The sequence below is a fragment of the Phalacrocorax aristotelis genome, chromosome 9, assembly GCF_949628215.1.
Source record: "Phalacrocorax aristotelis chromosome 9, bGulAri2.1, whole genome shotgun sequence".
Classification (NCBI taxonomy): Eukaryota; Metazoa; Chordata; class Aves; order Suliformes; family Phalacrocoracidae; genus Phalacrocorax; species Phalacrocorax aristotelis.
In genome coordinates, this window is record NC_134284.1 from 22,316,883 (window position 1) to 22,388,971 (window position 72,089).

A 72,089-nucleotide genomic window follows, 5' to 3' on the forward strand; every position below is an offset into this window, starting at 1 on the left:
ACTAGAGAGAAAGCAGAAGAGAAAACTGAAGACTGATTTTTTTCCTTTGTCAAGCTTAAGAAATATGAATGATAAAGTAATAGCTTGGAGACTGAGGACAATCTGGTGATTAATAATTTTGGTGATTGAAAAAATCTTTCTAGAATGAAATTTTATAATGGTTTGGATGGATCTTACAAATAGAAGTACTGTTCCAACGAACCTAACACTTCTGCAAGTAGGGAAGCAGGTTACAACGCTCTACCAGGAGAAGGGGCAATTTCTCTACAAGTATTTCTATAAAGACTGGTTTTGACTAGCACTATCCCCCAAGATAACTTAGCCAAGTTCCCAGCTGAGATCAAGAATAGGAAGTAATGTTTAGTGGCACTCACAGAAATCCACTATTGGACTCTATGGATGCTCATGGTTAGATCACACAAGCAAGACAGCTGGCATATACAATAGTTCTTTCATTCATTATTCCTCTACTCTCTACCTCTTAAATAAAAAATCCAGGGTGCTTAACAGATATAATCACTTTCTATACCGCTGATAAATGTATAGCATCTTAAAGTATAATGATGGGTACTACTTTCCACTGGTACTGTGTGTAATAAACGCCTCTTTTTCCAGAGGTAGGAATATATATACACAGACAACAGTCAGCAATTTAAAAACAAAGATGGAATGAACCTATGTATTTTTGCATCATAGGAACTGAAAGTAGCCAATTCCACTGTTCCCTGTATTGAACAATGCTTCTGCTAAATTCAATTTTTTTTACAGAGAGAGTTCTTCCAGAAGTCAGAGTGGAAATTAAGAATTTTAAACTTCAGCAGTTCACATTTTTTTTTCCCAATAACCAGCCTGCAGGGTACTCCTAGAATCATAGAATCACTGAGTTGGAAAGGACCCACAAGGATCATTGAGTCCAACTCTTGTCCCTGCACAAGACAACCCCAAAATTCATACCATGTCTCTGAAGGTGTTGTCCAAATGCTTCTTGAATAGCGTCAGGCTTGGTGCCATTACTGTCTCCCTGGGGAGCCTGTTCCAGTGCTCCACCAGCCTCTGGGGGAAGAACCTGTTCCTAATATCCAACCTAAACCTCCCCTGGCACATCCTCCTGCCATTCCCTCACGTCCTGTCATTGGTCACCAGAGAGAAGAGATCAGCACCTGCCCCTCCTCCTCCCCTTGTGAGGGAGCCGCAGACTGTGATGAGGTCTGACCTCAGCCTCCCCTTCTCCAGGCTGAACAAACCAAGTGACTTTAGCTGCTTCTCATACGATTTCCCCTCTAAACCCTTCACCAACTCCCTGGCCTCCTCTGGACACTCTCTAGTAGCTTTATATCCTTAATGTACTGTGGCGCCCAAACCTGCACCCAGCACTCAAGGTCAGGCCACACACAGAGCAGAGCGGGACAATCCCCTCCCTCGACCGGCTGCAGTGCAGGGCTTGAGGCACCCCAGGGCACGGTTGTCCCTCTTGGCTGCCAGGGCACGCTGTTGGCTTGTGTTCGGCCTGCGATCAACCAGAACCCCCAGGTCCCTCTCTGCAGAGCCGAGTGAGCAATGAATGCTCACTTCTAAAGTGAGCAACTACATGAGACAAATAGGAGGAAATGAATTTTCCAGATCAATTTTTGAGATACCAAGGATAAAAAGAAAATTTTATGGAAATATATGAATGGACCAATAAAAATGATGCTCTATTTCTCAGTGGAAAGGCAAAACTAGTAAAATTTGATGGCAAGAAAGCCAAAGTGATGATGCGCCACTGCTCACTAAAAGGTTAACTATGAGCAAGTGTCTTGTATTATTACCTGTGAGAAAGAAGACTTCAGCCAGGACCCACTTGGAGACTACTAGTTGGCTGAACTTGTTGAATGTCACAGTAAATACATGGAAACCTGACTGAACAATCTTGATACCAGTAGCAATCCTACTTGAGAGCTTTCATGGGATGGACAAGACACTATAAGTCTGAAAAAAGACACACGCAGTACCCAACAGCAGTTCTCAGGAGGCAAGTGGTTGCCCCAAAGAAAATAATGTCTTCGCCATGTCCCTGGTGGACACAGCCTTAGGAAATGGCCAGTGGAATAAAGCTATGCATTGCCTGATAGGGAATGAAACTTTTCTCATTGGACACTTTCAAGAAGAGATTGGGTAAAGGTAAACTCCTTGTTTGGAGGGTCACAGGAGTAACTGGTGTATTTTAAGCAGGTGCATAGACTAGATTATCTCCTGAGCTCCTTTCCAGCTCTGTTTCTCTACAATTCTCACTCTCCATAGAATCAAACAAGTATGGAAGTCACTGTGGTTTCAAAGCCATAATTATTTTGTTGTTCTTATGAAAGGATCCTTACTGTAGCTGTTGCCACAGATGGCTTACATTCACCCTGTAGAGATGCCTACCCAGCGCAATGTAAAATTTATCTGGATGATAAAAGATCAACACTGCTTTGAAGTTACTTTCTGGCTTCTGACACACACATCAATACCCTTTCAAAACTCTGGAGAAAGTCCACCAAGAGACAATTCCATTATTTACAAAATGGAATTTTAAAATCTTAAAATGACACTACCTTTTGGGGATTTTACTTGTTTACTTAATGAGTCTCTTGAGAAAAAAAGCATTTTTGGCAGGTACACTAATAGACACTGAAGTAAAAGACTGATTTACAACAGCTGATGGTCTTTTCACCACCACCTGCTGCAACAGTGCAACATTATACTGACAAAACAGCATAGACTTTATCTTACACAGGATGAAGTACCTTCTATTTTTTCTTCCAGAGTTTGAAACACCAGTGCAAAGCTGATTCTCCAGGTACTTCTGCTATTGGCTTATGCTTGTATTCCCACCAGCCGTGGTAAGAGGCTGAAGTAGTAAAACCATGGCCAAATAGTTCAGCCTTGGAGATGAACCGAATGGGTACATGGCACAAAGGCAATGAAAATCACAGAACAAAAACATTCAACACAGAAGAACTTCCTTTGTTATTATCCTACTTTTCTAGATGGTGTTAGAGATTTTTCAGTGCTGCCCAATATGTGGGTTCACTACCTTTTCATGCAAAGTGGTAACAGTATCTGTGAGACGCAAGGGAAAGCATAACAAAAGGGACAAAACGTATTTATTGTCAATCGTTGAATGGTAAATTCAGGGAACAAAGAGAAAAGTTACAAGTTAAGTTGTAACAGCAAAGTCATGAAAAGGTGTAAGAATAAGCTGCTGGGAGTTCTTTTCAACTGAGGTGGGAGAAGGGGCTGGCAGAGCGTTTCAAAAAAAGGCTGACGGATTCGCAAGCTGGGCAAGAAAAGCAAGTCAGGTGTTGCCTTGCGATGCAGCCATGTAGCCTGTTGAACCAGGGTACGGGCACAGGGGCAGTGGAACCTGAGCCACACCTGCTCCTTAGTGTGCTCATTACTCATCCCTTTGCTCTTCAGCCCTCACTATCCTCAGCTCCCGGCCGGCTCGGCCCACCCTGGGGCTTCCCCTCCCCTTGCCTCAGCGCCCGGGCTCGCCCACCGCCCCTGCGGTCCCGGGCGTAAAGAGGGCCCGCAGAGCTCTCTGGCGTGAGCTTCAGCCGCCGCCCGCCTGCGGGGACCGGAAAGCTGCGCTCCAGCTCAGGCTGACCGCGGGCCGGGGCTGACCGCGGGCCGCCCTGGCCGCCGAAGTGGGTGTGGACCGGGCGGCGGGGAGGGGCCGCCCGCAGGTGCTGCAGGGCTTCGCGAAACCGCCGCTCCCCGTCCCCGTCCTCTCAGCCCCCCGCCCGCCGCGGGGCGGGCCCAGCCCCGGCCCCAGTCCCGGCCCCAGTCCCGGCCCAGTGTGGAGGCCGGGTCCCCGCCACCGCCCCCTGGCGGAGCCGCCCGCCGGGCCGTGCCGGGCCGCGCCGGGAGCCGCCGGAGCTGGAACTGGTACCGGTGTCGGTCCCGCTGCCGCGGCCGCGCCCGCCGCTGCTGGGGGAGGCGGCGCCCGCGACGAGCCCCCGCGCCCCGCCCGCCCCCGGCAGCAGCGGCAGCGGCAGCGGCAGCCCCAGCACCGCCGGCAGCACCGCCGGCAGCTCCAGCACCATGGACCTCTCCTTCATGGCCGCGCAGGTAGGGCGCGGCGCCGGGGCGGGACCGCATCCCCCCTTCACCTTCTCCTCCCCGCTCCGAAGGCGCGGCGGTGATCCCGGAGGCGCCGCGGCTCGGGGAGGGGGCGCGGGGGAAAAGGGAAAAAGGGGGAAGAAAAGAGCAGCCAGAGCTGGAGGCGCTGCGTGAGAAGTTGCGGGGCGCAGGTCGGGCGCAGGTCGGGCGCAGCACCTGTTCGCGCCGAGCGGCGGCTCCCGGCCCGCCGCCGCCCGCCCCCTCCGGCGCTCCTGCCTCCGCCGGTGCGCTGGCACCGCCGGGCCGCGCCGCGGCCGGGGCAGCAGCTCTGCTTCCTCGAAGGCAGGCTGTGAGCAGAAATCGGAGATGTGATTTTTCGGTTCTCTTCCTCCCTTCCGTACTGCGTTCATACGTGCATCTGTGTTTGTGTAAGTTGATGTCTTGGCACACAGAATCTAGCTCGGTGTGTACAGAAATACTCATCTACTTGCATAAACAAATTGTTTAAATTGCAGCTAAGCTCTGGATTTCAGCTTGAGGTGTGATCATGGGTATTGGTGTTCAATGTATTGACGCTTGATATATTGAGAAGTATGTAATGGCTATAAGCCTCCCAAAGCCAAAAATCACCTCAGTGAATCCATGTGAATTAGGTTTTTCAACAGACAAACAGCACTATGCTTCGGAAAAAGTCACACGCACTGAACATCCCTATCATATTTTTCCAGGATAATTTCTTCTGTTCATGCAGATACCTAACTGTCTGTACATAACTGGTGTTTTTCAGGAATGATTTGGGTCCAAGTTTGAGCTTTTGTGAAAAAACGTCACCCGCTATTTAGAAGGGGAGTGGGGGCCAGGGAGGCCTTTCCACACTGCTGCTGCCTAAGCACTGACTTCAGCTGGGGATGGTTGAGGGAGACCAAATCTGACCCTTGCTGTGTTGTTCTGTTTCATTAATGCAATGGCAATTTTCTCTTCTTCCCTTCCTTAAAGCCTACCTCTGAGAGAGTGTCTGGCTCTGCCTACTGAAGGTAGCAATGGACTGCCCAAGAATCTCCTCCACTTGGAGGTATTTCTAAGAATATTCTTTTAAGGCAAACCACAGTGGGGAGGGGGAAAGCATAGTTTCTACCAATCTGAGGTCCTCCCAGTAACTGGAGTATTTAGAGGAAGTTTTGTATGTGTCAGATAATTTTCCTGTGGTCCTTCTCCGCACAATCAGCGAGCTCCCTGTGTCTGTCTCTTGTTCCCTAAGCACTGAGTTGAAGTGGGATGCCCAAGTTGCACAGAAGCAGAGGTGCAGCCCAGCGTCAGATTTTACCAGTAATCAGACGAGTGTGCCAAAGCCGGGACTAGTGCTGCCCTTGCCGTTTCTCTACCCTCCCTTATTCCTGCTGTCCCATGTTCCACATATCTTCTACCCTAGTTCTGTGCATTGGAGGAGTCTCAAAGCTGGGTGCTTCAGTTCTCTCAGAAAAGTTCCCTGTACAAATATGCCTTATACTAAGCAACTAAGGTTACTAATTCAACAATTTACAGTGAATTATGTGTGTTTCTTCCTGATCCATTGGGGTTGGTTTATTCTTTTCCTTTGTCACAACAAGTGACAAAGAATAATTTATTTCAATTTTTTTGGTGAATTTGAGGAATCTGCCTTCCTTGGGAAACATCTTTTTAAGGAAGAAAAGTATTTATGTGAAAACCCTGCAGCAGGGAAGTCTATCTGTGAAGGGAGGTTTGCCTTCCCCAACATGGGTATGGATCTGCTGTCCTTGAGGCAGAAGAGGTAGAAGCCTTTGTCGGGTTTCCCCTGTCCCCCTCTAGACACCACCCAGCAGCATGGGGATGGGGATGAGCTGCAAAAAGAGTGGGGTACAGTTACATGCAGTCCCTCCTGTGGCCCAATACGCCTTGGGAAGGAAGGATTGAATCCCTTGGAGCTGTCTCTGCCGCGAAGCCCTTTGGGTGGTGAGGTGAAGGCGGGAGGCAGTTGGGGCTCCCGGGTGTCTCTCTCAGCGAGGTCATGGGGCTCCTTGGGTATGCACAGCACAGTTTCATGGGGTACGTGGGAGAGTCCTCTGGGGGGGTATTTGTGTAATTAACCTTTTATGAGCTGTAGGAGAGGATTTCTTGGGCTCCTTTTCTACTGAAGGAAACAAATCCGGTTGTCAGGTCACTGTGTACAGCGAATGCTACACTTATCTCTGTTAACCCCCTGTCACAGGCCTCTTGTACCTTTCTTTCTGAATGGGGCAACCCTTTCAATTCCAGTCACCACAGTGGCATTTAACCCCCAGAGTGTCACTCCTCTAATTTAGGTATTGCTTTTCTTCAACTTTCTTTTCCCTGCTATATCTTTTTGTCTGTTTTTTTTGACTCCTCTCTGTGGCATCTCTGGGGTCCACTGAGGTAACCCTCAACAGGGGTACGTGAGTCAGAAGAGAATTATTGACCTGTGCTCCCTGCTCCTAACCACACTTAAAGATGCTCCACCATCGCACTTGTTAACATCCTTCTGACATATGATAGGGCTTGCATGTTACTTGATGAATGCCAAGTGCCTGGATACTTTGTACCAAAATAGGTAATGCCTAAACAGAGATGCTTAATGGCATAAAAGGAATGGTTACCTCTCAAGTTAATTTACTTTCTGCAGGATACTTTATTTATGATCCTGTAAGTGGCTTTTGTGTATAATTTGTACAACACCTTTGTGGCGCTCGTCGTGGACTGAAGTCAGCTTTGCTAGATCTCTTGTGAGACACCATAAATGACCTGTACCTTAGAGCCGCTCTGATGTATGCACAGAGACAGAAGGTGTGTGTAAGTTAGGTTAACATTTCCAGCCTCAGTGATACTGTAATATGTTACGGAAGCTGCTATCTGGCCTCCTCTAAAGTGCGCAGGGTGAAAGGTAATGCAACAGTTGATGGTATCTCTTAAGTAAAGTTTTCATGCATTTGCTAAAATGTTCAGTGGGTGAGAGTTTGCAGATCTGGAAAGCTGTATTGGTATGTTTATATCTTCAGATAGCTGAATACAAGGAAGCCTGCTTGCTAGAAGCACTGGGTATGCAGAGCTATACGAATATACTGCAACTTTCGTATTCAACACCTCCCCTCCTTTTTAAGATGTCTTGTGAGATGGCTTGTGCTTTGGAGGCCCTGAAACCATTTCATGTGCCAGCAGAAAGGTAAATGAAACGCCCCCCCGAATGATATATTTGATGGCATAGAAAGGATAATGTTTTGCAGATAAAAATTGTTGTTGTGGAACAGGAGATTGTCAGGTTGTAATGCTAACAAATCTGTGCAGTGTCAATACAGCACGGGGGTTTGGCTGCCCAGCTTAAGCAACCACATCCAAACATCTCCGCTGTAGTACATCTGTTAGCTACGCCAGGAAGAGCAGCTTTTGACTGTAACAATTGAATCCATTGTTAAAATAAGCCTTTTTGCATCTGTGTGTTCATCAGTAGTTGGTTGTGCAGGCTTGGGTGTCCTCCGCTCTGCGGGTGCTCTAATTGATTTCGGTTAAGGTCGGTTGTGCTAATAAGCGTGACTCGCACCTAGTGAAAGCCTATTAGCTAGTATTATTTTTTTTTTCATTTTAGATCCAGATTTTAATTAAAGTAATCCTGTACACCTCAAGATACTATGCCAAAAATGTTCAGCCACTGCAGAGCTGTATGGCTGGCTTATTTCTGAGTGTTGTTCAGTGGTTTCAGAGTGCTTTTGTAGTCTAGGTAACCTCAGAAATAGCCTCTCCTTATAGGTAGAGGCTTTCGCTTCCAGCATAAAAGCCTGGGTTTGGGGGTGCTGAGCTCTGGGTCCAGGCTAAGAGCATTCAGTGCTCTTCAGCAGGGGTCAGGGGTTTGCTGTCAGATGCCCAGGGATGACCTGTCCCGCTCCCCACTTCTGACACACTAAAATGAATATCCATTTAACAACTGGCTAAAGTATTTCTGATGAAAGAAACTGCAACAATGAAAATTGCATCTTTGTTAATGGGAGCAGGGTTGAAATGTATTCAACTTGGAAGAAAATAGAGGTGCATAATGGGGAAAAACTGGAAAGCTGGGAAGAAAAAAATGATGTCATGGTCTTCAGTATAATACCAATCGATATGACCTGAACAGCACCTGCTATCATAATACTAGTTATGCGTTTTTCAAGATTTATGTTTGCAATTTAACTTTTCCTTAAGTGATTTCTAGAATTTTTGTTTCATATTAAAAATAAGGAATGGATTTCTTTAACTTGCAATATTTTTATGATTGGGTATATCTTCATATAATAAAAATAATATTTTAATTGTCAGATAAATGATTTTTTTTCTTTTACACATAGAACAAGGAAAAGCTAGTAAGAACCTTGGGAACCTGGTCACTTCTGTGGAGTTTTCTTTTTTGTCTCAGTCATATATATGGTTTATGTATTAATTATCTGTTGATTCTCCATGTTCAAAAGCCCTTTATAAACAACTTCTGAGGATTTGAAATAAGTTGAATTCTTTGGGCTTAGTTTCAATGGTTAAAAGCTGTTTTTTTGTAATCCTTAATTTCTATTTTAGTGTTGAGGATTTTTTTTTTAATTGAAAAAAACATTACATGCTTCAGGAGGTAGAGAAATAACTGAAAAGTTTGGTGCAGAAAATGAAACCGTTTAAAGAGTAAAGATCATTTCAGTTTCATTGGGTTTTATTTCTGTATTACTCTTCTAGGATTTCAGGTCTGGTCTTTGATCATTCAAGTCACTCTGAGCCTTTCATCATGTTGGCAATAGATCAGGTCACTTTCCCAAAACAGGGCTGTGGTCCTTGGTGTAGGTTGAAGAAACCCTGTGGCTACCTCTAACCATATCACTACAACAAGTCCAAGGCTTCTGTGCCTCCACATGAAACATATATTATTATGAGCTGTTAAATTTCTGGAAAGCACTGGAATGCATGTAAACTGAGTTCATTTAGGACATGTTTGACTTAATACTCATATTTTCCAGAAGATGTGGACTCCCCGTGTCTGTGCTCCGAAGCTGGTGTGTGCACAGAGTGTGTTTGGCCTTTTGGGACACCCAGCCACCTGAACAGAGCTGCTGCATTTCCAGAAATCTGAGACAGAGGCAATATCCTTTAATTCCTTTCTAATGAGATTTCTGGATGCTAGAGGATGCACAATTAGGATCCGCTGTACTCTGCTGTATCAGCACAGAGGAACCAGGGCGCAGGATAATCCTGCATCTGTTTTCCCACTTTTTCTTTATGTATTCTCTGTCTCAGGAGTCAAGAGGGATTCAAAGCCTTTATTAGCTGTGTGCTCTTTCTACAGCAATGTAATCTGAAGGTATTAAAACCAAGAGGGTATAGATTTGTGGTTTTGTTAGGTTATTCCCACCTGCTCAAAACAGAATCCAGGCTACTTGCGTAGTGTGAGCTTGTGTGTGTGCCTGTGTGCACCATGTATGTGCTGAGAAAGCTGAATTTATTGCTTGCCTCCAGAGATGGACCAACTTCTTGGTCATGTTTCTAACTGTAGAATCTGTGTGTGACAATGCTGAATGGGGTGGTCATTTGGAAGCTTTGACATTGCTGGTGTAGCTTAAGAGTCATTTATTTTACTCTTTAGTTTTAAAAGTGTGATTGCCAAAAAATAAGCTCTAAGACAAACTACATGGGTAATCAGGATTTGAAGATGCACAAACCCCTTCTTGTCAAAAACTGCCTTGATTATAATCTAAGACCTAAGACAAAACCCCTCAATCCATAGCATCAAACATTAATAATGTTAATAATGTTAGCTAGGAGGATGTAGGCATTCTCTTACATGACCAGGTCAGTGCTCACATACATACAGCATAATAGGGCATTGACCATTACTCTACCAGCCCTGTTTTCTTCCAAAGGTTAATCTTCCCTGGAATCCTTTGATTCCTCCAGAATGTCTTGACCTACAATAAATGCAATCAAAACATCAGGAACCTGAAAGAACAGACCTGAGTTTAACTGAGGATGTCTCAGACACTCAAAGTTCAAGTCCTGATGCCTCGCTGTACTATGGCACAGCCATGGGGACCAGCTGCATAATCCAGATGTTGCAGAAATCCTGTTCTGTGTGCAGAAATCAGTGCTGTCCTCATCCAGGATATTGCTAACAGTTGAGGTGAGAATCACTTTCTGGGTAAGTCTTTCTGCTAACTGCTTGGCGCAACTGCATTAGATTTTTATTAGTGAGGGGGATATGAGGAATCCCTGCACCTTTCCTGTCACTGCAGTAAGAGTGCAGACTGTGTTTCCAAGTCTTGTATAGGAGAAATTTCTGTGCCAACAAAGCTTTTGAAAATTTTCCGGAGATTTGGTCATAGTGGTCTTGTGAAGTGTTGATATTGCACTTTGGAGGAGGTTGTTGTTCCAGAATTGTGCTTAGAATTGCTGTCAAAGATGCTAAAAGCAGTGACTCCAATCCAGCAAAACGCTTAGGCACTTGCTGCACTTGGAGCATGTGCATCTTGTTCCAGTAACATCAGCAGGACTGTCCACTTGCTTAAAATGAAATATCTCAAAGCCTGGCACAGATGGGGCGAGAATGCTTTGCAATTCATGGGAAAACCTCCTAGAAGAGCAAGACGAAACCTACTCTTGGTCATATTATTAATCCAAGGAAGGCTGAGACTATCCGTTTTGGAGTGACTGTATTTCCATCAATTAATAGCATGACCAGTTTCTCATAGGAGCTGCTGAATGTTAGCAGAGGAGGATGTGGCAGGAAGGGGGTGGTAGGGAAGGGAAAGTAGGATGTGGCTCACATGACGCATGTGTTTGTGCAGTCTAGTTATGTGCACCCTTGCACAGGGAAGGTTAGAAGATACTAGAAATAATTTCTTTGTATTTCATGTGCCAACTAACTGTGAGACTAATTCTGTGAAGTGCTTTTTTTTTTTAATCTCATGATTTCCAGCAGATGTAGGCTAAGGAGTTCACAAAGGAAGCAGATTTGATCTATTTCTGTGTTGAATGTGGAAAGGTTTGTAAGATAACTGCAGATGGGCACATCCACATGCATTACAATGATAAAGCAGGAGCCTTTCATAACACAATTGATGGCAGCAGCTGCTGCGGTCCTATTGTACACGGAAAACAGCTACAGATGGCAGGTAAGTGGAATGAAGACTGAAGCAGCACTACATTCATGCCAAACCTCTTGCTTGTTCAGATGCCTGGTATTTCTTTAGCAGTAAGAGCCCAACCCTGTCATATACTGAGCAGTAATGCTCTTGGCAGTCTTGATGAGACCTGAGTTTCTGGGTAGCAACTGGGTAGCCCAATGGTATTAGGTCCTCAGAATCTGTAGGCTAGAAAATCTAGACTGGTTATAGAATTTTTCTTAAAAAACAAAACAAAACAAAACAAAAACAACCAAAAAACCCCTCAACTTGTTTTTGGCTAATCTAGTCTGAATTTGTTAATTCAGTGAGCTGCAAACATGGGGATGGAGGTTCTGCCTTAAGTTTTGTTGGAAATAGGATGGATGCTGGCTATTAGGAAGCTAGTGTCACACCTTCCTAACCTTATTTCCCTGTTGGGCAAAAGCCAAAAGGTTTGGAATGATTCAAAAGGTTGCATGGGATTTAGTAAAGCAGCATCATGCTTTGGTGACCATTGGTACACCATCAAATTAAATCATTGGTCAAAGAAAACATTAGAGCATTCAAATGAAATGCAGGGATGTGGGAAGCAGAAAATTGGAACAGCAAGCCAAGTAAATTCAGCAGTGACCAGCTCTGTTAGCTTACTATGTCTGTCTTCTGGGACATGCTTTCCTTGAAGGTATTTTATGTCATGAATTGCATTGTCTCCCTAAGCTAGTGAGGTCTGTTGGAGACCTGTCTGTTGTTTCAGCAGGCTTCTTGGTTTGAGTGTAGTATCCTAAATGGGATTAGTGTTAACCACTTCCACTGTTCATAGGGGTGGTGATTTTTAAAGGTGTCTTTTAAAATAGTGATGACTCTTTAAGCAGGTACATACTCAAGTGTGAAAGGAAGGTCCTTGAAAATTGGTTGTAAACTGATGATAGTGGTGTCACCCATCATCAGTGTTTTGATCTACTACTTCTGCCGGTGGATACATCAGGAGTTGCTCCATTTCCATGGAGTAGCAGGAGGATAAATGTTGTGGAAGCCTTTGGCAAACACAATGCTGACATTGCATATGCAAGTTGTTAGTGCTTGGATACAAAAGGGTCAGAATGAAGTGTGTGAACTCCTTGCCATCTATTTTGAAGGTGCTGAGTGTCCAGGGTGTGCTTTCCTGTACCCTCTGGTCCTGCACTGAACAATACCTGCTCTACTTGTACCTGCTCAAGCAGGGGGGTTGGACAAGATGATCTCCAGAGGTCCATTCCACCTCCAACCATTCTGTGATACCTGTCCCTGTGCTGAGCATTGAATAGGAGAAAACCCATGGCCAGATGTGATGCCAAGACCAGGAGTACTAAACACTTATTGAATGCATGCTCTGCAGCTTTGGAAGGATTACAGGGAGCAGAGGCAACATGGGGTGGAAGATCTCTCCCTGTAAATATGACCATGTGGTGTGTACACAGCAGCCAGAACTGATGCTGTTAGTGGTAGTCACTACCCACCCTTTCTCTCACTGGCTCGCACACCCACATGATGCTTTCAGATCTGTCTCACAGCACCAGCTGTTTGAAATGACACGTACTTTCAGGCTGAATCTTTAGTCTTTCCATTCTGAAAGCTGAATTCAACACTCCCTGTAGCTGCCTGTTGTGGTTTAACTTCAACTGGAAACTAAGCACCACAGAGCTGCTCACTCGCTACCCCAGGTCGGGTGAGGGAGAGAATCAGAAGAGGAAAAAGGGGGAAAACTCATGCAATGAGATGGACAGTTTAATAGGTAAAGCAAAAGCCACGTACACAAGCAAAGCAAAACAAGGAATTCAGTCACTCCTTCCCATGGGCAGGCAGGTGGTCAGCCATCTCCAGGAAAGCAGGGCTCCATCACGCGTAACAGTTACTTGGGAAGACAAATGCCATCACTCCGAATGTGTCCCCCACTTCCTCCTTATTCCCTCAGCTTTATCTGCTGAGCATGATGTCATATGGTATGGAACATCCCTTGGGTCAGTTGGGGTCAGCTGTCCCAGCTGTGTCCCCTCCCAACTTTTTGTGTGCCCTCAGCCACTCGCTGGTGTGTTGGGGTGAGGGGCAGAAAATGCCTTGACTCTGTCGGCACTGCTCAGCAATAATGAAAACATCCCTGTATTGTCAACACTGTTTTCAGCACAAATCCGAAACATGGGCCTATACTAGCTACTATGAAGAAAATAAACTGTATCCCAGCCAAACACAGAAAAGTGCCAGAACTGAAACCTGCAAGGAGCAGCTAATTAGGAAACAGTAATGTTACAGTCGCTTCAGTGCCTCTTTGCAGTAGGCTGTTGGACACAGGGTCAGTTCTTTTTGTTTTGCAAAGAGATTATCTCTGACTTGGAAATGTTTTAGAAAATAATAAAGTTTTAACTTCTCAAATATTAGGAAAGGGGGAGCAGTCTAGGGATGGGCTGTGCACGGCTAAGAGAAAACCAAACTTCCATTGGCTTCTGCTGTGGCTTTTTTTTTTTTTAACTACCAAAACAATTGGATGGGCATTTGCAAAACATGGGAAGATGTGCTGAGCCTTGATGTGCTGAGTTCTGGGACTGATAACAGCTACCAGCCCCACAGTCTCGCTGCATGGAACTAGAAACGACAGACGTGTCTCTTTGGCTGATGTGTTGAGGTGTATATTCGGAGAGAAAAAGTAACGACCAAACTGATGAGGAAGTAAATGTGTTAAAATGTAAAGTTCTGAAGGATTTCTGAAAGTGCAGCTGAACCCAAGGACTTGGAACAGCGGATCACACTTAAATTCTCTCAGCCCCCAACTAAGTGTGTGCTGAAAGCGTGTGAGTAATCCTCTGAACTACACCTCTGTTTAAATGAAGTATATAATTAAGTGCCTTGATAATCTGCAGTAAGTGGCAAAGCATTTTGAGGTATCGTAATGGCTTTTCTTTAAAAGTGAGCTCCACTTGAAATAAATTAGGTTGCTTCTTTCCTCTCTGTCTTCCCCTCCTTGTAAGATTTTGTGGACTTTTCTCAGGGATTTTCTCCCACCTTTTTTCCTGGAAGGGGAGAATATTTTATACTCATATAGAACTCAGGTCTCCTGACCTTTTTGGGTATCTTCTTTCTATGTCTCTCATATCCTCCATCCTTACCTTTTGTAAATTGTTTCAAATGCTATAGCTGCACCAGCACAAGTCCAAATCCCACAAAGCTTAGATTTGGAAGATGGGAGCCAAAGAGTAAATATTTCTTTTGTTCAGGGAGAGGAGATGAAATTGGAACCGAGCAGCAGAGTAAAATGCTGCAGTCACTCAAGGTCTAAGTGTAGCAAAAAAAGTGAGTGGTAATAGAGGTAGAATCTAAATTCCAGGAATGGAAATGTCACCCCTCCTGCACTGTTTCATGTTTTGGTTGCTCTCCGGCTGGAGCAGAGCAGCTTACAACCTCAGCTTGAAAAGTTCTGAATTCTCTTCTCTAGGTGCTGAACCTGGCAGTCAATTGGGTGAAAATATTGAAAATGCATTCACAAATGCTCCGCTCTTTTTCTGTCCTATGGTATTTTTTACCCCAGAGATCTGGAGGAAAACTTTATCGAATAGGTGGTTATTAACATTAAGGCATGGCGTGTGGCAAATGGTTGTTCTGTAATAGGATCCAGGTTGTGAAATGGTTCATTCTGTGTTGTTCTCTGAGCCATCTGATTGAGCATGCTGTGAGACTGTGCAGATGGGCAAGTTTTGTTGCACTGATTTGTTGTCAGGGTGGCAGATGTTTTATTCTCCTGGTGTGTTCTCTGGCATTTCTCATGGACATGAAGCAGAAGAAACTGAATTGCTGTGCTCTCTCTCCCTTGTTCTCCAAGATAGTTTTGCAACTCATTTGTCCTATAATCTTATGAAGTGTGAGAAGTATGCACCTCCTGACTTTTCTTACAACTGTGCTTTATACTTTCACAGGTAACTTTCTTTACCCAGCCAGCTGTAATTTTCAGCATGGGTGGTTTTCACGGTGCATCTCTTGCTTATCGCTTTAGTGTACTTAACACCCTTAACAGTGCTTTAAAGATGAGTATTTGGATGACTAAACAATCCTGCCTCTAAAGCTTTTGTCTTCTGACCTCTAGTCTGCACAGTACATAGCTGGAAGAAGGGGAGGGCGTGGAGAAGGCAGAAGGCAACACGCTGATGTAAGTTGCTGTCTAGGCTGCCACGATAACAACCCCTTGCTGTTCTTCAAAGCCTTCAGGTGCCAGCATATGCCACGGGGAATGCTGAAGGAGTGAAGGGAAATGGGAGACAGCTAGCGCAGGTAAATTTGGGCAAACTCTGATATCTTCCTGAACACCCAGCACGGTATGATTTGAATTGATGTAGGGAATGCTGGCCAGCTGCTGGGAGCCAGTTCATTATTTCTGAAACTGTTGGCTATGGAAATGGCAAAGCCAACAGTTACTAAATATCTTAAATATCTTAAATTCAGTTCTAGAGGAGAATAAATGGAATTGGGAGAGTCTCTTCTGAAATGAAAGTTGGTCTTGCCTTTCCACTAGATACTTGCCATTAGAAAATGAATCACATATAATGCTGTAAGTTTAGCCTTGCCTAAACAAGAGTACAATTTCATTGGTACAAAAATATTAAATAATTTTTTTAGTGTTTGCTTTTTTAATTAAAAAATAAATTATTCTGTACCTTGTGTAGCATATAGGCTAAGAGGGTAATTCAGCTGGACTCTACCACATCCATGATACAGTTTTTTACAGAAATATGTAACATTTAGGGTATGGGTGTATCTCCATACTTATTCTAAGGATCTCTGGAACCCTACAATATAAGCAATGGCCAGGCATACGCTGCCAGTGTTGGTGAGACATGACTGAGACCTTGCACGCAAACACTGTGATCATCTGTGATGCCTGCACTCTGTCCTGCAGGACCATGGCATGACCAGGGAGGAGAAGGACTGTAAGTGCAAGCTGCTGTGCATCCGGGCTGGGCCAGCATGGGCATGCATTCTTGGGGTGTCAACCAAAGGCAGTACGGCTGTGTCTGTTGCCTACAGGTAGCTCCAGGCTACTGCTGTATTTCAGTGCTGTATACAGCAGTGACTTACCACTTAACTGGTTCAACTTCTAACGTGATCTTCACTCTCATATACTTTAAAACTTCTTTATGAAGAATGTAAAGTTTCACCTGCAAATAAAGGATACGGAGAGGTAGGCAGAACTTCCCTGTGATGCCACTGGGGAGATAAGGGTCTTAGGGAGAACTGATTCCCAGTTTGGTGCTTCCTCAGTAGGGAAGCTTAAACTGGCCGTGGGTGGCAGAGGCAAAGCAGCAAATCCTTTTTGTGTCACACGTGTGCAGTCAGGTGGCCCAGCAGGTAATGCTCAGAGCATCCCTTAAGTGCTTCTGGATATTGATGAAGTCACAGCTTTAAGCTTACAGCCTTGCCTTTTGGTGCTAGATTCATGACTATCAAGCTCTGAGGTTTGGGGGTTTTTTTAACTATGGTGTCATTTTGTTCAAAATTAATCTAGCAGGTGATCTTACTGAAGTTTGGAAAACTGGGACTGTCGGACTCTGCACCATTTCAGTAAAGCTTTACCAGGTGGTAGAACAGTCCCTTCCCCAACAATAAGCAGCATCTCTGAGTGCTGATTTTGACAGAAACCCCAACATAGGTTTAAGAGTAATACAGCTCAAGTATTACTCTTTGCCTGAGGATTATACTATGCTCCTGGCAGTCCTAGTAGCCATCCCTTTCACCACCTGTCTGGCAAGAGGAGCAGAGCAGTGACAACAGAGAAGATGCTGCAGCTGTCACACCTATTTACGGCTTCTCAGTCACTGATGTGAGAATAAACAAATGTGGTATTCAGTCAGTTGCATGGTTAGCAATTTATTTCTGAAATCAGTCACTTGAAACGTACTAAGGCACAAGTGAAAAATACCTCTGTCAGCGCTTTTGGTGTAGCTTGCAAACTAGTGATTCCCTCTCTTTCTGTTAATATAAGAGTTAAGATAAAGACCACATCCTTACCTGATGAAAGCAAGTTTCTCCTCTTAGTGAAGTTGTACCAAGATGGGATGTGGCTCTCCAAATGCAGGAGCATACTCATTCTTCTCCACTGCTGCCATTTTATTCCCTGATTTTATTACCCACTCTGCAGCGATGAGTAACTATCTCTCATGTAGACAAGTGATATTTACTGTAAAAAACAGCTGAGTGAATTCTTAGTTGAGCAAATGTTTAAAGAAAGAACAATTAGAGATTGCTTTCCTGTGTTGTTTGAAAACACTGAGGGGGAAAAAAAATTGAAAATATAAACATTTTGTCTTTGATAGCCAAGAAACAAATGCTCGAGCCCATATCTTCCAGCATTGCATCGCCACAAATGTGGGCATGAAAGTGGTTGTATTTAGTCACTAAATCTTTTTGAAGTAAAAAAATGGCTGACAGTATACCATTTATAAACAAAGCAGTAAGTTGGGGAAGTTGACAGGATTAAAATATGTGGTCTGTTTTGGGAGCTGAAGTGGGACAATCCCAGGTAAACGAAGGATGGTGAACCCCTAATAACCCACGCAGACACAGTATCTGGGGCCATGGATGGATGTTGAGCTCTGGTTTTCCTTCTGTCTCTGCTTTCCTTCTCAAAGCTGCAGAGGGGATGGCACGGAACAAGCACGTCATGGCAGGAGCTGTATTTTTGGCTTGGAGATGAGAGCAATCATCCCTTGAGCACAGCAGATTGGTTACACAGTCTGATCCTTGGTAACAGCCCCTTAGCAGCTGGCTCTCAGAGATGTACTGCAGTACAGTGGCTGCTACAAAGGGCTTTTGTAATCAGGCTGACCCGTGGTCAGTGCTCTTAACTGGATCCCTTAGGATCTCAGCTATCGGTCTGTTTCTGAAGTCTGTGGGAAACAGTGTGATTGTAACTCAGGCCCTGGGGGATGCTAGTACGTGGAGGGTGTTCTCGGGGATGTGACATTAGAGCTGCAGTGAAATACCTTAGGCTTTTTTTGTTTCCTCTCATTCTGGGAGACTTGCTGCAGCTCCCTTTCCTTAACTTGCTGATGCAGACCTGCACCTAATTTCTGACTGTTAGCAGCACATGGCATTGCTCAGGTATCACTGCCACCCTTTGGCCCTCCTTTGCTATGGTTCTGTGTGATGGTACTGTTCCTTTCCTGCCTACCTCCTTAGCTAGTACCAAATAAGTTGGGCGCCTGTTTTATAGAACTGCTAAGGGATGTATTTATACAGTAACTTAAAAGCATTGTCCTGTGTAGGATCCTGTATATGGGTGTGGTACCTCCTGATGTAGTTCCCACTGGTTTATCAGTAGCAGAACTGTGCATTTCCCAGGAGGCACCAAGCTGTAGCTTCCAAAATAGAGCAGTCTACATGGTTGGGCTTTTTTTTCTCCTACTTATATTTTTCCTCCTGTTTTTCTACATAATCATAAAGCAGACTTGCTTTTGTGAGTCCGGGGATTGCTGGAACCAATGCTTCAAGCAGCATAACTCCCATTGAAATGTGCTACCATTTTTGCTGTAGGAGCATTTATTTTATACACAATCTGGGCTACATTTATTTTGGTAGGTCCAAATTCAACTGTCAGCTGTGTTGCCCAAACCCAGATCTGCATTTATGGTGTGGGAACCATCAGCAAAGCCCTGACTCCTTCAGAACTGGATTTTATTTTTTTTTAATCTGTTTTACAGAAGTAACTAGATAGCCTCCAAATCTGTTCTTTGGAAAATGTGACAAATTTGCAAAGAGACAGGTTGATGGGAACAATTGCTATTAGAAGACAGGAGGCAAAACAGCGGTAAGGGCATATGTGCATTCACATCGTGTAAACGTGATGCCTACCAGTGGGAGCCCACACGCACTTTCCTCCCTGCCCAGGAAAGCCTGGCAGTGACAGGATGCTGCCTGACATTATTGCCACTTAAGGACAGGGTTAGCCCTGGCCGTATCACCAGTGTACAGGAGCAGATGGCTCCCTGTTCATGTGTCCCAGGCAGAGCAGTGGCCCCTGAGTGCTGAGGAGCATGTAGGGAAGGAGTGGGTAGAGGGTGGCACTGCTTTTCTGTTCTCCATCTGCCACTGCCCACCAGCACATCTCCCCTCATCTGCCAGAGAGAAGGAAGCGCCTTTACCTGAAAAGCAAAAGGGGAGCCCAGGAGTAAGGGTGTTTGTGATACAGTTGCTCCCACGTGTTGTTCAAGGGACTCCACATCTCTGTGCATTGATCTCTTGAGCGCTTGGTGCTGAGGGCAGCTGTAAAGCATCGGTGGGAATAAACACACACCTTGCCTCCGTGACGTACATATATCCAGGGGAAAACAATGCACGTCTTAAAACTGTAATGTGCCTGAGACATACAGTAGGGTTGGGAAAAAGTACATAGGAATCGCAAGCAGATCTAAATGTTAGTGCAGTGCCCACAGACTGCTCAGCAATGGCAGGAAGAGGCAGATCAGCCTTATAAGGACCTGTGGAAGGAAAAATACAAGCTGAGGGAATAACAAATGACTGAGTACTCTGCTCTTCGATTGGATGCAGAGCAAACTGGGAGTGCTATGAATATTTGGAAACCTGAAATGATTAACCAAAGAAACAAGCTATTGTTTCTTTTTGCTTAGTCTCTGGCCTTGTCTGTCCCAGTTTCCTGCTTTCAAATGGGGACCATTTGAATCACAAACAAAGCCTAGTGCCAACCATCTGATCCATCTTTTTGTGTTTCCTTTCAAAATCTCATCTCCTAATTCCAGCTGGCCTACAATGACCTCTTCCATTATCCACTTTTTAGATTTCAGAGATGCTTTTTGCCATATATCCCCTCCACTTTGCATGTAGTTTCTCACATACAGCAAAGCCACTTTATTGTTTTTGGGTTTTTATTCCCAGAATACCTTCTGAAAACCATCCTTTTTTTAAAGTCAACAAATTACTGGTCAATGGCTGGACTGCTGGTGCCTGTAATCTTCTAGTTGTGGTTCTGTCTCATTGCCATCCTTGCCTTTCTCCCATCCCTTTACTTTTGGGGTTTGAATAAGACCTTTTTATCTATGTTCCTAGTTCCTTTTTATGTATGTTCATAGTGGGATCCTTATATTTAACTAGAATTACTAGTCTGTAGTGTCAGAGTAATAAAATTAAATATTTTCAAATCACAGGTATTGGGATATTCTACCCACCAAACACTGTTTTCAAGGAATTTTATCTTTTTCTCTGTATTCCCATACATGTACCCATATACGTCTGAAAGCTGTTGGCCTGCCAGTGATCGCCCCAAAACATGCTCCATAGTCACTGGGTGTTTATCATCCAGCTACTGCGTGTCAGGTAGCTGCACCCTTTTCTTCTAAACAATGAATTGGGAGCCTAATACCATCCTGGGTGCAACATATTTTGTCCAGCCTTCCTCAATGTCCTTCAGATTAGGGGTAAAGCCAAACAAGTAAAAGAATAATCAATAAAAAATTGAGATTAATTAGTTTAAATAACTATATGGGATAACCAGAGAACAACTCTGAAAGCTGCTAACAGTGCTGGTAAATCCTCTTAGTCCTTCAGTTTCAATGCTCTTGCCTCAGCAGCAATGCAAAGGAGCTCTCAAGTCAGTGAGGCTGACAGTAAAGAGTAATTGCTTTGTGGATATCCTTCTTTGTGCAAACCTTTTTTCACTGAAGTAGTCTGAGTTCAAATGCTTCTTCCTTCAGTTGTCAGGCAGTTCTCATGAGCACCCAAGTCAGCCCTGTGAGTGGGAAAGAACAGCCTGTTCACATGTGTTCTCAACTCTCCGCCAGTATCTCCCTCCTGTTCTATCAGTGCTTTATTTTTTAACTGAGATAAAAACAATCTTGTGCTATTGTGTATGCATCTGCTTTCGCATCTGAATTTCAAAAGCATGCATTTAGATCCAGCTTTTATGCATCGCTTCGTTACAAAGGCTCCGTTTCACGTTTTCAGTCTTTGTTTAGATTTTCACTATGTCACTGAAATGACAGTTCTCTTCATACATGTATGTCAAGATGGAATGTAGTTCCCCCCCCCTTTCCAGGCCTCCTCTGATCAAATTATAATAGTTTGTAGTTTTTCTGCACCTCCTTACTCCACTCCATGTTTTAAATGAAGTCCTGAGCAGCAAGTTCAAGTTAAGCAGTGAGAGCTTGTAGTTGGTTAGGTGAAAGCTGAGGTTGTCTGGTGTGTTTTCAACACATGCTGTGTTGGCTCCACATCTTTGGGGAGGGTAGAAAAAGCTCATGTGTGGGGTATGAATAAGGGTGTCTAAAAAGAGGTGGCCATCGCCTCGAACTGAAATCACCACTGCTATGTTATATGTCAGATATGCTTGGAGTGGTTTGGGTCCAGAGAGCATTGGTCTGGTTTCACTTTCAGTGTCTTTAGGGCAAAAAGAGGCAGACTGAATTAATCTGAAATCATGATACAAAATAACAGTTAATTTTTTGTTAAAATCACATTTGGTCATGCTGGTAGCTTCTTTTCCTTCATACCTTTTTCACTGGAGAGAACCAGATGGCCAGCAGATATAAAGGGTATCACCTGGAAGAAACTTTCTTAAATGCGCCTTTCATACTTATTAATTTCTGAGATAGGAAGACTAGTGTGTTGGTGTTGCATTAAGTCAAGCATTTACATTTATACTGTGATACAATGCAGCATCATTAAAGTCATAGACCTCCTGCTTTGACATGACAAGTGTCCTTTCCTTATCCCATTCAGCACTTTGTGTGACAAAAAAGCAAATGTTTGGTTTTTCACTGTGAGATGTTTTTAATAGCAACTGAAGCATTTATCTCGGTAACATCATGTCTCTTAATCAACAAAAGATCACAGTAACCTTTTGAGAGAGTAGAGTACATCAATATCTCTATAATTCACTCCACCAGTGTCAAACTTTTCATGCACAAAATACTTCATTTGCATTTCTGCAAAGGAAAGAAACATGTCATCATCTAAATTACAGGCTTTAATGAAGACCTAAAATGAAAATAATATGGATGAGATGATTTTTAAAGCTGTCAACTCACACTTGGTTCATCTTGTTCTGTCTCTAGATGCCCAAGTACAGTTAGCAGATGCCGATGCTGCACTTTGTTGCCTTTTCTACTGTCACAACTAGAAATCAACAGGGATCAGCACTGTGTGCTTTTCAGCCCCAGAATGCCAGGCAGTCTTTGACCAAAATCACTCATGGTCTAAGTAATTGAGATGGATCAAAGGCAGGAGAACAGGTATTAAGTAGAGGAATTGGAGCGATAAGGGGAAATAGAGCTGGATGAAAAAAATGAGGGAAAATAGAAGTGTAATGGGAACAGAGAAGGAGAGATGAGAGTGAGATGGGAGAAAGGATGCAAGGTGAAATGTGAGTGACGTACAGATAATAGAACCATAGAATATCTCATGTTGGAAGTGACCCATAAGGATTCTTAAGTTCAACTCCCTGCTTTTGCAGGACTATCTAAAACTAAGCCATATGACTAAGAGTGTTGTTCAGACACTCCTTGAACTCTGACAGGTTTGATGCTGTGACCACTTACCTGGGGAGCCTGTTCCAGTGACCATCCATCCTCTCGGTGAAGAACCTTTTCCTAATGTGCAGCCTGAACTTCCCCTGATACTGCTTCATTCCATTTCTTCGTGTCCTGTCACTGGCCACCAGAGAGAAGAGATCAGCACCTCCCCCTCCGTTGCTCCCCTTGAAGGAGTTGTAGACTGCCATGAAATCACCCCTCAGCCTTCTCTTCTCCAAGCTGAACAAACCAAGTGACCTTAGCCACTCCTTGTAAGTCTTGCCCTTTAGACCTTTCACCATCTTGGTCACCCTCCTCTGGACACACTGTAATAGTTTGATGTCCTTATAATGAGGCACCCAAAACTGCACAGAGCCTTTTCTCTGGTTCCTTGGTTTTATTTTTTTCAGCACACCCAACCTCAATAACTTGGGTGATATCAGCTATGTCTGCTGGTCTTCACTGCTTGATCATAAGGCTGTTTGTTCTGGCACAAGTCTTTTGGGGAATGGCCATTTTCTTCTTCCTCTAGCTTAACCCCAAGAGAAGACAATCGTGCAAAGAATTGACATGAGGCAATTACCTTTTGTAATACGGATCTTTTCCCTGCTGTAGCCCATACGTCATGTTTCCTGAAGAGAAGAATGAGCATGCCCTTGTATTTTAGCCTCTTGGTGAAAAGTGTTCAACATTAGCCCTTGGCTGTTCCAAAGAAAAAAAATGCATAGGAGTTATTGTCCTAACAGAAGTAGGAGAACAGCTTGCTAGCTTTTGAGTTTGTTCAGTGTTGTGAAGCCACTGGTTCATTAAGACTGGTGAAACAAACAATTAAAAATTAACATCATAATATCACTAGTCCGTTACAGCTCAAGGCAGCTTTGGAGTTAGAGGTGAGCTGAACGCTGGCAATCCTTCAGAGATTCAACACCTGGTCTTGTGGTGGACATGGAAAAAGTGCAGAAAACCCTGAAGAGCTTACAATCAAAGCAGACAGGATAAGGCAAGAAAGAACTTAACGTATGAATCAGAGGGAAAGATTAAGGTCTGTAAAGAAAATTAGTTCCACTTTTCCATTTTTTTCCTGCTTCATTGTGCAAATAGTCGGATTTGTAACACAGATCTTGTTGTGATACAAATCCTGACTGGCTGGTTTTGCTGCTGTTCTCTGCATGTGAGCAGATTCTTGCTCAAAGCCCATCTCGATGGAGCCTTCACAGGCCAAGATCAATTGTCAGCTAGGACTTGGTTCCAAGTAATAGATAAGAATTTTCTTGACACAAGATGTACTGTACTTTTCATTGGAAGGCGCCAGTTCATTCTGAAGGCAGATGTAACCCAATGATATTTCTTCAGTAATGAGTCATATACTCCGATACTTTCTAGAAACTTTTTTCTTTTTTTTTTTCTTTTTCTCCATCAGGTCAGCAAGACTTGAATGAATTGTTAATGTTCCTTTTTTTGTTTTTTTCTTATGGTACAACTTTAAGGAGCTTGAAGCAGAAAGGATGGATATTGGTCAGATCTACAGGGAGTATGGGTATCTATGGACGAAGGGTACTGGTGGTATTTTTGAAGCAGAACCTTAGCTTTTCTGTAGCTCCTCTAAAAGCAAGCACTTTCCTTGTGGAAACACAAGTGGTGCCTGCACAGTGGGACTGTAGAGGGTAATGGATGCTAATGGAAGGAGAGAAGTGGAAGCTAACTCTCCTGCTATGGCTTGTGCAAGCTAGTGAACAATACTTCTATCTCTGGGGCTGGCATCCAAAACCCAGGCTCTGCTTTCACCTTGGAGATGGTGGCCCTGGTTTTGTCCTGTCAGTGCTGGGTGTGGTTTAGTGCCTTGTGGGAAGGAAACTGCTGTGGTGGGCAGCCTGGGACCCCTACTTGGAATTTGAAGAACATGTTTAACATCAGTGGTGATCCTTATGTGTATGTGGGGGTTGGTATGTTAGTCCCTTTTTCACACTGAGACTCTGTCCACCCCCAGAAGTGAGAGTGATGGGTGGAAGATTTTTTTCCTTTCCTCTTCCTTCCCTACTTAAGCTGTAAGAAAAAGAAGCTACTTTTGATAAAATTGTTTGGAATGAGGTTCATGACAGCAGTGCTGCACAACTCCAGACTCAAGCGCCATTTTGATGTCTTCTCATCTCAACTGGGAAGACCCAAGGTTGAGAAACATGGCCTTGGACTAAGGAAAAAGTATTAATTTCCCATCTCATTCTTTCTAGGTCTTGCAGCAGAAAGTGGAAGCTGACCAGGGCCCATTGTAAAATCTTATGAGGCTCATATCTGAAGTAATGAGAAAGACTCTTTTCAATTTCTTGGGAGGGAATTTACTCTGGGCCAAAGCGAAGTGCACAAGGCATATATGACTTCCCAACAGATTGCCTTCCCCTGCACATATTTGTGATGTACCTCTTCCTTCTGTGCTCCTGCCTATCTGTGTCTGTCTTCTCGTACCACTACCTTCTGTTATCCTTTCAGCAGTATGTGATGATCCAGAAAACTGGAGCAGATAGTGGAGGAGCACACTGTAGCTTCCCAAGCCACAGTCAGGAGGGCTGTTGCTTTTACATGCAGAAACTATAACAGGCACCAGCACAGTCTAACAATTATTCCTCTTCCTGAAATGGTGTGGCACAGCCTGGTTCTCTTCTCTCCATCACAGTATCTGAATATCCCTGTCAGATGAAACAGGGTGTTGGATTTTGTAAATATTCTTTAGTTGTGTCTTGTCAGTTTTGCCTGCAAGTGTATAAACCCTGCAGCCCTCTGAAATCAGTGACATGATTGCATATGACAGTCATTACTGGGTGAAACAGAAATCTGTCTGCGAGCATCTGTTTTGAGGGAGCCAAATATAATTAAATTTTAACTGTGCTGCATTTGCTCTTTTATTTTCTGGGACCCAGTCCTTCTCAGTGATTGCAGTTACACTTCTTGTGGTCCTTCTGAGGAGCTTGAGTTGCTGCTTTTTGTCACTGTATGTGTGTTTCATGTAACTGTTTTATATCACTGCTGGGTCAAACAGGTTTGTTCAGAGATTCACTTTGGGATGATGAATCTCTACGTTCCTGAATGTCTTCAAGATTTTCCCGAAGGGAATCCTTTCTGGTTTCTGTTTGTTCTGGATGGGCAAACTCTACATTGATGTGTTTCCTAACAGAAATGAAGTGAAAAAATGACAGGTGTGATTTTTTTGCCTATAATTCCCCCAAACTGGTATTATATTGTCGCAGTAACTGTCAATATAAAACTACTGCAAAGAGGAGAGCTAGGTTCAGTGAATCCACTGCTTTGGTTTTCTTATGTATATAGCAGACACAGGCATGCCATGCGTGGATAAAGGGTATCTGACAGCAGTTGGTTGGCTACAGTGTATTGGCTGTTGGAATAAAGAGCCACTGATAATTCCAATTACAAGTTATAATTGTAAATTAATTGCATGGTAGTCAAAGTGCCTAGGCAAGACTGGGACCTCACTGTGGCAGGCTTTGTGTAAACTAAAACTGAGTGAAACCACAGTGGAGCTCGACTACTCTGCCAAAAAACACCCTGAACTTTTATGAAGAAGTAAGAAGAAAAAAAGAAAAAGAAGAGAGAGAGAGATATGAAAGAAGCACAGAGAAATGCAAATTTCTGAAGGTACTGACTCAGGCAATAGCAAGGACTCAAATAAGATGCGCAATAGCCTACTTGCCCATGGTGCCCAGTATGACTCAAACTATTATTTTCCAGTTGGGTGGCTGTCTATGGTCTCTAGTGTTTCTGCTTTGAAACCAGTAGAGGTTTTCCACTGGCTCTACAAGCCCTCTAGAGTGTACTGTAGTGGGATGTCGTTTGGAATTGGCCTGAATCCATGTTGTGTTAATCTCTTAAATTTGGTTTGTTTATTTGGCTGACTTAACTTGAATTCATACCAGCAATCTGGAAATAAAAGGTTCAAGAGAGATTTGCAAGTTTCCCACACAAGCCAAGCCTGGACGATTTTAAAAAATATTTTATGATTTCCCACTTCTTTAGGTCACTTGTTCTTGAACTGAGCTGGAGCTTATTCCTGTGTAGCTGGTGGTGAATCTCTAAACTGGGCAGTTCCCTTACATCAATGTACTACATTTTATCAGCTATATTTCCATGATGTGGCTTGAGCAACAGGGTGGATTAAATGTGTGTTTATTCTGTAACTAATTCTGCATACTTGCCAATAAATAAATAATGTCTTTCCTTAACTTAGAGGAACTTCAAGTAATGACAAAACACAGATGAAAGAAATTATGTTCTCCTTTAAGGATGTAATGCAGAGATCGATTTTGTACAGTCCAGTCAGGGAGTGTATTATGATCTTATGGCATGATTTCCTACTTATTTTCAAGGGAGAAGTGGATCAGTTATTGAATGTGCTAGGAAGAAAGCAATCAGAGCAGCATCCATGCTTTTATGGAGTACGGAGATCTTAGGCCTTGGAGAAACTTTGTGTAAAAGGTTGTCTTGAGTTCAGGCCTACCAACAAATATGTAGGAAACATTGTTTTATTTGGAACATTTTAAACTTTCTAACTTGACCTAATTTTAACTTGGGTGAACATGGTCATCTCTCTGTTATGGTCATCTATTTGCTTTATCCCTTTGACTGTGTGTCATGGTTTAGCCCCAATCAGCTGCTCACTCACTCCCCCCCTGGTGGGATGGGGGAGAGAATCAGAAGAGTAAAAGTGAGGCAACTCCTGGGTTGAGATAATGACAGTGTAATAGGTAAAGCAAAAACCATGCACGCCAGAAAAGCAAAACAAGGAATTAATTCACTACTTCCCATGGGCAGGCAGGAGTTCAGCCATCCCCAGGAAAGCAGGGCTCCATCACGCATAACGGTCACTTGGGAAGGCAAATGCCATCACTCCGAATGTGTCCCCCTTCCTTCTTATTCCCCCAGCTTTATCTGCTGAGCATGATGTCATACGGTATGGAATATCCCTTGGGTCAGTTGGGGTCAGCCATCCTGGTCACATCCCCTCCCAACTTCTTGTGCCCCTGGCAGAGCATGAGAAGCTGAAGAAGTCCTTGACCAGTGTAAGCGCTACTTAGCAACAACTAAAACATCTCCACATTATCACCACTGTCTCCAGCACAAATCCAAAACAGCCCCATACTAGCTACTGTGAGAAAATTAACTCTATCCCAGCTGAAACCAGGATACTATGCTTTCAGTGTACAGTTGTATTACAATTCATATTACAATTATATACAATTTGTATTACAAAAGGACTTGTGATTTACAGGGCACTTTCAAAATGGCAAAATGCAGAATTTGTTTAAAAAATTACAATTTATTTTGAAAATCTTCCACTTCTCTGGCAATTCTTGTAATATTAGTTTATTGGTTTAGTTACATTTAAGATGGGTCTATGTAGATAATTTTAGGTGTATGTGTGTCTGCTACTTTTTTTCTGCAATTCTAAAGCCTTAAATGCAATAATGATAGCAGGAAATAAGTTTCTGTCAGCACCTGACAAGGTAAAAGTTTCTTGTATAAAGTTGCAAATGAGCAATGTGTGCACTCCCTCAAGGTTAAGTACTTACATTTATTCCTCTGTATTGCCAACAGAAAGCAATAGGTGTCTTCCCAAGGGAGATCTTGATGTCCAGTTTAGATTCCTAAATTTGCTTCCTTTTGTCTAGATGGTGGGTTTAAGGATGTTCTTAAGAAGACTGATTCTGAGGGTGCAAACCTGGTGGAGTGAGACCCTCCCTGTGGTTTTTTGCTGATGGCTTTAATTGTTTCTTGGGGCATGTTGTAACCATTTTCATTTGTGACTTTTCTTCCTGAAGCTCTCAGTACCTCATTTTGTTACGGATTTATTCATGCAATACACAGAATGGTGGTGTGCGACGCATAAGTCTCCTGGAGACATTCTTGAAACGGAGATCTGCAATCCAGCATTTCAAAATATAGGTGATTAGAGATGAGAGGGATGCTTGCATTTTTACAAGTACTAGATATTTGCACTATTGTTACTGAAAGACTCCTGTGCTGCTTATTAATATTCCTGTGCTGGATTTTTGATGAGTGATGCTTAGCTTGAAATAAGCTTGAGCTGCAATTCTGAAGACTTCAGCATGGCTGGGGTAAGTCCCTCTGTGGGTAGATGGATAGCTGTCAGGCTGCCAAGGTGAGGGAGAGCCTTCTTTCTGCCCAGGAAGCAACAACCTCCAGAACGTTTTAGGGTTAGCTCAGATCAAATTTCCTTTGCCTTCTTTAAGAGGTCTCCCTTATTAGGCAGTCTGTCTGAGTTTAAAGGCTGGACTAAATGGTGCAGGGATATACCAAACTCCTATTTTTAACTGAGCTGTGTGTGTATCAGAACCAGTGGCTCTTCAGTGAGAATGTTTAGTATCTCTCCAACTTTTATCTCCTTCGTTCTTTAATCTTTTTACCATACATTCATTGATGCCATGAAAAAATGAGATTATGATATTTTACTTAAATTGGCTTCAGTGCAGTCATAAATGAAACATCAGCGTGGGTAAAAGTATTACAATCTAGATCAATGAGTCCATTATTTACCTAAGTATATAAGCTTTGGACTGAAGAACCCAGCCAGCTCTTTAGCTGTTCTGGGAACTGCACTGCCATAGACATGGAAGGTCTCCTGTAGCCCAGAGTGTTACGTTTTTGTAGGACTTGTACTAAGGGCTTGACAAAACAGTGTTTTGACTTTTAGTACAGTTCAGTTACCTAAAATTTTAGCTTACTTTTTGTGTTCCAGTAGTTGAAGTTTATTCTCAATCTTAGGCTGCTTTTGGCCAGATTGATTATCTTAAAATACCACCACAGATTTGTGCACGTAGTCACGTATGTGTATGTAAAAGGGAGTATAAATCTAAGGGTACCTGCGTGTACTTGTCTTGCTTCAGTCTGAACCTTGTCTCTTAAAGCACCAAGATCTCCTTTAGCTGTTTTGTTGCTCTGACCATCTGAAGCTCAGAGCACCCTGAACTTCACATTGGAAAAAGAGTCTGTGTATTTACTTTGGCTGGAAGGCTTTGGAGAAACCCTGCTGACCATAGAGCCAGCCCATTTTCTGATTACTTTTTGATACCCTTTACGTGAAAAACTTCAACTGGTGCAGAGTACTGGTGGTGGTGATTTTTTTCTGCACCTGAGTTGTGTGTCAGACTTAAGGACAGCTGTCAAGCTCAGGGACAACATTTCTCTCCTGTCTTAAGATACTTGTACTTTCAAAACTGTGCTCCAAGGACCCTAAGATCCTAAGACACCAGGGGAGTGCAAACTACCATCTTCTATAAGGCATGGGAGGCCACCAAATTGCTCCTTCTCTCTGAACTGTTCCAGCTCTCCAGGTCAGTACTGATTCCATAGTTCAGATTGCACTGAGTAAAATGGAGAGAAAATGCAAATACATCGACTATTTTCTTTGTTCCCTGCTCAGCCTTCCTTAACACAAAAATAACTGAATCAGCTTTTACAGAAATCACTTTTGGGTAGGAAAAAATTAATTCCTGAGGAAAGCTGTTACATATTCATGTCTCTAATTATCCTGTGCAGCCCCACCAACCGCAAGAATTCAAAGCACAAATATAGAATTGAAAATAGAAGTTTAATAAATTATGCATTGATTTGTGCCCATCCTGTGCATATGTCAGCCACTAAGGAGTGCTATTTTGCCTACACGTATATAGACATGTTTATCTAGAGAGAAAGAATCAATGTATAATTTATTATATTTTTCTGTAATGTGGTCTGAACTGTTTGAACAATCTTAAACATAAGCACACAAACACAGATGGCTTGGCTGTTCTGTTTTTGGCATGATAAAGATGTCATCAGCTGCTGTCTAGTTCAGCCACACTTAATCATCCCTTGATGGTCTTAGTACATGAGGAAAACCTAGGTTGTGAGAATCTGGGTTTGTGAGAACATATCAAATATTTGACTCTGATGATGGCTCTTCTCACACTTTGATGAAGGTTTCTGCCCCCAACAAAAAAGCCAGTGAACTGTCCTGTATGGGTACTCCTTTTTTACTTCAAAGCAAAGTGGTCCAGGCTTATTTTAAGCTGTTTGTGAAATGTGTTCGTGTTATTCCTGCTGACTTTGCATCAAGGTGAATGAGAAACACATGTTACTTCTCTTCCTCAGGCTCAGCTGTGGGAACAGTAAATCCTAGAAGATGCTTGAAATGATTGCCTGGTTGCACTGAGTTCTTAAGCACTCAAGATTTACATGCGATCAAGCTTTTAGTCTCTTCACGATATTCAACAAATAGTTATGTTGGAAGAAACTTTTCTTAGCATGATGAATTTTACTCCTCAAATACTAGAAATTAGGAAATTGTCAACATTTTTTCACCTTCTAATTTTTATTCTCTTGTGTATTGTGTGATTACCTCACTCAGGAGACAAAAATGCAAGAGGACAGGATTAATTTTTAAGAAAATTCATGTGTTTTCTTCTTCAGGTATGAACCAGTACTGAAGCATTACAGAATAAGTTGAGGAGACTATGTAGTCTGTAGATTGTTTGAGCCATATGTTGAGCCTGACATGCCTGATGGGATCAAGAAGGATGGCAGCCTGCCAGATGTTGGTGTTCTATCAAGTGAAATGTACACAGGCAGGATAACATTTGGCAGTCCTCCTTTCTTCCTAGAAGCTGCTCTGTATAGCTTACTTGACCTTCATGCTGGCCACTGCCCTTAAGGTCTCCAGACATGGAGAGGGCTAATGCTGTGTCAGCTTTTTCTCCTTTTTTTTTATATTGTTTTTCTTGACTCTCAGGCTTGTTGTGTATCTTGAACTAGGTGCCAAGTAAGCAAACAAAAATGTTTAGAAACATTAAGTAAAATATAAGAGACATACCTCAGATATTCTGTTAGCGTATCTCAGCACCTCCCCCCCCCTTTTTTTGTTTTAGAATGTGATGCAACAAGAGGACAAAAAAGAAAGAAAAAAAAAAAATCAGAAAAAAAAGCTGGATGAAAATGATGTATAGCTGAAATAAAATTGCACATCATTAGGAGTTTTCTCTCTGTTGGTTTTTTTTTTTTTCAGGGAGTCTCATAGCATGTATAAACTCAAGGAAGATAATGATTATGGAATAAGTTGAGACTATGAAATTATTTAATTTCCCTTCTGAGGCTTTCTATTGAATGCCTACAAGTATTTTCCATGGGAGAATTCATCTCTGGAAGTCATCATAGAATAGTCTTTTCCAGTGGGTTTGCATTATGCTGAGGGGATGACCTAACTCTTGTGTTATCATATTTGAGGACAGATTCCAGGTGGCTGTCTCAAAGGTGCTGAAAAAGAAGCATTTATATCATATCATATCGTATCATTAAGTACACCAGAGCTGCAATTACTTCGCTCAATAGGCAAATGTTTCCCAACCTGTCTTTGTAGTACAACCATCACTGTGTAAAATACATCAGATGTATAGTTTGAAAGCTTTTGAGTCTGCATGGAATAGTAAGTAATTTCTCTGATGAAACAGAGCTAAGCTATATTATGCCGAGTAGAGTGGTTTAGTTAAACCTCAGCCAACTAAAATTCATGGGTTGTGTAGTAGCCGGCATTGGAGCTAGCATGCGAGATTTTTTTTTTATTGCTACTGGCTTTTGGTCTAAACAGTCATCAGCATATGCAGCACAGAAGAATTTGTATGTAATTATTTTTTTCTCTAGAGGAAATAAGATGATGCCCAGAACGTTGCATCCTTCTAGGTTTAGCCCCTAACACCTGCCCCTTGAAATTCTTTTAGTTTTTGTGAGAAGCATTCTGAATACTGAAGGATACAGTAATTTACAAAAATCACTGCTTTTGCCCATGCCTGAAGTCTAGTGATGTAAAGAACTTTTCATCTGGATTTATTTCTAGTTTTTAAATTGTTTTATTGCTTACATTACTGTGAATGGCTGCCAATTCCCATCCTCTCCCCCCTGGGAATAGCCTAAGTGTCTTGTTAGGCTAAGGGACAGGGAGCAGAAGATAAATCAAAAGAATATGAATGTCAGCCCCCTTCTCTGCTACCCAGATACCTTGGGCACAACAGTAAATTGATAATGAGGCATCAACTTTTTGTCCGAGATGAACACAGCTGCAAAGATGACAGTGGAGGAAGGGCTTGTGCAGCCCTTTTTCACTTTGAGAAATGGGATTAGGCTTCGTTCAGTTTTTCTTGTGCACTTGCTCTTGAGCTCTGCTCTGTGGTTTTCCACTTACACCTCGTCATTTGACTTTTCTATTTATGGTCGGAATGCCCTTTCCTCTTGCAGGTATGAAGTGTCATTACAACCAACTTTTGTTACTCTTTTTTTCCTCTGGCACATGGGGAGCCACTTACTCTCTGTGTAAGAACAACCAAAACTTCCACTGATACCGTGTAGCTGTGTGCTTGCATCCAGTCACTGTATCTCCTTGTGTCTTTAGAGCAAAGCTGTCCCTTGAGACATTAAAACATTATGCCCTAGGCAGTGTTCCTTTCTTTTCCCCCAGATTATCCTTTTTTCTTTTTCTTTTTTTTTTTTTTTTTAATAGAGGAACTTGATACCAGAAAAGAATTGCTAGTCTGGATCAGACAGGACACCATATAAGTCCATTTAAATCCAGTAGTTCAGCTTTGAATGCTCAAATATCACTGACAAAAATATCAGAGGGTAGTGCAAGAAACCCTCCCATCAGTGGGATAATCAGCAGCTCTTTCTTCTCACATACGATTAAAGAGTGTAAACTCAGAAGCTGGGTGTTTGAAGCCCTTCCAGAATCATGTTTAATATTAAACGGAAACAGCTCTGCAGGTTGCTCTTATCTCTAAAGGAATTCCTGTTCTCTCTGAGTTCCCCAGTGTGACTACACATGGTGTGAAAAGGTTCTCTGGTTTGCGTGTTTTGGAAATTGTAAACAGATTTTAATAGCTCGTACTCATGATAACACTGATGGTTAGTTTTATAGCCACCCAGTGAGTTTTTCCATATTGATAAATACTCACCATTCTAGTTCCTCTTGTTTATACTTTTTCTTTTATCTGCATGTGTTCCTGGCAGCAGGAAAACTATAACTGCATGTAAATGGGACGCAGGCAGCTTCTACTTCCTCAGCATGGTGTCCACAATATTCACAGCACGCTACTAGTCTCGGATGTACTAGTTATGTGGAAGGTCAGCTAGTGCTGCTGCTTGAATGGTTGTTCCTGGCACATCCAGATAGTTAAAGCATGTCTGCTTGATTGCCCTGCATGCTTTTCTGATATTCACCACCACCTCCAATTTAAAGTATAGACATTCACAATTTAAATTATATGTGACGTAAACTTGCAACTTCTTCATACACATTGTTTGCGTTTCTGTTCAATACTTACAAAGCTTGCTTTTTTTGTAATATCTCCGTTAGTGATAGCCTTGGCTGCAGTGACCACAATGTTGTGGAGTTCGGGATCCTGCTGAGCTGAAGGTCAGCTCTAAGACAAGGATTCTTGATTTTAGAAGAGCAAACTTCAGTGCACTCAGGGCTCAGTTGGGAGGGATTTGATGGGAGGCTTCCATGGAATACAAAGGAGCTAGTGAGAGCTGGGAATTCTTCAAGAACTCTCTATTGGAAGCACAAAGCCAATTTATCTCCTACAAAGGAAAAGGAAGTAAGCGGAGCAAGAGGCCCCCATGGCTCAACCATGACCTCCTGGGTCTACTCAAAGCCAAAAGGGAAGCACACCAGAAATGGAGAAGTGGAGGATTATCCACCGAGAACTACAAGGGCATAGCCAGAGAGTGCAGAGACGCAGTCAGAAAAGCAAAAGCCCAATTTGAATTGAAACTGGCTGTAGACATAAAAAATAACAAGAAAGGGTTCTTCAGACATGTCAACCACCAGCAGAAAAAGAAGGAAAACATAGGCCCACTGTTAAACAGAAATAGAGAATCAATCATGAATGATGCAGAAAAGGCAGAGGTCCTCAACACCTTCTTCACCTCGGTCGTTACCAGCACTGTAGGGTCCCAGGCTTTGGGAACAAAATTGCCAATTGAACCAAACACCGACCCACCATCGGTGAAGGAAGAGTTAGTATATGAATTACTACAGGAGCTTGACCCCCACAAATCAATGGGCCCTGACGACATCCACCCGAGGGTGTTGAGAGAGCTGGCTGACATCATCGCAAGGCCGCTCTCCAGAATCTTTGAGAAGTCACGGAGAACAGGGGATGTCCCAGAGGACTGGAGGAAGGCAAATGTTACCCCTATCTACAAGAAGGGCCTGAGGGAGGATCCGGGTAACTACAGGCCCATCAGCCTTACTTCAGTCCCTGGGAAAGTTATGGAACGAATCCTCCTGGGGGCCATCACAAGTCAAATGAAGCACGTGATTGGGAAAAGCCAACATGGCTTCACTAAAGGCAGATCGTGCTTGACAAGCCTGGTGGCCTTCTATGACAAAGTGACTTGCCTGGTTGACATGGGGCGGGCGGTGGACATTGTCTACCTGGACTTCTCTAAGGCCTTTGATACAGTCCCCCATAGTCTCCTCCTGAAGAAATTGATGTGCTATGGCCTAGACAAGTGGTCTGTGCAGTGGGTGGGGAACTGGCTGACAGGCCGCACCCAAAGGGCGGTGGTAAATAGCTCTTTCTCAAACTGGCAGCCTGTCACTAGTGGAGTCCCCCAGGGATCGATATTGGGCCCAATGTTATTCAACATCTTTATAAGTGATCTGAACAACAGCATCAATTGTAGGCTGATGAAGTTTGCTGATGACACCAAGTTGAGTGGGGAAGTAGGCACTCCAGAAGGGGGAGCTGCTCTGCAGGGAGATCTGGATAGGCTGGAGGAGTGGGCCAGCAAGAACCTTATGAAGTTCAACAAGGAAAAGTGTAAGGTCATGCACCTGGGAAAGCATAATCAGGGAGTGCAGCACAGACTGGGATCCACCTGGCTGGAGAGCAGCTCTGTGGAAAGGGACCTGGGGGTCCTGGTGGACAGGAAGCTCAACATGAGCGAAGAGTGTGCTGCTGCAGCCAGGAAGGCCAACACGGTGCTGGGTTGCATCAAAAGGGCATCTCCAGCAGAGAGAAAGAAGTCATTATCCCACTCTACTCAGTGCTTGTCAGGCCACACCTGGAGTACTGTGTACAGTTCTGGTCCCCTCTATACAAAAAGGACATGGACAGGCTGGAAGGGGTCCAGAGGAGAGCCACCAAGATGATCAAAGGACTGGGAAGCCTGGCATATGAGGATAGGCTAGGAGAACCGGGTTTGTTCAGCCTTGAGAAAAGGAGGCTCAGAGGGGATCTCATCACCATGTACCAGTACTTAAGGGGCAGCTACAAAGAAGATGGAGACTCCCTTTTTACACGGCGTCCCATGGAGAGGACAAGGGGGAATGGACACAAGTTGCTCTTGGGGAGATTCCGACTGGACACGAGAGGGAAATTTTTCACAGTGAGGACAGTCAACCATTGGAATAATCTCCCCAGGGAAGTGGTTGACTCGGCCACGTTAGACACCTTCAAGAGTCGTCTGGACAGGGTGCTGGGCCATCTTGTCTAGCCTGTGCTCTTCCTAGAAAGGTTGGACTAGATGATGCCTGAGGTCCCTTCCAACCTGTGATTCTGTGATTCTGTGATTCTTTTCTTTGATGCAGCATTGCTGGCATTGGCTGGAAAAAGAGGAGGAATTCTTGGGACCAGGGAGACTTGTCACTTGTCATCAATAAAAAGGCTTTTGTTTGTTCTCGGTCTTCCACACTTGGAAGATAAAAATCCAACAGCAGTTGGTGGAGAATAATAGTTTAAAAGCAGTAGTGTTCTTTGAAATAATAAAAGCTATTTCAAGGAGGCACAAATTTTGGGAATGGAATCACAGCATGTATATCACTAAAGTATCTTGAATGCTACCTATGCAGAAATATGAGAGTGTTATAATGAGGGTAAACCAGCTTACCTTTATGCCAGTTATTGGCACTGCTTCTTGCAGCTGATTTAGCAGAATAACTTTCCACGGAGAGGTGCTCCAGTCTGCACAAGGCATGTTCTCGTATAAGGCGTTTGGGTAGCTGTGCTTAGCGACAAAGATCTAGCTGAGCTTGCTTCCCCATGGGAATACCTTAGTTAAGGTAAACAGGTTTCTACAGCCAAAAGCAAACTAAGAATTGCAGTGTCTGTTGCAGCTCTGGTCATCTTTGGATGTTCCTTCCCAAGTATCTAGGCACCTGTTTGTCAAGGCGACTCTTAGTGTGGTTCAACAGCAAGGCTGAAACTCGCACCTCTGGCTTCTGAGATCCTGCTGCTAAAGAACAACATTTAACAGTGATCTCATCCAGAGGACGAAGACATTACATCTATCCTAGCATAAATCAGGAAAGCAGCAGAGAAAGTAATACACCAGGCTTAGTAATATTGTGAATCAGAAGAAAAGTGGAGATTGATGCAGGATAGGGTAAAGAGGTTTTAACAAGATTAAAAATAACAGGTGAAATCCTGATGCTTCCAAACTAGAGTGAAAATTTTCCATTGCCACTGGTAGGGTGAGCATTTTGACAACCATATTTTGAAAATAAGCAGCTGTTTTTCCTAAGCTTGTCAACCTGAGACTGTGATTTCAGGGTGAAGCAGGGATCTGAATTTAATTAAAATGAGAATTTGAAATTAACTGCATAAAGCATTTGCATGCATCCTCGCTCTTCAGAATTAAACCTATTTAATTAAATTAGAGTCCCTTAGGTGCCCTTTCATTCTGGTCGTGTGGGGGTTTAATGCATTTAACTAATGCGCTTGCAGTGAACACAGAATAACTGTCCTGATTGTCACTGTGTACCCAATCCTGGTGTTGTAAGTAGCAGGGTGATATTCTGGCAAATGGTGGACAGAAGAACATGCTTCTGCAGATATTACCAGTAAATCAATAATAGCAAACACAATTTATATAGTAGGATATGCTTTAGATGAGGAGAATATAAATATATATATATGCATGCATGTTTCTGTGAGACACAAGACTGTGGGGAGAATATTGGTCATGTGGGGTATCTCTTCAGGGCAAAACATTTCTTTTAAAAAGAGCTTAAGAATTAAAATGTGGTTATGATGCTTTTGTGAATGTGTGTATTGCTTCGATCTTTAGCAACTGTGTCAGATTGATTTGTGATTGCAGCTAGAAGGTTTTCAGACAAAAATATGCACTGCAGCAATCACATGCTGCCAGGGCAGAAGGAAATAATAATTTCACATTATGTATTCAGAATATGCCATCATGTAAAAATATGCTATCTAAAATTTAACATGAAAGAAACCCTGAAAAATTAGATATTTTGAAATAACAACAGGGATTTTACAAAACAATGTCTGTGCTGGGGTGACGTTTCACCTCTCAGCATCCCATTCCCAGGGAGGTATGTGGTGAGGCCAAAGCCAAGACACACAGCACATCCTTTAAAGCCACTGCTGAGGTTTCTTGATTTCCAGAAAATGGCTACTAGAAGATTCAGCTATGCTTTCAAATCTCTATGCCAAGCCTGGGTTCCCAATAATGTAGCAGGAACAGTTACACTTCTTTAGCTGGCTATGGATGGACACCTGATTCTCAAAGAAACAGAGCAATCTTATTGCTAAGTGATGCTATTTAAGAAAGCTATCATTTTTAGAGTTATCAGTATTATTTAGAGTACCTGACATGTTGTTTTTCCTTTATGTGAATCATTTCAGTTATAAAATAGGATTTTTCTGCTAACTGGAGAGTGCATCACTTAACTATTCAAAAGCCTTGTTCTCTTCCTCATGACCCTAAAGCATTGACTACTGACATCTTGGATGTCAGTAGGAGGTATTCACCACAGTGGGTGTTCTCGTTACCACTTGACATTTTGCTGTTTGGTTTTCTGCCTGTTGCTATTTAATGATTTCAATTCTTTCTTCACCGGAAGCCATTTAGCAAGCGATGTACTATTAATGATACTTAACAATATCAACGTAGTCACTAGGAAAAGAGTTTCATTTCCTAACAGGGCTACAGCATTCCCCCTTGCCATCTGCTCCTGCCATGTCCCTCACTGACACGTTTCCCAGTTAACCCTTTGCTCTGGCCTCCTCACCCAGCACTCTTGGGGAGGGCAGCACACGCTCTGCACAGCTTCGCCTCAGCTATAAAAACCCTCTGAGGCTAAAACAGACTGCAGGTCACTCTAATGGTAGTGACAAGGGTGAGGTTTTTGGCTGATGTAAATTGGCGTATATTTGCTTTGCAGAGGCACAGACAGACAAATAGAGCAAGCACAGAAAGCACTTCAAGCTTTCTATATTTAGCCTACTGTTTATCACGGGCACTTTGCAACTCCCATTAGTGTCGGGTCTGGATGTCTCACAGCCTTTAATGTAATATCTCAGATAGGACTGCAGAGGGAAGATATCGTACCTTTTGTGAGAACAAAGACACCAAGGCTGAAGATGAGATTCATCTCACTGAAGTTAATCTACCAAAAAGATAGATTGCCAGTTGCTATTAATCATCTATGCTTCCCACTCTCCAGTGGAGAGGTGGGCATATCTCCCAAGGATGATTGAGTGACTCGAATAACTGGGCAACCCTTGCTGTTAAGTGGCAGTAAGGCCAGACCGAGAAGGATGCTCAGCTTTAGATGAGCTTAGGTGGAGACTGGACAAGTTCACGGCAACAACTCCTTTGCAAGTTATTAAATCCATAGCAATAGCATCTGGCTTACAAACTTCCTAAGCTGAAAACAGTTGGAGGCTGAGATTTGTTAAGGGGTAGTATCAGGCATGCTTGTCCTGTTGTGCCCTTACTCTTTCTTAAGTATCTCTTCGTGGCCACTGTTGGATCTAACACACGAGGGAGATGGACTTTCTGTCTGATACCATATGGCCATTCCTGTGCTCTCATCTGAGGCAGTAAGAAGGGGGGGAATACACATTCAGTAAGAGGCAAGTTCTGCAAATGGGAAACTGGGAGTAAGGTTTATTTCCAGATCTGTGGTGAAGTGCTACTGACCTACAAACAGAAAAACTGGAAGTAAATTTTACAGAAAGAGCCCGTGCCAGGTGCTGAATGTCAGTGCTTTATATCAGATCAGTGCAAGCCTTTCGGGGATTCAGATAAGCTGTTTCACCATGTCTTCACTTCAGATGGTACAAACAGCTTGTTTGAGACTTAGATGGTACGAGGAGATTCAGATCTGACATCATTTGCAGTGTGGTGCATAGCTGTGCTGCTACACGAATGCTCCCTGACTCTGTGACAGCACCAGGTGGACTAACAGGGTGAAAGCTTGTCACTTCAAACAACTTATTGAGGGTACAGAATGCGTGGCCCAAAACCCAGATAGCACTCACCAGAACAGTGCTCACGACCTCCCACCGTCTTGGATGCATGTACATGTACATGCACCTCTATATTTTGGATGGTGGTTCCAGCTGAACAATTTGCAGATTTGACCATCCTAAATGCTGATACCCTTAAATGGTTTGCTAAGGAGGCAAGCACCTGAGACTGAGCATTTTGCTGCCTGTATGGTAAGTGCATGCCTGTCATTTGCTGTGAGGATCTTTAACTAGTGTCTCCATAGCTGTTAAAGGCAGCATCATTGTATACACTTTTTGTGTTTGAAGTTGGAATTGCCTTTTATGGGAATCTCTATATAAAAAGAAACCCTGATTAAACTGAGCAATGTTTTAGTTATGAAATTGCAAGACATAAAAAAGGCCAGTGGAACTGGATTCAAAACATCAAGCTGGGCTTGTTGTGAAATGGAAGCTTTTGCTCTCTCTAAAGCTCGCTATGTGTTGAAACTGGCAGCAGAAGTCTGACGCAGTGGGAATGTATCAAACTTGACTTGCAATCTCCTGTTTGGGTTCTTGCAAACTGCTTTTGTCTAATCATATTTGATCTCAAAGATAATTGTATTTAATGTGGATTAGGTAGTATGACATATCCATTGTGGTCTTTTATCATTCTCTGTTCCATTTTGAATGTGACATGGTATTTTCTAGTACAGATGTAATTTGTTCAGCAGTCAACTTTGAAAGAGAGTCTGTCTTTATAGCTTTGTAAAATGTTATGGATAGCAAGCAAAAATAGCTAGTTTATTCTCAAGCTTCTCAAATTCTCCTCTCTAATTTGTAGATTTCAGCCACCACTGTGGAGAGAAGTGCCTTATCCTCAAATCCTGTCCAGTTTAGCAGCCTCCATAGCACAGCTGCACACAGACAGAAGGGGTGTCGTTTGGTACCAAGGGGAGAGGTTACTTGGGGGGTCAAAATGTGATGTGGGAGTTGAAGGACAAGGTGTTGAAAGAGACTGATTTACCAGTCTGGTGTGTATTAGCCGTGGTAATTTAATGCTGATGGTATAGCAACATTCTGTTATGTGGCTGAGTGAAAGCAAGGTTGGTTCCTCTGTTATTCGTAGGCTGTGGCATCTTCAACAGTACTGTGCTGCTTCTAGTTGTAATAGTACTACTACTAGTATAACAGCAGGAAGGATCTTTATTTTGTTGTTACTGAGCCAGAGGGTTTCATCTGTAGAAGAAAGCCTGGCTGAGAAAGGCAAAGAATAATAATGGAAAAAACACAAAAGCATTTACAAGTGGGGCATAAAACAGGAGATTGTAACTGGGTCCAAAGGTTGGAAGATGGTAGCAGCATGGAAGCCACTGTGGGGAAGGAAAGGTTGGTTGGTGTTGCAGTAAGAGTGTTTCTTAAGGAGAACATTCCCAGGCGTTTTTCAGCCTCCCTTGAAGCACTGGAGTTCTACAAGATTTTAAAGGAGAGTGTAGGTAGGATGCACTGATGTCTAGGTTTTACTCATTGCTCAAGATCAAACCAGTCATCAATGCCATGATGGAACTTTTCCCTTCTGGTCAGGCTGGCAGAGAGATTTGGACATATGGCTCTGGGTTTGGGGTTTTTTTGTTGTTTGTTTTGTTTTGTTTTGTTTTGCAATAGTGCCATGGGTTTGGTCTATCTACCTACTACAATGGTCCGGGAGTTTTAGTTACTGAGTACTGCAGAGACTTGGGGCTTTGCAATATCCACACTGCTCATGCTCTTTCTGCAGTACATAAGAGTTGTGGTTTCTGAGGTTGCCAAGCAGCTCTTTGGCTTTTTACAGGATATTCAGAAGTGTGTGCCCTGAGCATATACAGAAAAGTGAAGTAGATATTCTGCAGCTTTTTCTGAAACAATGTCCTCTACTTGCATGAGACCATGGAGCCTGCACTCAGTGAGCCAGGGAAGAATCCTCCACACCAGTGTTCCCAAACATACAAAGAACATGGATGGAAGAAAAACCTTTTGTGTGAACTTTATTTTAGTAGTAGATGGTCTTAGTAGAGCATTAGGTATCCTGCTCTTGCCTGAATGAAGAATCTGTACATTTGCGGAGGGATGTGTTCCGTACCTCTATGTAGAGGGTAAAATAGTTGTTGAATCATGAAGAACATGTGTTGTGTTCTAGGATGAACTTGGGGAGACAACTAAAACCTGTATAAGGACAATGTTAAATAATTCTTTTTTGCTTTAACTTTATCACAGAGCACTGAAGAAACTTTATCCTTCCCAGTAGAAGTCTGGGGTGGGACAAGCGTTGCAATTTGCCACTTTATTGCTATGGAGCCTTTCAAAATCCAATTTGAAGTTTTTCCACTTATAGATTTATAAATCCTGCATCGTTGCAATGGTGTGTTTTGCAAGTGAAATCAGAGCACTGAGTACGCTCCACCTGTTTTACAGTAACAACTTTTGCAATTCATATGTTTTTGCAGGATCTCTAGATAAATCAAGGGTTCACTTCTGAGCCATACATAAAGGCAGAACAAATTCCCTGCACCTCATCCTCGCTGTGCTTGCTCGATGCCTTTGTGTAGTATGATTCTGTTGTTGGTAGTCACAAAACAATCATGTTCTTGTAAGCTTACATTTTGGTATGTGAGTGCTTTGTGGATAGCTGTATCTCTTCTTTCTAAATGCATATAATTACTTTGGTTGACTTGGAGCCTGAATGCCAGCTATTACGTATATTCATGGAATATATGTAGGTTTCCTGCAATAATATTGATTCTAACAGAAATGGAAGAATAGTGTAAAGTGTGTGTCTGTGGTATTCCTGACAGGTTAGCACCACATACATGACATCTCAGTAATTTTGCAGGTTTGCTAATGGTTACCCTTTTGCAATGATTTTGAGACAAAGCAAATACCGACATTGGCCTTCAGTCTAATTTTGCCATATCTTTCTTCACAGCTTCCTGTTATGGGAGGAGCCTTTATGGACTCACCCAACGAGGACTTTAGCACAGAGTACTCCTTGTTTAACTCATCAGCCAACGTTCATGCAGCTTCTTCCACACAGAATCCACCAGAAGAGACATCCCGTTCTTCAAATGATGCTATATTGTTATGGATTGCTATAATAGCAACAATTGGAAATATTGTGGTTGTGGGAGTGGTGTATGCCTTCACCTTCTAGGGTGACCATCACTCTAAACACTGGAAGAGAGAATAACTGCAACAGTATTTGTCATGTGTATGTATGTATGTGTGTATAATACATGTATATCTATATAAATACATATAGGTAGGGACTTTGTTAAGTGCTGCCACAATCATGGAAAAGTTAATCATCTTGAATCCTGATGGCAGAAAAGTTTGGATGCAATTGCAAATTGTATGGGGGTGAGAGCTTTAACTAAGAACAGAGCCAATACTAGTTTTGTACAGGAATGTAATAAAAGAGAGACCAGTGTGGGTACAGCAAATACAAAAAGAAAGGGAGATTTGTATAGAAAGTACTCATTTTCTACTGTTTAGATTTTTCTAGCGGCTCTTCTGGGTTTTGTCAGCTTTTTTGTGCATTTTTTTACTGTGGTAGAATGTTGTATGAAATTGTTCTGTGTCATATTTGCTGGACATCATAGTTTTCCGGATGGAGTAAATGGTTTGCATTGGCTCAGTTCTGATGAAGTACAAGGTCATCGTGTGTGAGTTTCTAGCACGTGCATACAGTACTAGGCTGTGTTCAAAATTGTGAGTCGTAAACCTATGACAGGCAGTTGCATGCTGACACTTGCCTTCCAGTATCAATTACTTGATCTGATAATCTATGAATTGATGCTAAACCTGTCTGCTGTTTGCAGGAGGAAGCACAGCTATTGCAAAGTGTGGCTGGTCTGCACTCCAGAGGAGAACGTGTTAAACAGAGCAGTAGCACAAGCCCCCATTTCTCTCTAGGGGTACTGGACTGCAGTGCTTTGTAGATGTGTCCCTTCCAGGAAACAAAGGCCAGATACCATGCTTTTCAGCTCGTTTGACTGTAATCAAGATCTCCCACAGCAACTGTGTGCTTTCATAAGATTATTGGCATGTCAAAACAATGTGGGGAAATTGAGAATTAACAGCGAGTAACGTCTATGAGAAAAACAGAATGGAAAGAAAGATTGGACCTTTTTGTGCTCGCAAGGGAGTGAGTACAAGAGTCAGGTATGTCTGGGGTAGAAACAGCACCAAAAAAAGAGGTAGTAAGTGACAGGTATGCAAGTGCTTATATTTCAGTATTAATATGTCTCTGGGTTCTGATGAGGCTTCTGGAAGTGATTTTTATATAGCCTGCTTTAGGTAATAACTCCAATTATCATTCAGATTTGTTCTGTTGGGGGACAGCATTTTCACTGCATTGTTCCCACGAGCAGTTCCTTTTTAAGAGCTGTACCTTTTCAAAGCAAGCCGTAGCCTTCCTTGTTTCAGAGACTCTAAAAGCTTGAGGGAAGAAAAAAAAAAATCACCTCTGCTGGAAATCTCCCTTCCCCCTTAAAAAATAAACAGAAATATATAAAATGTCTGCACTTTGAGAGTAGCAGACAAATTCTTTCTCTAGGTCTGCATGTACTGTATAGGTTTTCTGTCTCATACAGCTACTACTCTAATTCCAGAAAGCCTTGTCTGCAGGCACAGAGACTATTTTTGATACTTGCCTGCCACTGAGCTTGAGGCTGGACTGAGAGCTGCCAAATGCATAGAGGGGTTTAGATTTTCTTCTTTTCTCCATAAACCCATTTTCCTGCAGGGCTGGTGGACAGTTACTTGAATCAAAGCAGCATGCCCCAAATCAGTATTTACCACCACTCAGTAGTCACTGTATATTTTTTTTCCCTTGCTAGGAACTGGCCTTTAAAGCTGGGAAAGATGCAGACAGAGATAGAATGGGTGAGAAAAGAAACAGTTATTTTGAGGATGAGGAAAACAATAACTCACTTGAGGAACAGTGCTTCTGTGTGTGCAGCTATTTCCCTGTTTGGAGGTAGGATTTTGTGAAGATGGTTGAGGACAGACAAGTTCTGTGCTTGGAAAAAGTTTGAGAAGCCCAGTTCTGGAAGATCAGCGGGACAGAAAGCAAATTCTGTCTAACAAAAGAGCTGTCTTAAGAATGATGTAAAAATGATGATTTTTTTTCACTGTCCTAATATAGTGATTTGCTCCTTCATAGGCACAGGATACCAAAAAAATGGGGGAGCTGCATAAATTGTGTACCTCTCCTGTTCTTACACTCCTTATTCTCGCTGAGCAGAAAGCAAGCTGTTAAGTGAGGTTGGAAGGCTGCAGAGACGTTTCCAATATGGAATTGAGCAGGACAAGGTCTGGTGTTCAAACGTGTAGGTCCTATGGAGATACTGCTTAATGTACTGTCCCAACCATTTTCGGATATTCTGCTGCGTCTGGAATTGTATCAATAACTCATGGACTTTTCTTCAGCATTTCTGTAGGATCTCTAGTTATCCCAGATCTTGCAAGCATTGTTTTTGCATGAAGGGCAAAACATTTCCACCATGATTAAAACCAGTTTGGCAGTATGGTACTTGCCCAATGGGATTATTCTACTGTTTATATGAATTTGCCAGCAGAGTGCTTTGTTTAAATGGCCTAGAATATTAATCTAATTGCAATTAGCCATGTCTGTGTTTCGCTGCCAAAGCACTGGACTAAATTCTTCACCCATGAAGAGCTTTAAAGAGGGAACAGCAAAGAGCTACCACTCTGCTAATGAAACTGAGTGACACTTTTGTGTTGCTATTCCCAAAGAAAGCGCCCTACTTTCATGTGAAATTGATAGTAATAGCAGGAGTCTTGGAAAACAATGAGTTCTGCCTTCCTCATCCAGCTTATTGTCATGAATATTTTCATCGTTAGAGGCTGAGTTGTCAAGAAGGGCCAGATACAACTCTAATTAAAGTAATTGGCTTGACAGGGTGACATGGCAAACTGGGTGCAGGCAGCAATTGCGGGCATTTCCTATCTCATAGTTAAACTTCACAGTAACTGTGCAGCTTTTCTGTTGGGAAAAAAAATAGTTTTAGGATACAGGTGCAAGGATACTGCATGTGAGAGTTGGTAGAGATTATTGTCAGATGTACTAAAGATCCCTAAATCACAGTGGGTGGAGCTGGTTCAAACTCTGATCTACTCTGAGTGTAATAACATACAGTGTGTTTCTGGATGTTATGTTCAGGCTTAATCCACTACAACCACTTCCATCTTTTGGGTGGTTAGGGAACCCTTGAAAAAGGGGACTCATCCATCATTAAGTTCAGAGAAGCCACAGAGGGGAATGGAGAAGTGGATGAATGGTGGATGTTTCATAGGTATGGTCCTGTCTAATGTGTTGCTGCATCTTTATGTGGATATATGTTATACCCTGAACTGACAACGCAGTTTAACCTGGAGCTTCTCCCTTCCTTGGAGCCAGGCAATTGGATAACTGCTGGCACTCACTGAGGGGTGATGAGGAAGCCCAAACACATTCCCCAGAGCTGTTTTCTGAAGCTCTTCTGTAAAAGCAGAAGAGGACTCTGTGCCATGCTAAGCACTTTGTTTATTGGCGTGAGAGCAGGATTCCACTTACAGAAGATCTGTGCTTTAAATAAAAGCATCTAGCACAGAAAAGTTACAAGATCCTGACTGGAGTTTGCTCTATAGTAGACAAAGGAAAACATTTTCTATATGCAGTGTTAGACCCCTAGCTATGTTGTAAACATCATTGTACAAACAGAAGCAGCAATACTGTATGTGCTCTGCAAAGTTATTAATGGGCCATGTGTAGCAGGTAGGCAAACTGGATGCCCTATCATGTCTCTTCTAGCCATGGCCTCTAGGGATCGATACCAACATATCAAATACTTAAACTGTCTCCTAATAATTTGTTTTGCTCTAAGCAGCCAGCAGATTGGCACAGCAGCTGTGCCACCACCACGGCATAGACACTAAAGGCAGAACAGCTATGGAGGTGGGTGCAAAGGCACATTAGATAGGAGAACAGGGTAGGGAAACCTACACAGCTAATCCTGCTATATTTTTATCTGCAGGGCTAGGAGTCTGTGCTTGTCCACAGCATTACATCCTCCTAAAAGAAAATGAGGGAGGAGAATGTATGTCTGCTTGCAAAACTGAATAACAGATTCTGAAACTGATGCGACAACAGCAGCAGATTCATCTGCTCCAAATAATGTATTTAGCTATTTGAGTGATAAATAGCTGATAAATACCTCAGAAGTAATGAGATTCCCCTCTCCAAAATCCTTGTTTGCCATGCGACTTGAGGGCAGTCAGCATCCCACGAAAGTGCTGAGCAACCTGTAGTGACAAGTCCCAGATCAGGAGTGAATAGAACCAGACAGCCATTATAGTCTTATCCTGTACATTCTTTTGAAGATAAAGGGAAAATATGCCTTTGTGTCTGGGACCAAACAAAAACATGAGTCCTTAGTCTATAAGTTTTGATGCGTATTGTCTATTATTAGAAGCTTTCTTTTTGCTATTCTTAAACAATTTCAGTTGTTAATATCCTCTTCAAATATCTCTGCAGGCTGCTGAGAGTTATTAATTTAATGTAGCTCTTTCCATTTATCTGATGTAATTTTACTGGGTTTCCTGTGGCTAAGCGCAGAGCAGACTCTGGAAAATTATTCTTTTTAAGGATGATTTCCATTATTAAGAGAAAAAGGCCAAAAATCAGAATTTCAGATCAAAAAGCTTTGTGCTTCCAGAGCATTCAGAGCTCTGGAGAATTGGAATTCATCTGGTTAATGCGCAGAAAGGAAAAGGGCAGTCAGGTCCCTGGTGATAATGTCAGACATCAGGGTTCTGACAGGCAGAGCTGAGCGCTTCATTAACTCCGGCTCTGCCCCTCTGAGCCCCGCTGGCTTCCTGGGCACGTGGCCTGAGCTGAGTTTAAGTGAAGTAACCAGGTACAGCATGTCTCTCCATTTTACAGTTTACTAATCCTGAGGAAAATACGTGCTTTTATTCCATTATCAGAAGAAGAGCCAGAGATCAATATTCTGTTAGGTGTATTGTTATTGGTACATTGGTCAGCCACTATAAGGGAAAGACAGGGATGGCTGAACATCTAGTTAGCCCTTTGCTGCTGATCTGGGAACAACCTAAAGAAATCAAAGCATCCTGAGGCCTTAAAGTCTCCTACTGCCCTTAATCTCACACTAACTTATTGTGTTTCCTCATGCAGCCCCTCTTTGCCTTTAAACGTTGTCTTTCCAGATCAAAACAGGGAAAATGAAGTCACCACTGTGCTCTTCTCCAGACAGTCAGGGAACTCCTAACAGGTAGGGACCAACCATGTAGCATTTTAGTTTTTGGCATTTCAGGCACAAAGTAGAAGAAAGGAGTCTGGCTGTCTACCGAGGAGACTCCAGGAGAATATGTCCCTTTGCAGAATGAAATGCATGGTAATTTTATCTCATTCTGGCCTGTACCAGCTTATTTACACTGAGACAGCACGGCCAGACCTACTTTTGCAGTAGCCTGTTTTGGGAATTACAGCAACACAGGAACTGGAAAAGAAAACAACCCTGATAATACAAACCTGTCACATGTCTAATCATCTCAATGATATGTCCCTGAAGGCAGGTTTGCCTGCATTTCATAGACAGACTTGATCTGTTGGTACTAAAGCAAATAGTCTTTTATATGAGCACAAGTTATGTCTTCATCTCTTTGGGAAGTCTTGGGAGCATTATGCCACCTACTCTATCTTTCCTATGCAGGCTGCTAATGAAGATGTTTTTTCAGTTGTAGAAAATACTCAAAAAGCTTCCCCTGTTGGTAGAATACATGCAAAATTTACCTTCCAAAGCTCTGCTGAGTCTCCCTGCAAAATCAAAAAACACCTAGGTTTCTTAAGCATGGAATGTTAACGAGTCAGGTAGCATCTGTACAGCAGCATCGCCTCATTTTAATCCACAGCTTCATGTCAGTACTGCTCAAAGGTGATCTTTAACAAGGTGACAGTTAGAAAAGGCTGAGAAGAGAGACAAGCCACTTCTCAGGAATGTCTCAAAAGTCACTACCTGATCCTTTAGACTTCATCATTCCTCATTCCTCTCTGAAGTACCCTGATGTGAACTCACATCCACTCTTTTAAACCCCCTTGAGACCACCACATGTCTCTATGCTTCATTTTATTTCTCCCCTCATCTTCTCTGTATTCTTTTAATTTCTTGGTATTGGAGCACATCTGGAAGCCAACAATGTTCTTCAGCCCTTCTCAGCCACCTCTTTGACTGACCTTCACTGACAGTAACATCAGTGATAAGTAAGGACTTATCACAGTAAGTGCAAAGATCAGTGATATATGGTCTCTTCCCACAGGAAGATTACAATCATTATCTGCCTTAGCAAACAGCAAAGTGTTTCCCCCAAGCAGAAGAGTAACATGTGGCCATGAAGATTGGTACCTGTATTGTCAGCATCCATAGAACGCAAAGATACCTTTCAGACATGCAGATTTTATTAAATATACTGCACTGCTCTGCAGTCAGCATTTACTGAGCTTTTCTCAGCCCCAAATCCCTTGTTATTCTTAGCAAATCAGTGGTAATGCACTTGGGGTACATCAAGGGGAGTGGAAGTGCCATACACAGGAGACTTGCAAAGGCCCATGTGATTTATTGTAGGGTCAAGGCCATTAAGCGCTAACATATTTCAGCGGAAAAAAACAACCACAATGAGATATGCCATGGGTATTATCAAATCTAGTCATACCTGTAGTTCTCAGATGCCTGGCCAAGCTGCAATATCCAAATTGCACATTTCTAAATCTCGTTGTGAACAAAAGGAGGTGTATTCCCTGGCCAGAACAGAGATTGTTGAGATTGTTGAACAGCCTCCCCCACAAGTCCTTTCTTGTTCTGGTATTGTTTTGGGAGCTTCCTGAGCTGCAGTCATTAAGGTGATGTCGCATTTCCTGTGGAGTTCGGTCCCGCTAATAAACAAATGATTGAATTGTTTACAGATCTAGGCCTAAAACTCTTCTCAGTTACTGCCTTCATAAGGATGATCGGAGTTCCTGGGCCTGCAAGCTGCTCTATCCACAACAGCCTTTGCCTCCACCTGGAATCAACTGGATTAACAACACTTCTACACTTCTGACATCTGCTTCAGTGGGTCGTCTTGCAGGACTACCTCTGGGTTGCTGGGGTTTTATTTTAAATATATCTAAAGATAGCTGTAACTTCCTAATCAAAAGAAAAACAGGAAGAAGAATGCTGTATTTTTTTAAATGAGAAGGTAATAAAAGCAAAGTCTGAATATTTTGATAGATATGCTGGAAGGGTATGTAATGTAGCAAAAAGTTGCACTATTTTTTCTATCGTCTGAGAACCTAACCTGAGAAATATTTGTTCTTTCTCTGACAAAGACCTCTTTCAGTTATGAAGTTATGAAGTTTAGAAGGAGTGGAGTGCAAAGCGTCAGTGAAATTTTACAGTAATGTAAATAAATCCAGTAGCTAGCTTTGTGACGTAGCCTATAACATTTGTTTTTCAGTTATCTCAAGTATTGCCTAATGGTTGTGGGTTTTTTTCCAAAACAAGCTAAGTAGTGACACTTCTAAAAGCACTTGTATGTCATGCAACATTGCGGTCATATGGAAATTATATCCTTCACCTCATGTAAAACTGCTTTATGGGAGCCCTTTAGTATACACTGTTATTTTTCTTAATACTCCTTGACAATTTAATTCTCCTGTGCTTTCTCACTACTACCTTGTTTTGTACACTAAGGGGTTTGCAGGGCTTCTCTGTATTGTTTTTGTAATATATGGGTTGGTTTAAAGAAAAACCTTTACTCTTGTAATATTTGTTCTTGAAATGTGGATCTCTAACTGTAAAGAGAAAAATAACTTTAAAAATACCCTCTGTTTCAGTTAACTGTAATTAGCAAATTTAGTTAACAGAAATGTATTCTTTTAAGCTCTTGCTATATTCTTTTCCAGTTATTGACTGCTTTCACTATATGTGTACTTTGTTCTGGTTCATTCTTTTACTATGGTGAAAATGACACGTTTTGTTAATATGGGATGGAAGTTGTGGTTTTGGATAAAGTTCTTCAAATTGACGGCAGCGTGTCATTTTTCATTTTATTTTCAGTTTACCTGACAGTATTTAGAAGTCTGTAAATGCAGTTATTTAATTATTATCTCCCGTGTTACACTGACACTAATAATTTGTTGCAATTTACAAAGCTGCGTGATTTGTCAGCCTTGGGATACCATCTCTGTTTCATATATGGCACAAACAAAACACTGCGGCTATTTCTACTCGAGTGGGTTCACCTGCTTTCGAAGTCCAACAGAAAAAAAAAGAGATGTCTTAACTTCTTCAGACTTCAGCTTAGAAGCCCTAATACCATGAACCCTTGTGTCATTGCTCTCTCCCAGTCCTCTCTTCAGATTAGCATGATCGGTCTGTCCCACAACGCAGCGTGGATGTTTTTATGGCTGTGGCCCCATTCTCCTGTCCCAGGGCATCCATCCCAAGGGCTTTTGGGGACTCAAGGTGGGCATCAGACCTCACCATAGGATGTTCGGCAAGCTTCATAAAAGTAAATAGTGGCAAAAACATGAAAGGAAAACGTACAGTACGTAGATTATCACATGCTTTATGATCCTCGTAAAGGGATCCAGTGAGGCAAGTACATTCGGATCTCTTGAGGGAATGATAAAAGGATGCACTAAGTGACCTCTCATGCACAATTTTAAATAAAAATGTGACTTACCTTTGAATGAATCAAACTTTTAACTTGCATATGACAATCCTGATAGCAAGTGTGATAAAAAATCATAAAAAAAAAAAAAAGACATGTTTTCTTCTAGTCCCAATCTTTATCAGTCTAGCAACATAACATATTCCGGAGTTACCCATCAGAGTGTAAGGGAGTGCAGTTGCTACACTACAACAATATCTAATTATAATTCACTTTTCCATTGCAGATATGAAAATATACAACTCTCAATTCTGTTAATTTCTAAATTCTGCACAATTATTAGAAATTAGAATAATTTAGAAATGGAAGAGAGTATTCTGTTGAACAGTCAAGAAGGAAGAACATCAGTCATTTAAAGTTTTAGCTATGTGTGTTCAGACTAACAAAACCAGCGGAAATTGTTGGCACTGTTTTCGTGCACAGCATTATCTACAGAAACAAACTGGACGCTAATGTCTACTAATGTAGATTGTTTTGTAGCAAAACTAACAAAGAACATTAGTATTTAGCCCGAGCCAGCCTGGCCACTATAGCATCTCAGCTGCCATATTTTGCTTTGCCTAATGCTACATTATGGTTTTCTTTATGATAAATAATAATTAATTCAACTGTTTTGGCATGACTTCACTGAGTCAGCTGCAGCATGCATGTGTGTTATACTGGGCTTGATGAAGTACCTTTATAAGCAGCCTGTTCTCCATTTCATTGCCTGCTGTGATAAAAGAAACATTGGAATCAAGTTGGAGCTTGCCTTTAGCTTTGAATTCAAATGAGATGCTGCAGTGCTTCTGAAAGGAGGTGGGCTGAGATAACCACGCTATGCAATTGCCAGCTCACGTGCAGCACAGGTACTGGCACTGCCACTCAGCCCTGACCATGGGGATTACACCAACGTGAGAGGAGCCAGCTCGCCTGTCCTCCTCCTGCGCCTGTCAGCAGGAGTCAATTAACGCCATTTCCTATGAAAGTTTTATTTTGAGCTAATTAATGTTGTTTCTTGTAAAAGCTTTATTTTGAGCCAAGCAAGTCATCCACCAAGTTTGTATTACAGTTCACAAAGATGCACCTTATAATTCTGAATCCATCACATCAACTGATTCCCATTTCTCCTTTACATATTCAGATAATTCTTGCCCATTAGAGGCAAGAAGGATGCTTCTTTTATGAAGGATTTTTAATTGTAATTTCTGTTTTGAATTACAAATATTTTATGCCTGCAGATATTAGTTGCCTACAGAAACAAAGTTTACTGGTCTGTGGATTTCCCTCATGACTCCTTAAAGGATAGGTAAAGTGATTTATCACTCTGGGCCTCCAGTGTAGCAAACAATTTTAAACAGACATTTTTATTTTCTCAGCATCTCAGCTTTTCTTCCAAGCACTTGAGCAGGTTCTTTTTTGTTTGAGGTTTGTTTTGTTTCTATTTTTATATCTTTCTACTCTTTCATTTCTTAGTTTGTGCTAATACCCAAACACTTTTGATCTCTGGCAATATTTATTACTTGAAAATATTTTGGGTAAATATTTCTCAAAGTCATCCATGAGGGCAGCTGATGCAAAGTACTTTCAAAGTACTTATTTCCCACACCTTCTGGTTAATCAAAGTACCCATTAATTCATTTGAAAGTCTTACAGTTTTACTTCTTTAATAGTTTATATGACCCCACCAGTTTCTCTTAGCCATACTAGTATCCCTACTCTATGCAACTTTCCCTAGTAATTTTTGCTTACTGTTTACTGACTTGATTTTGTTTCAGCTGGGTCCCATCTTCTGAAGTACATTTTGATTGCAGTCTCCTAAAATCAAGCTCAAACCTTGACCAGGTAAGAATTTTCCTTACCTTGCTGTTTCCTTTGTAGCCCAAGGGTGTTTAGGACCTAATTCTTAAAGTTGTTGTCCCAAGTTGCTTCATTTCTGATTATAGGATACTCCAGAGTAAACCGTAACTTTTCCTTCTTCCAACTGCAATCTGGCATTCCTATTCTTCAGGCAATTTTGGAAAAAAAATCCATTGTAAATGTGAAAAAAACAAACAAGCAAATGTAAAACCTAAAATATTTTGTCCTATTTCAGAATAGTTTTGTTTATCTTCAGTTTTACCTATAAAAATTTAAGACACCTATGATATGACAAGAATCAGAACATTTTTAGTACAGTACAATGCAACAGAGCAGTTATAAACATCTTTGGACTCTCTTATTTTACAACTTGCAATATAATCTTGTCACTGAAGCAACTTCTAAATATATATAAGTGAGCAGCATACTGTGTCAAAATTGTCAAACTGATTTTTTTTTATAAACTAGTATCTCATTTGTGATACAAATGGTTCATCAGATATGTTTTAATGTATTCAAGTGCTGGGGTAAGAATGCGCTCCCCAGTGAGGCTGATGAGAACCACCCTTTATAGCTCAACAACAACCCCCTGCTTCGTTCACTGCTCATGTGCTTACCACGTGTTAATTCACACTAGGTGGGGAAGAGCTGTCTCAGAAACCAGCCGTGCCAAGAACAAATGACCTAGGGGTCTAAAAAGCTCTTCTTCAAACCAATTGATTACTTGAAAAGCATAGGAAATCATCACGAGTGCTAAAGAAAACCACAGCAGCGCTACTTTGATGAGAAACTCCCGCGCTTTCTGTGAGTTTGTGTGCAGCATGGGGCTTGGAACGCGGCCCCTGCGCTGGCGCCCGCGTGGGGCTGCTCGAGGGCTTGCCAGGACAGAGAGTAGGCTGCGTCCCTTCAAAGTGGAGCAAACGCAGCTGACCTGGGAAATTACCACAGAGTAACTACTGGTTGCAGGTTTCTCCATCTCCTCTATGCAGATAAATCCTGTGACTCAGAGGGAAATAGGAAGTGCCTCCTTCAAACCTGCCTAGTAAGAGACTTCCATTGTAACATGTCCATTTTAACAGGAAAGAGCCATGGGAAAAAAAGAATAAATGTTAAATCAAGTGGTGAAGCATTGTTTTATATTTAAAACCAAACCAAACTAAAAACAGCGAGCAAATTTGGCATAGAAGTGAGGACAATGTCTCTATTTAGTCACTTGACTGTTTCCTCTTACGGCATGATACAAGCCAGGGAAAAAGGCTACCACATCAGATTAGCACAACTAGAGTGAAGGACCATTTCACAAATGGACATTAAAAAAAACACCCCAAACTCTAACATCTTTTTTGTTTTTTCCTGGATCTGGAAAATTCATTTCCTCCTATTTGTCTCATGTAGTTGCTCACTTTAGAAGTGAGCATTCATTGCTCACTCGGCTCTGCAGAGAGGGACCTGGGGGTTCTGGTTGATCGCAGGCTGAACACGAGCCAACAGCGTGCCCTGGCAGCCAAGAGGGCCAACCGTGCCCTGGGGTGCCTCAAGCCCTGCACTGCAGCCGGTCGAGGGAGGGGATTGTCCCGCTCTGCTCTGTGTGTGGCCTGACCTTGAGTGCTGGGTGCAGGTTTGGGCGCCACAGTACATTAAGGATATAAAGCTACTGGAGAGTGTCCAGAGGAGGCCAGGGAGTTGGTGAAGGGTTTAGAGGGGAAATCGTATGAGAAGCAGCTAAAGTCACTTGGTTTGTTCAGCCTGGAGAAGAGGAGGCTGAGGTCAGACCTCATCACAGTCTGCGGCTCCCTCACAAGGGGAGGAGGAGGGGCAGGTGCTGATCTCTTCTCTCTGGTGACCAATGACAGGACGTGAGGGAATGGCAGGAGGATGTGCCAGGGGAGGTTTAGGTTGGATATTAGGAACAGGTTCTTCCCCCAGAGGCTGGTGGAGCACTGGAACAGGCTCCCCAGGGAGACAGTCATGGCACCAAGCCTGACTATATTCAAGGAGCACTTGGACAATGCCCTCAGCAACAGTGTGAATTTGGAGTTGTCCTGTGCAGGGACAGGAGTTGGACTCAATGATCCTTGTGGGTCCCTTCCAACTCAGGATGTTCTATAATTCTATGACTCTTGTGTTTGCCTTTATTTCCAGTTCAAACACAGGAACCCATGAACTTCGGTCTACTCTTTCTCTGTAAGAGGTTCCATATGTTCAAGTCCCATCTGAAAGCTCTTCTGGCCAAGCCTTGTTTCCATTGCCTGGCAGAGATGTATAAAGACCACTTCTAGGCTGAGAAATATGTTACACCTGGAAAAGTCCTGGTCCTCACTTGTCCAGAACGGGGACCTCACTAGAGTACCTCGAGTTACTACAGTCACTCAAGCTTCACACTCAAGCTTCACACATTTGTGATGCATTGGGTGTGTCACATGCGTTCTTGTGAGGATTATCGAGGATGTATATATCTTGTGGGGACATTTGTGAGACAAACGTTTCATCATAATCCAAAGTTTCACATACAAGGTAACTGTTAAAATACAACATGATATGGTAAGTATTAGTAAAACTATAACAGGATGCAGCATCATGTGAAAATTCCTGTTGTGGTTGGTGACCATCTAAATGAAGTGTCCCACCAGTGGTGTTCTCCATCCTTCACTCTTTCTAAGACATGGTGTATCTTCTCTGCATAGTGATGGATGGTAATTAGAGTTCCTTTTCAATTGTTCTGAATTCTTTCTAGCAACTGGTTCAGATCATCATGTTGCAATAGCTTTTTCACCAATGTGAGATTCATTCCAATGGGGGTAGCTAACAAGTCTTGATATGACATGTAGTTAGGTTGTAGCAATTGGTAGGATGTGACAGGAGCTGAATAATTAAAGTCACATCCCATTATGTTAGTAAGGTTACAAACACAAATATTAGAGTGATTATAAGTATCTACAGTGCTGCTGTCTACAGGTATAGAATCACAAAGGGTTCTCATACAAGCGCATCCCTTCCCAGTATACACAAGTACAGTTTCAGGGGTTTTACCAGGATGTATTTCAAAATAGCAAAAGTTTTGTTCAGTGTTGAGACAAATGTCTTGGGCTTTGATGGTGTTGCTCTCACAACTAAATCCTTGTTACTCCCACACAACTCATGCAGCAACATCAAGGGTTTCCCATTTGTCTTCTCTTCATCGAGCCCATGCTCCATGTTCCAATGGCTAGAGTACGGCCCCATTGTGATTTAATCCCAGTGCAATGACTAGGTATATGGTATATACTGAAGCATTGCACATTGTCAGCACAAAAGCTGTGGCTTTGCCATCAGTAGGGTTATAGGTGAAATTAACTGGATACCACAAGGACTGGAATTCTTTCTCAAATGTACTTGCACTATCCCAAATTATCTTTTGAATTGCAGTGGGCAGGGTGCCTCACTCACCTTCTCGTACAACTGCAGTGACTATAGATTGTAAGTCTAAGAACTAGAGAAGCATTATTTTGGGTGGCACCAAGTCCATCTGTAATCAGCTGGTGGGCTTTCTCATTTACCTTTTGCCACTGAGACAATTTATCCGATAAAAGCCCTTGGTTGTTTCCCAGAGCTGAAAGAGAAGATTGTAAAGGATGTTCTAATTTGTTTAGATCACTAGTCATCATGACTAGTTTGTTTGTAAGCACCTCAGTATCAATGCTGTTTAAGATTCCCAATCCAGTTCCTAAGGCACCAGTCACATCTCTCTTTGATTGTTTTTGAGAGGTGAGGGACCATCTGTGCAACCATGCTGACATGTATAGGATGTATCCAGGGATGGTGAACAGGTAGGTTTAATTGCAGAGATAGTGACCTGCATTGTCAGTTCTACTCATCTGAGGAGCCAGGACAGATTGAAGAGTACTTGCTGTTGCCCTGTGCTTTTAATTATGTAGAGACCAATGTTACTGTTGAGAGGAGACAATTCAATAGGAGGTCGGGTGCGTGGATATTGTCAATTTTGAATTGAAAACCCAAGCTAAAGAAGAAAGCACATATGCTTCAACCCATGGCCACCCTGCCACACATGAATTCTACATGTTATGCTCAGTAGTCATAAAGTCAAGTAATAATTCTACACCGTGTTTGTCCCAAAGACAGATTTCAGAGGGTTTGCCATGGGTAGAGTCATTGATTGTTCAACACCCTGTCTTTATTTCTTCTCCTGGTATGGCCTGCAGGGACAAAATTTGGTGAATACCATGTTTGTTGTGGGATATTTTGATTCCATGGGTTTGCAATGTTTCCCATCTCCATTCATCTTTCAGGTATGCCTCATTCTCATGCATGACCAGAATAGGTAGACTGGGGCCTGCCTGATTTTTTTAGTGATCCAACGCTTACACTATACTTTAGAAGTGCATGGTCCCAAAGATCGTGTGCCTGGACCAGAAAGAATGTACTAATTTAGATTAGAAGGAAACTGGTCCTGGTGGAGTCTTTCCTGGACAGGGTACACCATAACAAAGGGTGATTCCTGTAAACATAAAAAGAAAGGAAGCATGCTCAGTTGAGTATACAACCAACAGGGTTATTATTATCGTGTTTTCCAGTGCAAAATCCTGTGGGATATTCTCTTGGCTCAGTATGAACCTTTGGGGTGATGGTATTAGCAGGTACACAAGAGGCTTTCATTCTGGGGCAGCCATTTCCAAGGCTGGGCAGGTCCCTGTATCAGTGTCACAATCTCGGCAATGTTTGGAACTGTGGCAGTTAAAGGTGCAATATTAGCATTTAACTGTCGGTGACCCAATGTGAAATGCCATTGCCCATTTGGTTTCTTTACTAGCCACGCTGGTGAATTGTAAGGTGAATGAGTCCTTTTGATGATGATGTCTCTTTCCTCTAATTCTGTTACCACCCTGTCAGTCCCCGTAATTGCTGCTGCTGGTAACGGGTATTGCCGGACATTAGTGGTACAAGAGGCGGGTGAGGGTAGAGATGTGTCTAACAGACTCCATTTCACTATGCCTGATTCCTTCTCATTTCTTGCGAAACTCCACAGTCCTGCCTGGGAATTTCCACATCTGCCCACGCAGTATATAAAACACCAGAATGTGAGTGAGTGCTGCACCAACTAATCTCTGCCTTGGTTAGTTTTTCTTCTCCTGGCAGCCAGAGTAAAACTTTTGGGGTAGCGCATTCCTTTTCCACACCATTGATTCCAGTGAATCTAACCCCATGCTGGCCAGGTTGTATGGGATCTTGGGTGTTTGCTGCAAATAGTTTGAGACTATCAGGAAGGGTCGACAGGAGCTAGCATCAGGGATTTCCTGAACTTCTCTCTTTCATACATTGCCTGTATGCAGGTTGCTTTCTGTACTGACACAGCCAGATCAGAGAAGCCAGTAGTTTTAATCTCCAGTGGTTCTCCTCTCTCCCGAGGATCCATACCACCTGCCCAATATGCAACCCATGAAGTTAAGGAATAGCTATGATTTCCTGGTATGGAATAGCCTCCAATAGCCTCCTGCTTCTTCCTCATCCAACATAATTTGGTCTGCAGCTGTCAGAAAAACTCGCCACCTATACTCAACCTCAGATTCACCTGCCCACCTTGAATATTTCTCCTGCATGTTTGACAATTCTGCAGGAGACCAGGGAACTCTGTACAGTAGTGAAGATCTCCTCATTATGACTGACAGTGGTCTCAGTTTTAATCAAGGGTTGTAAAGGAACTGGTTCTGGTTCGGGATCGGGATTGGGGGTTCTGCAATCTCATCGTCACTATCAAGCCGAATATTCCCGTCCCAGGTCTCAGGCTCTGTATAGAGCGTTAGTCTGCAAGTCTGCTCAATTGGGGTGGAAGGTTGCACTTTATTTATCAACCTTTTCAACCTTTTTAACCGTTAAGATTATTATTTTCACTCGCAAGTTGATTATTTTCATTCACAGGTATATCAATCCGGGTTCCTAGTTTTTTGCCTGTCTCCCTCTCAAAGGCCAATGATGATTTTAATACTTCATTTTCTGATTTTAAAGCTGTATATTCCGCATTTAAATTTTATCCGGGAACAGGGGATTCCTTCGCTTCTTGCTGAGCACTAGACAAACAGGCTTCTAACACCACACAAATTACACCTTTACTGTTTGCTCCCAGCCTTTGTGCAGCCTGACACTGCTCAATGCATTCTACCACTTTCTCTTCATCTTTCCAAAGTTTTTGACCCCACTCCTTCCCAGCCTGGGAAGGGGCACATTTGTGTTTTTGCAGCAATTTATCCATGGTAATCCTGCCGACTACACCAATTTTCTCTTGCGTTAATGGTAGTAGTCTGAGGAGTGGCTAGGGAGAGACCCTGCCATTGAGTCATGAGGTTCAGACAGGACCCCCTTGCATTCTAAACTCCTTCTCTGAGAGGAGTCTAGGTGGGGCTAAGCCCAGTCTTAGTCTCAGACTTGGACAACGGTTTATTTTCTAAGGGTTGTAGAAGTAACCACTCATCAGGGTATTTGTTGTTGGTAACTAGTTTGGCAGATGCCCAGGCTGGTCACGTTCAATGAGAACCATCACGGCTAGGTTAATGAATAGTGCAATTTCTTAAAGCAACAGACACACAGGTTCTTTGGATTACCGGTGATAAGATTGCTGGTTACAAGGCACACATAAATGCCAAAGATATGAGTACGCTGCTAGGCTACAAGTATGCAAAACAAATATGAAGTGACTCTAATATGAAGCAAAGCAAATCCAATATGTTAGGGATTTAAAGTGACTCTACAGAGGTTTGCAATCTTACCCAAAGACGTCCCAGTGAGGGGGAAGAGAGGCTCAGCCTGTTGACTGGTCCCAGAAGTCAGAGTGGCACGTGTTGGTATCTTCCCTAACGCCTTCTTTTTCTTCACACATTTTATATTATTTTTTACCTTTCAGGTGGAGCTTGAGTGATGTTAGTCATACACACCTTCATTATGATTGGTGTAAAATTTCCTCGCTTTACTTTTAAAAGCATCGACTAGAAGAAATTCAAAGTGCATGCCCAGTGAGGGGTGGTCGCACCTTGGAGGTGGGTAACTTTTGGGATGGAGGTGTGTTTTGGTATTATAATGATATTAGAATGAGCAAAGTTCACCAAAAGGGCAGCATTTTGTCAAAAGTATGACAGGCTGTTGGCCCAGGGTAGCAAATATGCAGCCCACCAGCTCCATCGTACCTCGAGTTCCCATTTATCACCAAGCCTGGCTGTGATGCCTCCACACCGCTCCACCCTCCGGGCAACTCCTCTTAGAGTCAGAGCGCCAAGTTCTCCTGGCATTGCCGACATCTCTGGTTACTAGGGAACTTCCGTGGAAAGGATTCCTCACATAGCAGCTGCACTTCGCCCTGACAGCTTCTTCGGTGCAGTGCCTTTTCTAAAGAAATAAGTTTAATTTCTAAGTCACCTCCAGCGACTATTCCACAGAGTTTTGATAGCATAGATCCTGAGATTCAGCTAATGATAGGACCCATGTGGTTAACAGGTCAGGTTAAATGAGAAATGTAATAACTTCTATATCAGGTCTGGACACTTGATGCCAAGGTGAGTCATCTAGAATTCTACATACCATACCCAGTCTTACTAGTTACTACAGTGTCATTTTGAGATTCCTCCTCTCCTGATCAACTTTAAACAGAATAATCACTTGGCTCTAGATATTTGATGTGAATAATTATTTTCATATAAAAAGAAGTCTCACCATCCCTGCCTACTTCTGGCTTTGAAAGTCTCTTAAACTTGGGGAAGGACTTTAGAAGTTAGCGTTTAGCCCACTTATTACTGTAGACAAACATTGGCTAGGAAAAGCCATGTGGACCTTTGAACTACTTCAGATGCATATTCATCAGCTGGAAAGCAGTAGCTGTGTTAATAAACTATGGCTGCAAAGCTGCAAATTGGTGCTTTTTGTCTTATTCTTCTTAAAATATGAAATCAGTGACTGGAGAAGCAGTGTAAGACTCATCTCTTCTCTACTCCCAGCTGAGTGTCCTAACTGCTAAGACGCTTGTATTTACTGTCTTTCATCCAGTTAGTATTCATTTAGTGCCTGAGCACTGAAATAGGAGTATGGCAAATAGTATTCTGCAGCTCAGTGAGTGCAGCTTTCACCTGAGAAACATGAGTTCACCTACCCACATACAGAAGAGGAACCTGAGCTGCTATCCTCCACATTTAGGTAAGTGCTCTGACCAATGAATACTGACATTATGGGAGGAGAATTAAAGAAAAGAATATTATATCTTAGCCTTTCATCATTAATTAGTTCTAGTGGTGCACCGAACCTCACAGATTAAATTTGTCGTTCACAGAGCGTGGGTTGCCTGCTTGTGACCATCAGAAGAGCTATCCTTTGGGTAGTCCCGCAAAGCAGACTTTAAGAAGCCACAGATACTTGGGTAGTTCCCACATTAGACAGCTTCCAAGGGAGTTTTGAGGGGGTTTGGGGTTTTGTTTTTTCTTTGGTCGGTTAGTTGGTTGGGTTTTTTTAAGATGGAAACCCTGATGACAGAATTCAGAAGCTTAACGTTTTTGCGGAACTATTCCTAAGTCATTTGGAAGCCTAAGTCTTATCTAGTCATTGATTTATACACTTAAAATTAATTAAAAATCAGTACAACTACAGAATTGGTTTGGAGTATATCACTGTTAGGATATATGGCCTTACAGTTCGTTCCAGCAAACTGTATTATTTATAACTGTTGACACATTACCTTTTCAGACTGTAAGCCTTTCTAATAATCAGGGTCAAAATAACATGTTTATGGAATATCAGGTTCCAGCGTCAGTTCTACAAACAATAGGGTTTGTTTGATGTAATTGGTTTAGTGCAATCTGTGAGGTTGTCAGAGGATGGCATTGCAGTTTCTTTGAGGGGAATTGCAAGGAAGTGAGGGAAATTTCTGAAAGGAATCTGTTCAAACAATCTCATTCTAATGAGAACTGAAGCAATTCTTCTGACTTTCAGATGGTCATTTATAAAATGCCATTCCATGTAAACCTTGCAGTATCTGCATCAGTTCAGCTCCTTTAAGTCTTAGAAACAACATTCAGCTTGGATTTGAGGCACTGATTTTCCCTGTGAAATCGGAGGCAAATGCCTCATCTGCTTGCATGAGAAAAAAGCCTCTAAGCCTCTATTACTTAAGTTTCCAGATGTGAGGATCTTCATGTTCATTTTTTCCATTGACCTACAAAGTTACCTCAACACATTGCAATACCTAAGAATTTTTTTTATTCTATAGCGATTTGCTTCCCTTCCTTTTCTCTCCTATGTTCTTTAAACTACGTCAATGTACACACTACAAAAGTACCGTCGATTCTTCGGATTATTTGACATTGGAAAAGTACATGTTTCCCTGGACAGCTGCAAAGTTGAGACATGACACAAGTATTATTCATTATGAAAACCATCTAAGATTGCACAATATAAAATCTAAAGTTATGTTTTTCCTATCCTGTTTGGGAGACCAGTAGATTTGAAATGGTCATAATCAAAGTATTTCCATTCTTTTCCATCAGTAACAAATACAGCTTAACGTAATTTTATAGCCTTGAGACAGCATTAGAGCTCTCTGCTGAGATGCTGATTATCTACTATGAGCTAATCATTATATGACAGTTATAGTGAATGATGTCTTTTTCTTTAGAGATTATAAAACCAAAACTATTTATATCCCACTTGTTCATAGGTATATAAGGAATTCACAGAAGTCGTTCCTCACCCCCCTTATCCTAAGTCACATAGGATACAGTCATGTTAGTTACTTGGAGATGAATCACAAACTTAAAATAGTTATTAAAGCAAAAATATAGCCCATTTCTTCTCCTAGATATGCTTTTCAACAAAGCTTTGAAAAAAACTCTCCTCAATAAATGGAAGTCAGTTACGGAAAGGATTCATAAAATGTCAATGTTAAGAAAGCACTGTTTGTAAATTGGTGGTTTGTTTATATAAAAGATCAAGTTAAATAATCAAAGTGTCTTTTGACTTTGGAATCTTTTTAAGAATTCCTCTTAAATATTGTTAGAAGGTCAATAACACAACCTTGAACCTTTCCTGTCTTGTGCAGTTTTGAAACAGATAGAAAGTTATTTTCAATGGCTTCCTATGTATTTTGCTGAGAACCCTTGGAAGCAAAATCATTAGAATTTCATTTTCATTACTCAAAATAGCATCATAATTTATTGATTGGAGCAAATTGAGCAATATTTTCAGCAGATCCCCAAAAGGTAATCTTACTCATCTTTTCCACACACATTTTAAATTACTTTGCCTAGTGCAATACCGCCTTCTTCATTTTGACCACTAACAGTAAGCTCAGAGTCAGATGCTTTATTTCATATATGGCCCAGAAAATGCTCTGTAGGATGACTAGCTGTGAAGTGCAAACCTGGGAGAACAAGAAAGCAACAGTTTCTAGTCATCCAAGATGTTATATTTTTTTAGCAAGCTCTAAAGCCAGGTTAATTTGAAAATTCTCCTTTATAGTGTTTCCATGAGTCCTGTCAATATTTCCATTTGCAGAATGATTAATCATCTTTCCCTTTTTGAGCCAGCACATTAAAAAAGTGAATCTGTTCCTCAGGTCCTGCTAGCACTTTTTCACCTTTGCTAGGGGGAACCCGCATTCCTGACGGCAACAAGGGGAAAGTTTTCTGCATAAGGATATGAGAACTGCTGCTCGGCTGACATATAAATGCCTATTGTCCTGCAATGGCTCCGGATTTTTGAAAGCAACCCGCCCCAAGACCAGTGGACCTTGGAAGAAATTTGCTGATTTTGTGTTTCCTGTCTCCACTCTTTGACACTGCTTTCCCAGTTTTCCATGAGCAATATCCTGTCTCATTAAGACCTGCATTAACGATAAAATGTTTCCTCTTTCTGGTGTTTGACATCAAAAGAAACACATGCCTTAGTGGACATCCAATCTCTGATCAATTTTTTTGTCCTTTCTTTTTTAATTCAACTCTCTAAATTATATGCAGTGCATCTTCTGTGTTGCTGCTATGATTTTCTTTTTTTTTTTTTTTTGTCAACTTCTTATTGATGCTTGTTTTTAATTTTGGTTGCTTTCTATCTGAGGAGTTTCACTCCACAGTTTGATAGTCACCATTCAGGAAATCTCAGAACTCCAAGTTAATGAGTGGGAGCTCTTATCTTATATCTTCACTCAGTGAATTGTATACCAGACATTTTAGATGTTGACAGCCACTTTTTTGTTTGTTTGTTTGTTTGTTTGTTTTTAATAATAATTTTTAAAAGCTAAAAAAAAAAAAACCCAAACCCAGCTTTAAAATCAGAACATAGGCAGGATTCAACCAACCATTTCTCTGATCTCAAGCATATGTCTATATGATACAGTGTAGCTTTAGGCCAAGACACCTGAAGATACTTTCCTGTCCACACCCAACAGTAAATTCAGGTTAGCCCAGTATTCTCCCAGCATCAGCATATCCCTTCTCAGGAAGCTCTCCTGCCCAGGACGGGAGTCCCTCTCACTTGGAGATACCAAAGATAGCTTGCCCATACATATATCAATCACCTTGGTACAAGGCACTGTTGTACCCAAAATACATCCTTGTTTGTCAGGCACTGACAAAGAGTGGTGTTGTGCATGGCCAGAACTGCCCCCAGCCTGATGTGTCTCCAGAACCTCTATACCCCTTGCAGGGCTTAATCCTTGTACCACATCTAAAGGATCTATTCCCTGTCCCCAAAGGCAGCTGTGAACATCATTCTATGCCTTCATGTGCCTGCACGTGGAAAAGATTACATCCTTGACCTTTTTTCCCACTACAGCCTACTGTTTGGACTACTCTGGGGAACTGAGAGACCAGGCTGAACCTCTGCAAAAGCTACAGTGCCTATAGCCATCAGACACAGGCACACCTTATCCCAGGACAAGCTCTCTCAGATCTAGAAACCCAGATATTCTTGTCATGTAACAATTATACTGTGATCTGGGGGTTAATTGTATAGGTAGGCTGAATCTTGCTTGACTACCAGTGGCCAGATGGGACAGCTCTCTGGGACTGTTATCTGTCAACTTTCAGAGTGGTGTATTGGCAGAATAACACTAATTTGAAGTTTAATTGATCCACACTGTTGATCTTAGTAAAACTGACTGAGATTATTCAGAAATGCCAAATAACTGAAGTTTTCAAGCAATCCAGTAACAGTAGAAGACTGTGATTATTTTACTTGGGTCACAGAATTTTCCTCATCCCATGTATTTCTGTGACGAACAGAGTAAGAGTAATTACCTAATAATTTTCAAGGTACCTGAATGTGTCCAGAGGAAGGCAGGGCTGGAAGGCGTGTCCCGTGAGGAGTCGCTGAGGACCCTGGGTTTCTCTAGTTTGAAGAAAAGGAAGCTGAGGGGCAACTTCATTGCTCTCTACAGCTTCCTGAGAAGGGGAAGTGGAGAGGGAGGTGCTAAGCTCTTCTCCCTGCTATTCTGTGACAGGACATATAGGAATGGTTTAAAGATGCATTAGGGGAGGTTCAGACTAGACCTTACAAAGCATTTCTTTACAGAGAGGGTGGTCAAACACTGGAACAGACTTTCTAGAGGGGTGGTTGGTGCCTCAGGCCTGTCAGTGTTTAAGAGGCATATGGACAGTGCCCTTAATAACATGTTCTAACTTTCGGTCAGCCCTGAAGTGGTCAGGCAGTTGGACTAGATAATGGTTGTAGGTCCCTTCCATCTGAAATATTCTATTCTAATATTCTGAAAAGGGCAAGAAGACAGTATACTTTGGGACCTACTGTTTATTGGTTTTGGGGCTTTTTTTTCCTTTTAATTTATGTAAACGTTACCTTGAGAATTTCAAGCAGTCTGAGATTAAATATGTTGGACATAAAAAAAATAATTTCAGACTCAGGGGAAGACTGCAATTTCCACCCTCAGTGAGAAACCTTAGACTTTCTGTGTATTCCTAAGTGTGACAAAAGTGAAATGGGCAACAAGCTTCTTCAGATAGATGTTGACTGTAAGGAACGTGACTAAGTGGAAATATCTCAGCAAATGATCATGAAAAAGAAAAAAACGGCATTAGGACAACAAATCCACATGCTACAGCTCAGAATTAACTAAAAATAAATCATGTCTGCAGCACAACAAATTATCAGCAAGACAGATGGCCAAGAACAGGAAAAACATAATTGTTTCCTCTGGGGCTGGATTTCTGAAAGAAAACAGTCAATCTAGGCCTGACTTTGTAACGGAAAATAGAATTCAATAGCATGAAGGAAACCCTGAAGTGCCATACAATGGCAATGCAGTATTTAAAAGCCTAGTCATACGAGGGAAGGGTTTGATGACAACAATTGTTGTTCTTTAAGTCAGTGCTGAAAGCAGACTGCGAGGAAGTTTGGTCTGCCAGAGAGGCAACAGTCTGGGTGCTGGAAGACCTTGGCTCTGCTGGCTCTCCTGTTTACTTCTGATCTCTGAACCAGACATTGAATTCCTTTGTTTATACAGTGCTTCCCAAGTGATACCTCTGTCTGGGAGGGAGAGATGATCAAGGTTTTCATCACACTCTAAACCAGAATAGAGCTGGCAAACAGTTTTTCATATACCATCACAAGAAGTCAAATAGTGATGTAATAACTCCAAGAGACCACTCTATGGTGATGGTACAGATCACAGCTATCAAAGAACATGGGACACCTTTCAGTTTCATTTTAAATGCACTGATAACACTTAATGAATTCTGTGATTTCATTGAAAGGTTTTTTCATCAAATTTCCCAGAAAGTCTCTGCTTAAGCTCCCCCTGATCATACAGTTGACCTTTGACCAAGTTAAGTAAGGGTCTGTACAAATTAGGAGAACATTTTGTTAGCATAGATGAGGTGATTGTTCTGGGAAAATCTCCAACCCAAGCAATTTTGAACATGCCTAATTATATGGATGGAACCACCCAAATGATTAGTTAGGTCCCCGCCTAATTTGGAGAAGTTTCTAGGCCTTCCTATGTATAAACAAGTTCATCTATGAAAATTGAGATGCAAACACATTTTCTTGGGAACAGAGTTTGGACACATATGGATGCCTAATACTCTGACCCCAGTGCTGAAAAGTTTGCTACAGAATTTAAATGCATGCTTGTACTTCTCCGTTGTTTCCAATGCAAATTCTGATGCTATTAAATCCATTTAGCTTTGCTGAACAATCATTTAGCTCCTTAATAAATTACTTACCAAAAGAAGGGATTTGGCCAGGGTAACAGTTGATTAAGTTGGCCAAGTACTGCCTCACATCCGAGGACAAATTCTGCAGGCTATAGATAGCTCCCAAGCAGCCACATGCCACAGCATAACCTTGCCTTATCGTCTTTGCTAAACCTGGGCAAGGAAGAAGCAAAGGAGCTGGATACCTCAAGTGTGTATCATCCAAAAGGCCGTCTCTAGCAGGGAAACTCTCAGCTGAACAAATCCAACTATTCTCCAGCATCATCTTCCTCTTCACAGACAACACAGGGATGAAAAAATACACAGCAATACGACCCTATGCCACGGCCACATTCACAATCACGTTATTTTAGCAACAAGAGAAAAGAGTTTTTTCCCATCAGCACTACCAATTACACCAGCATGGTACAACCACAGCACATGCATCACAGCCAACTTTAGCCCCAAGGTCCATTGCTGACAAGCTGGAGCAACAGCCTGGATCAGAGAAGGGGTAGGTGGGCCAGGACTGCCCAGCGACATGGCCACCACCATATCACACAACCAGGAGCAGACGTACTGAACTACACTGAGAAAAGGGGCGGGTGAGCCCTTCTGGTGCGTGAGCTAAAACCTTCATGAGGATGGTCACCAACAGTACGCATTGTGCCTGCTCTGTGCAAGTTTCAGACGCCTCTGACCCTCAATGGTGTAAGTACATAATGGAAATTCTGTCGTTCTGTGAAATGTAAAGCAAATTACTGGCTGTTTGGTTTCTCCATTAGAAATTATACTTGAAATTTATGAAAAAGAATGTCACTTGCAGTGCTATTCACAGCTAAACGTAAATTGAAATACTATAGACAGGAAGTTATTAGGTTAGCACTGCCTTTTTCTCACATGCAAAGGATGACCTACAACTCAACTCCCTATGGAGGTGAGCAGAAGGCCATCCTCTCCCTGGTGTTTTGCTGCTGGGTCCAAACGGCTACTGCATAGTATCACTGGCAGATGGACACACTCCCACGTCTGCCCCATCGTGCTGACCAGCATATCACCCCACCTGCTTTAAGTCTCACCCCTACACCTGCCAGAGAGAGTGACAAACACTCCTCTCCTGCTACAACACAGGAAGTGCCCTGGGGCCATGTCAGAATCTGGGGACACGGAGGTGGGGTCAGTTGTTTCCTCTGCTCCCTGTGTGGCGTGACTTATAACCAAGTACCAAGACCTCCTGTCAGCACAGAAAGCTCTGGACTGCATCATGCTAAAAGAAACCTTGTGTTCACTTCAGTAATAAATAACATTCAGAATACTTGAAAATATGAGCTGGCAAATATTAAAACTCATTAAAATACTAGGCTGCTTTGAGGGAAACAGGTTTTCTACACTTCCTTATAGTTGCCATAAATACTTCAAGGCTCCTCAAGTCCTGGACAAGGTGAGGGGAAGCACATACCTTTCTCACAAATGTACATTCCTTGGTTCACTGTACGATGAAACGCCCTTCCTGCTGAGCTGTTTGCAGCAGTAGTTGGAATTTATCCCGCGCTTTTAATCTGACCATAAACAACGGCATTGCATTTGTCCCTCTCATCTCTAAATGTTGTTTTTACTCAGTTGGCTGTAGAGGAGGCTGGCTAGCCCATCTGGATTTCTTCCCCTGCTGCTTTCCAGGCTAATTAATACACTCTGTCCTGTTTACCAGTACCACTATGCACCGCCAGAAACAGGGAGCTGTGATGGTTCACCTTGGTTGGTTTGACTTCAGGGCAGGGGGGATTAAAAAAAGTTTTGGTTAAAACCAGTACCAGCACGTCAGTACTTTCTAAAGAGTTATAAAATTGGCAGTGGCTACCAAGAGGAGTCAGCTCCACCTGTCTGTGAATTCACCTCTGTGAGGGAAGGCCAGTATAGCAGGAAAATGCACCCGTGGTATTAACAATATGCAGGAGACTGAAGACAGCTCAGATCACATGTGGGCACTTCAGGCCAGACATTCAAAGATCTCAGCAATGCCAACAAAAACATTTTCATCTAAACATTTGAAAGGCCTTTGCATCCAGCAAGCTGAGCCATTGCAAACACCTGGCCACTTATCTTTGAGCACTTGGCAGAAGCATGCAAGGGCCTTTTCAAATAGGAAGCCTGTATAAATAGCTGCATATACACAAATACATGTGCCAGAAATTGCTGCAAACACAAATTATGATACTTCTAAGCTATATTTTCAGCTTTGTAAATAGAAACAGAAGTCAAGAGTGTGAATCACTATATTAGACTAAAAAGCTGGTCCCACATGCCAGTGGCTACTACAAGGCATGCCTGCCTCTACTTACTTTTAGAGCAAAACTGTGCTGTGAAATATTTTTCTTGGCTAGAGGCTATGAGTAAGTAACTGTAGTTTCCTAAGCAAGAGGAAGCAGGAGAGTGGGCTGGTTAGTCTCCTAATTTCCTAGGAGAAATTCCTAGGCAGAGAGCTCCCTGTCCACTGTTAGTAAGAACGGCCAGTTTTCTTGATAATTTTATATGTTAGAAACTAGTCCTAGTGCAATTTATACACACTCAAGGACTGTCACAAAGAGCATTATGGGCTAACTCATCCCAACAGTCTCTCTGAAAAAGACTGCCATGATACCTCCAAAGCATCCAGGCACGTCTGTGCTGCACATTACAGTGGTGACACCAGACACAAGCCACAGCAACACCCCTTAAAAACTTATTACATCCATCAGTCCAGTGCAACAGCACAGCATTTATTAAATCTGATTATTGTTGGCACAGGAACCTGCAAGCTCATACACTGCCTGGAAGTATGTCCTTTCCCACCCCATGTCCATTGGAGAGACCGGATGGAAACCACACCATTTCCTGGGCTAGGCTCCACTAGACCATCAACATCCACTGGGAGCACGCCTATCCACCTCGTGCCAGAGTCACCTCCAATTACACAGATTTACACTCTTTGTTCTATAGCATGAAGGCAAAAGGGGAAGCTTCGGATGGTGATTCAGTGGCCCACTGGGACACAATCTGCTTAGCAGTCTGCTCCAGGGTCAACAATACATTACTTCATCGCAAGTCTCTTATTCCTCTAGCACCAATTACGTGTTAACTGTTCTGCACACAACAGGGAAGAAAAAAAACCAAACAAACAAAAAAACAAACCCCAAACCTTGGACCTGATACGTACAGCACAAGACTTCTTGTCCTCATTTGAATGGAAAATTTAAGCACAGTTGTTTGGATATATGCTCCTCTAGCAGCTTCTTGCCTGCTGCCTACTTTCACAAGAGACTTATAATTTAAAACATGCTTGAGGCTTTTGATTACTCAGGAATGCTTTACATTACAGCTGTCCTCAAGCTCTATCCCTCTGAATGTCCCCAGTAACCTTACATGGGCTGTGGTTCTGATCCCTCCTGTTCTCTGTTAGAGGCTTTTCTTCCCAGACTGACTACATGTGATGCAGAAATAGTCTTTAGCTTTCCAAAATGCACCATAGTGCAGTACAGGACAAACAGCCTCACCAGCGATCTCAAACTAAGCCCTTGAAGTGTGATTTCAGGATGCTTTTCAGCCCAGGCTGATGCTTCTCAATGTCAAAATGCTCAACACAAAATATGCATACTGTTTCACAACAAATAATAAAGGATAATCTTTAATTGGAATTGGTTTAGGTTTGTACACACAGAAAATAAGATATTTAGCAAAATAAAAAATGTTTCTGCTGCAAACGTTGATCACCATAACTGTAAATAAAAAGAAAAAACAACCCTCAAACCCTCTAAACAATTCTTAGAAATAAATTCAAGTCAAAAACATTTACATAGCTTGCATATAATTATTCTCCCCCAGTGTCAATACTAGATGCATTCATAGGGACAAATGTATTTTAAGCTATTTAGTAAGATTTTATAGATGGAGTCCAGTTTAGGAAATCCTAAAACTGCTGAAGTGGGGAATAATTATCCACACATTTACTGTTGTGTTTTTTTTCTCTAAGTTAACACCATCATCCACTGCTGTGGACAGAATAAAGGTCTAGATTTACTTTTTATTTGAAGCTTCACACCACTTCTTGTGTTCCTGAGTGCATCCCCTGCTCTCTCTGCTCCTCAGTGCTCACAAGCTACACCAACTCTGTGGGCACACAGCATCAGCCCTCACTTCTCAGGAGACATCAGCTTCATAGGCAGGTGCACATACTGCTTCTGGGTGTTGGCAAGACTAATTTCACAGTGGTGTGGA

The 72,089-nt window shown here is 42.3% G+C and overlaps 1 protein-coding gene across 1 annotated transcript; it reads left to right on the plus strand.

Annotated features, from left to right (window-relative positions):
* The first annotated feature begins 2,047 nt into the window (after positions 1–2,047).
* C9H14orf132 (chromosome 9 C14orf132 homolog) lies at positions 2,048–45,708 on the plus strand. Its single transcript, XM_075104427.1, has 4 exons — positions 2,048–2,154; positions 2,281–2,290; positions 3,670–4,092; positions 43,022–45,708. Exons 1-4 carry the CDS (start codon positions 2,048–2,050, stop codon positions 43,244–43,246), a joined length of 765 nt encoding a protein of 254 aa, XP_074960528.1. The 3' UTR covers positions 43,247–45,708.
* Positions 45,709–72,089: the final 26,381 nt, after the last annotated feature.

Coding starts and splice junctions, on each gene's coding strand:
- C9H14orf132 (XM_075104427.1), top strand. CDS start 2,048: ATGTCCCTGGTGGACACAGCCTTAGGAAATGGCCAGTGGAATAAAGCT. Junction 4,093..43,021: donor TCTCCTTCATGGCCGCGCAG/GTAGGGCGCGGC, acceptor CTTTCTTCACAG/CTTCCTGTTATGGGAGGAGC.